General features: G+C 43.0%; 3 protein-coding genes across 6 annotated transcripts in view; 2 read left to right on the top strand and 1 right to left on the bottom strand.

Annotated features, from left to right (window-relative positions):
* slc25a16 (solute carrier family 25 member 16) overlaps positions 1–6,808 on the top strand; it is a 12,753-nt gene extending 5,945 nt beyond the window's left edge. For both annotated transcript variants that reach the window (XM_046354166.1, XM_046354167.1), the window contains exons 4-9: positions 1–155; positions 323–444; positions 565–631; positions 784–946; positions 1,115–1,183; positions 3,490–6,808. The exon at positions 1–155 is cut by the window's left edge and continues 43 nt beyond it. In XM_046354166.1, coding sequence (XP_046210122.1) covers positions 1–155; positions 323–444; positions 565–631; positions 784–946; positions 1,115–1,183; positions 3,490–3,646 — 733 coding nt within the window. In that variant the 3' untranslated portion in view covers positions 3,647–6,808. The remainder of the gene's footprint in view (positions 156–322; positions 445–564; positions 632–783; positions 947–1,114; positions 1,184–3,489) is intronic.
* A 15,036-nt stretch (positions 6,809–21,844) lies between these two features.
* LOC124037261 (polyunsaturated fatty acid 5-lipoxygenase-like) lies at positions 21,845–34,685 on the top strand. The gene is made up of 14 exons (XM_046351944.1): positions 21,845–22,242; positions 23,644–23,842; positions 24,025–24,106; positions 24,342–24,464; positions 26,242–26,348; positions 26,485–26,657; positions 28,129–28,275; positions 28,369–28,572; positions 28,700–28,786; positions 31,182–31,360; positions 32,521–32,642; positions 33,195–33,295; positions 33,887–34,057; positions 34,165–34,685. Exons 1-14 carry the CDS (start codon positions 22,093–22,095, stop codon positions 34,342–34,344), a joined length of 2,025 nt encoding a protein of 674 aa, XP_046207900.1. The 5' UTR covers positions 21,845–22,092; the 3' UTR covers positions 34,345–34,685.
* Positions 34,686–40,204: 5,519 nt separating this feature from the next.
* On the bottom strand, positions 40,205–65,086 carry LOC124038364. Of its 3 annotated transcripts, XM_046354163.1 has the most exons (8): positions 64,172–65,086; positions 54,522–54,601; positions 53,012–54,003; positions 45,193–45,373; positions 43,131–43,266; positions 41,425–41,439; positions 41,064–41,117; positions 40,205–40,788 (listed from the first exon to the last, which is right to left on the bottom strand). In XM_046354163.1, exons 3-8 carry the CDS (start codon positions 53,977–53,979, stop codon positions 40,484–40,486), a joined length of 1,659 nt encoding a protein of 552 aa, XP_046210119.1. In that variant the 5' UTR covers positions 53,980–54,003; positions 54,522–54,601; positions 64,172–65,086; the 3' UTR covers positions 40,205–40,483. The 3 variants fall into 3 exon arrangements, with proteins under 3 accessions (XP_046210119.1, XP_046210120.1, XP_046210121.1); XM_046354164.1 differs by lacking the exon at positions 41,064–41,117; XM_046354165.1 differs by lacking the exons at positions 41,064–41,117; positions 41,425–41,439.
* Between the last annotated feature and the right edge of the window lie 7,003 nt (positions 65,087–72,089).

Raw genomic sequence — 72,089 nt, 5'->3', positions numbered from 1 at the left:
CCTGGGGCTGTATAAAGGCAATGGGGCTATGATGGTCAGGATATTCCCCTACGGAGCCATCCAGTTCATGGCCTTCGACAAATACAAGAAGATCCTCAGTAAACAGCTGGGCATTTCTGGACACATCCACAGGCTAATGGCCGGTTCTATGGCAGGTGAGAGGATCAGTGGGAAGAATCCAAAAAAGATAATAGGAGGCCTATATAATGCAGAGAAGATACTTCCTCATTCCTGATTACTTTTCAACAACAATAGTTTCCACAGTAGATACAATATACTTAACTGTTGTTGTATCTGACCATGTTGTTGTTGTGTTGCTTAGGGATGACAGCAGTGATATGTACGTACCCTCTGGATGTGATAAGAGCCCGTCTGGCATATCAGGTGAAAGGACACCATCGCTACACAGGCATCGGAAATGCCTTTCAGACGATATACCTAAAGGTGCCTTTTATTTGTTCCTCTCAGTTTAAAATTATACCTGTAATTTGAGAGCGGTGTGCAAGTTTCCCTCCTGTGTTTGTGTGTATCTTGAGTTAAGACTCAGCTGTTCTCTTTTTAAAGGAAGGAGGCATCCCTGGCTTCTACAAAGGTCTCATCCCAACCCTTATAGGCATGGCTCCATATGCAGGTGACCATACACACACACACACACACACACACACACACACACACACACACACACACACACACACACACACACACACACACACACACACAGTGTTGTCAAGAACTTTCTGCTGAGTTTTGTGGGCCTAATTTCTTCTGCCCTCCATCTTCCAGGGTTCTCGTTCTTTACCTTCGGCACGCTGAAGAGTCTAGGTCTGGCCCACTTCCCAGAGCTACTGGGGCGACCGTCCTCAGACAACCCAGAGGTGATGGTGCTGAAGACCCATGTCAATCTGCTCTGTGGAGGGGTGGCTGGAGCTATCGCACAGACCATTTCGTAGGTTGATTGATTGACTGATTAATTGGGTGTTTGACTGATGGATTCATTGGATTTTAAAGACCTATGTCAACTGCTCTGTGGAGGGGTGGTTAATTGGTTGGTTCAACTCATTTGCACTCTCTTTCTCTCTCTACCCCCCCCCTTCTCTTCCCCGTCCTCTCCCAGCTATCCTCTAGATGTTGCCAGGAGAAGGATGCAGTTAGGAGTGGTACTTCCTGATTCTGACAAATGTCTGTAAGTGGCACCATTTATCCCTTCCTCTCCAAACCCAGAGCTCGTATTACAAAATGAAGTGCTGATCTAGGATCAGGTTTCTCTTTCCATATAATCCAGTTCTAAAAGGCAAAAGTACCCTGGACTAGACTTAGGGACTGTACTGGATATACCCTATACTGGGGTACTTTGAAATAGCTGTATGATTTTCAATACCCTTCCCAATTTCTATTATTTACATTTTTATTTATGTCAATTGAACCAGTCACATAGTATGTTTGTGTACAAAGAGCTACGTGGACAAAATTGAGGTTTTGTGATGTGATGATCCACTGTTGTTCAGCAGAAGAAAGAGAGGTGATCAAGTTACACTTGAAATCCACTACTAATATTTGCCAGCGAAATATCTTAACTTTATGTTAACTATCTAATTCTCCAGTCAGGGCTTCAGCCATGCATTTGGTTTGCTAGCTATAGGTGGCTAGCTTGCAAGATCTTGCTTGTTGGTTACAGCAGAGACAATCATCCCCTCCTAGATCAAGTGTGAGTAGCCTTTTGAGATAGTTGTATGAGCTGGGTTCTTTGTCCTTGCAATCACATGATGTTCGCTTGATCTTTTTGGCATGTAGCTAACATCCGCTTTGGGAATTCACTAGTACTTTGCTAGTGCCTTCAGAAAGTATTCACGCACCTTGACTATTTTTAATACATAGCTTGGACTCCCTCTTTGTGCAATAATAGTGTTTAACATGATTTTTGAATGACTACCTCATCTCTGTACCCCATACATACAATTATCTGTAAGGTACCTCAGTCGAGGAGTGAATATCAAGCACCGACTCTACCACAAAGACCAGGGAAGTTTTCCAATGTCTCACAAAGAAGGGCACCAATTGGTAGATGGGTAAAGTAGACATTGAATATCCCGTTGCGCATGCTGAAGTTATTAATTACACTTTGGATGGTAAATAAATAGACCGAGTCACTACAAAGATAAAGACGTCCTTCCTAACTCAGTTGCCGGAGAGGAAGGAAACCACTCAGGGATTTTACCATGAGTCCAATATTAACTTTAAAACAGTTCAACTGTAATGGCTGTGATAGACTGAGGATGTGTCAACATTGTACTTACTCCACAATAGTAACCTAATTGACAGAGTGAAAAGGAGACCTGTACAGAATAAAAATGTTTCAAAACATGCATCCTGTTTGCAACAAGGCACTAAAGTAATACTGAAAAATGTGTGGCAAAGAAATGTTTCTCTTAAATACAAAGTGTTATGTTTGGGGCAAATACAACATATTACTGAGTACCACTCTCCATATTTTCAAGAACAGTGGTGGCAGCATCATGTTATGGTATACTTGTAAACTGAAAGACCTGAAAACGGTTGTCTAGCAATGACCAACAACCAATTTGACAGAGATTGAAGAATAATGGGCAAATGTTGCACAATCCAGGTGTGGAAAGCTCTTAAGAGACTTACCCAGAAAGACAGTTGTAATCGCTGGCCAAAGGTGCTTATACAAAGTATTGACTCAGGGGTGTGAATACTTCACTCTGGTTCCGTATGTATTATTTCATACTGTTGATGTCTTCACTATTATTCTACAATGTAGAAAAAGGTAAAAGAAAGAAAAACACGGAAATTATTAGGTTTATCCAAACTTTTGACTGTCTATATTTACTTATTTTAGTTTGGGAAAAATAACACCCCTTGTGTGCACTGCTGGTTATACCGCATAGCCCAGTATGGTACAGGAACGGTATGGAAATCTGGATACTACCCTGGACCCTGTTTGAGTTTTGTGGAGTGTATTATTGAGTCCTAAGCCCTGGTTGGTCTTCCAGAAGACTACAGCTTTGTACCAGACATGCCTTTCAAAGTTTGCCTGCTTCACAGTGACAGTAGAAATACTTCACCACCTGACACTATGCTTCTAGAATTTATCCTTGTAATAATGATTTTCTAGAGGTGGACAACCTCTGGGTTGTCAGGGCAAGAATAGACTACTCATTTAGAGTAAGACTGAGTTACTATATTCTACTCCATACAATGAGAGCTTGTGTTTTAGATGATGTCAGTCCCGAGCCTGTGTACTGTGTCTGTATTAAACAGCTCTGTCTTTGAGGTTTAGAATGCCGAAACAGACTGGCACTGGCAGAATAACCTATTCTGAACGTCTTTAACAAATAGATTTGAGGGAGGGGGGGCAAAATTTTATATTATGAGTAAACATATTACAATGTAATTGATAAGTACCTGGTAAGCCCCGCACTGTAAAATAAAGAGTAACTTTGTCTTCCTACTTGTCTCCCTCTACAGTACCCTGACCAAGACTCTGAAGTATGTGTACAGTCAGTATGGGATGAAGAAGGGTCTGTACAGAGGGCTGTCTCTCAACTACATCCGCTGTGTGCCCTCTCAGGCTGTGGCCTTCACCACCTATGAGTTCATGAAGCAAACCCTCCACCTCAACTAGCTGCTCCCTCCCTCCCCATCCATCCAACTCCACCCTTCATCTCTGCATAGCTGGATTGGGGCACGTTCACTAAGGCTAAACACTCTGAAACGTTTAGAGAGCAAAAGATCTCTAGTAGTGGTCTATCTCAAAACAGCCTGACCAAGAGCAATCACTGGGGCTATACATTCTGAAATGTTTAAGAACTTCCTTAGAAACTCCCTGCATCTCAACACAACCTGACCAGGGAACTATAAATTGGACAACATTTTTCTGAATGTCTTTCAGTGCCCTGAATATTCCTTATTAGATGTGTTAATTTACCCTAGTTAACCTTTTTCTGTTTTCCGCTTGGAGGTATTGAACTCTGCTACCAGAGGAGGCCATTGAGGCTCAGCCACGGGAGCCACGCTAAGCCCAGTCGCTCTTTGCCCCAGCCGGAAAGCAGATGAAGGCACTGGGCCCCATGGCAATGCCTCAAAACAACTGGCATTGCCAATCCAGTGCCCCTGTCTGTTCTCGGCTCCTGCTTTTGTGATTCTCTCCCTCTTATGTCGTTTTAAAACCGCCCAACCTGTGGCTGTGGACAACACCCCGGCAACTATTGCCATGGATACCTATGGACAATGACTCCCTCTGCTTCGATGAGTGGCTATGTGCAATGAACCCCTAACAACTGTCATTGGTAATGGCATAGCAACCCGATTCTGTACACTGCCTCCCATCCTACCTAAGTCACACAGACATTAACGGAGGGGAAAGTCACACTGGGCAATCTGCCTTAACATAATCGGAGGTCTTCTTTTCCTCATGTTCCTACCTGACACTAGTGAGTACAAACCTAGACACATAAAATAATGAGACATGGATTTAAATGTGTAATATGTCAGTTTTTGTAAGAGTTATAGGACAACTTCTACATTTTATGAGAATTAAGAACACTCTCCCCAAGCTTGTGTTTAACACAGAACTGTGCTTTTTGAATGTCCTGAGTTTAGTAGAATCCAAATGATAAAATCCCAAAACATCACATTCAGTTTGTTCAAAACTGAACCTCAAATTGTATTATTTTGATGGTCTCCAAAAAGTCTTATTGTCGGACATTGAAACAGGTTTGCCCCATGCAGTTGAACAGATATAACAGGTGTGTATCTGCTTATTGTCAGACATTGAAACAGGTTTGCCCCATGCAGTTGAACAGATATAACAGGTGTGTATCTGTAGGAGTGTTGTCTTGACGTGTGTGTGTTTATGTCCATTCAGGGTTTAGTGTGTAGTAAGTCTCTTCTCTACTGTGCAGGTTTGGGGTCCAATGCCTTGTTGTATACAAGTTGCTATTTATGTATTGTGTTCCTATCCACAAAGCCTCTGTGTACTTTGCCAATCTTTTACCTGTATAACCAACAGATCGAGATAGATAGATATCTATCTATCTAATATATCTAAATGCAACAGAGACATAGGACACAGTGTCTGAAATGCCAACCTATTCCCTATATAGGCTCTGGCCTAAAGTAGTGCACTATATAGGGAAAAGGGTGTCATCTTGGACATAACCATGGCTACTAGTCAGTTTTTACTTTAACCAGGCCAGCTTGTCATTGGCTATGACGTGACAATGTTGGCTAACGTTGGGTACAAGGCAGTGGTGTAGCGTGCAGAAACAGTCATGTTCTTGGGCTAATGATGCTTTTTCCCCCTCGAAGAGGGTATCTGTTGAGGAAAGAGTCTAGCAGGGTTGCAAAATCCAACTTTCCTAGAAATTCCAGTTGGATGATTTTGATATTGTTCCCGTGAGATGACAATGAACTGAGGTAGGCTATGGACTGACAGTGGTGGTTTTAACATGTTGTGTTTTCTTTACCTCTTGCCTACATTTCCCTGTGTTCAGGTGTGTGTCGCAGGGTGTAGAAAGCATTTGTCAGCTACTGATCTAGACACTAGTATTAAAATATGTGCTATATAATGTATCCTATGTAAGAGTTGCTATGAAGTTTAAGCACCCAAATGGAAACCTGAGTTAAGTACTTCAAGGGGGGAACCTAGCACTTCGGAGCCTTTGGCTTTTTTGTGTTTATTCATGAAAGTGTAGTGTGACTGTGTGCCTCCTTGTGGCCACAATGAGTCAGTAATATGTTTACCGACAACGATCATCTGTAGCCTGCCTTGCATGTAACTGGACATTACCATGCTGAAGCCTTCATAACCACTACTACAGCGACGTATGTCTTCTGATCTGTCCGTGTATCATCATGATGACTTTGGATATGTCATTTTCCTCTTGGTTTGAATGTACATTGTGCAGCATCTGTGTTCTGTACCCGTATTCATGAAGTGTCAGTTTTTCCTTTCCGATCATAATGAATAAGAGGGGAATCTGATGTCAGTACTAGTGCTTCATGACAATATGCTCTGTTCTCTTGTTTAGCAAAATGATGTAAGGAAGTCATAAGAATCATAATGCACATCTCTCTGGTCTCAAGTCACTTCCTTTCCCAATCTACTGTACTTTCCGTCACCTGCACTGAACGAGCTGGGTAGGTAAAAGCTACTTCCTGGTAGGCACATTGTTTTCCCAGATTTATTCCACTTAAAAATAACTGCTGTTTTTGATTTGATAAAAGTTTAAATTCGCTATTCAGAAAAGTCCCTCTCCCACTAGAACAGTGTTGCCCAAACTCTGTCATTGGGACCCCAAGGGGCGCACATTTAGTTTTTTTGCACTGCACAGCTGATTCAAATCATTAAGCTTTGATTATTCAATCTGCTGTGTAGTGCAGGGGCAAAAATCAAAACATCTCCAGGACCGAGTTTGGGAAACGCTGCGCAAGAATGAATAATATTGATAGGACAGGCGCTTGTCAGTCACAATGTGAGCGATGACAGGGAAACACTGCTGGTTTGACAATCTGCTGTCTGTCTCCTCCAGGTACCTGTGGGATTTGTGTGCGCTGTGGTTGGTTTGAAGTCAAATTTCTTTACAGATAGCAAGATGCGCCTTCATCGTGGTAACGAGTCGAAGTCCACTGAGCCTAATGATTGTTTTCTTGCAAATTTTATTTTGTGTGTTTCCTACAGCCAGCCACGGAATCGTGATGATTAGACTATTTACAGTGCTTTGATTGACGACCGAACAGCAAATGTTGACGTGTCAAACTGACTGAATAAAAGTGATCACCTATATCCCTTTGAAATTCATAAATCATACAACGTAGTTATATGTTCATGGGATCGCTCCTGGACAAGGTAACCAAAGATCTCGTTTGTATTTTCCTAGGATATGAAGTCCATGTCGGGACTTTCCAGATAGTGGCGCAAAATGGAGTGTGACAAGTCAGTGTACCGAAGCGCGTCAGTGAGAGAACTTAATTTGGCTCCCTCTTTTGTATACTGGTATAAAAGTCCAAGAAGGTGAATCCTCGCTGCAGGATCAATAGGTAGTGGAGCAGAGCCTAATTTTGTTCTAAATATGCTAATTTTACTTTAATTCATTTCTGTAAAATCATTAAGATATAATACTTAAGACTGATATAACCCTTATTTTTTTTCAATTTTAATTTATTTTTCAAGATAATGTGCCTTATTTACTTTAAATTGAACAACAAACAATTTTTGCAATTTATAGGTTGCAGTAAAACTGTAAATACAACTGTAAACCCATCTTCCCTTAAGATTAATGTTAAAGGTTTTAATGTTTGCCACTTAGAAAATAGTCCTGATCATATAGGCCTAGAAAATATCCAAAACAACTAACCATACACTGAATTCACACATCTTCAGTATTTTAAATTGTAAAGTCATGTCTTTTTTTACACAATACCTCAACTCATTTTATAATAATAATAATAATATATGCCATTTAGCAGACGCTTTTATCCAAAGCGACTTACAGTCATGTGTGCATACATTCTACGTATGGGTGGTCCCGGGGATCGAACCCACTACCCTGGCGTTACAAGCGCCATGCTCTACCAACTGAGCTACCAATCTGGGATGTATACTTGATAAAGTATTCAATCATTTTGCTGTGTATTTGAGATGTAATCAAGGCATTAGAATGTACCAGAAGCCACAATGGTGCTTGTTCGGCCAGGAATGGCTACTTTTTCTACTTGACTGGCTAGTCTGTAGTGAGGGGAAACACTATAGGCAGCTTTACATATTACTTTCACTCATTCTGTGTTTTCAGATCAGTGCAGATGGATGCGAGGTGAGGAAGAGACTAGGCTATTGAGATGCACCCTCAAACTTTCACAGGTGGTGGATACATGAATGCCAAGCCACAAAGTAAAACCATACTTTCTTTGGAGCACTAATGCCCTGTCCCAATGCTCATCCCTCTCCTATGAGATTATGTTAACCTATGATTTCTCCCAGCCCTTTGCCTCTAAACCCATATCATTGATGCTCAGACTATGGTGTTTTGTTCTTTTGGTGCTAGAAAACTTTACACAACAGTGCATAGTTGACTGAAACTGGGGTTGTGTTCAGCGGGTATAAACGGGAGAAAACATTTTCAAATGAACATTTAAAGATGATTTTATTATGATTCCCATTAGCGGACGACAGCTAGTCTTCCTAACGAAAAAAAAACTGCAATGTACGTACATTTAAAACGTTAACATAGACATTACAGACTTGTAACCATTTAATAAAAAATGTAAAACACCAAAAAATATGAAATAATAATGTGTGGGTGTGTGTGCACATCTATCAGTTGCACATACAGTACCAGTCAAAAGTTTAGACACCTACTCACCTGGGGCGGCAGGGTAGCCTAGTGGTTAGAGAATTGGAGCACCGGAAGGTTGCAAGTTCAAACCCCCGAGCTGACAAGGTACAAATCTGTCGTTCTGCCCCTGAACAGGCAGTTAACCCACTGTTCCTAGGCCGTCATTGAAAATAATATTTTTTTCTTAACTGACTTGCCTGGTTAAATAAAGTAAAAATACAAATTCCAGGGTTTTCTTTAAAAAAAAAACGATTTTCTACATTGTAGAATAATCGTGATGATATCAACTATGAAATAACACATGGAATCATGTAGTAGCCAAAAGTGTTAATCAAATCAAAATATATTTTGCGTTTGAAATTCTTCAGTAGTAGTAGCCAACCTTTTGCCTTGATGACAGCTTTTCACACTCTTGCATTCTCTCAACCAGCTTCATGAGGTAGTCACCTGGAATGCATTTAAATTAAATGGTGTTCCTGGTTAAAAGTTCATTTGAGGAATTTCTTTCCTTAATGCATTTGAGCCAATCAGTTGTGACAAGGTAGGGGTGATATACAAAGATGAAGTCTATATTATGGCAAGAACAGCTCAGATAAGCAAAGAGAGATGACAGTCCATCATTACTTTAGGACATGAAGGTCAGTCAATCTGGACAATTTCAAGAACTTTGAAAGTTTCTTCAAGTGCAGTTGCAAAAACCATCAAGCGCTATGATGAAACTGGCTCTCATGAGGACTGCCACAGGAAAGGAAAACCCAGAGTTACCTCTGCTGCAGAGAATAAGTTCATCAGAGTTAATCATCAATTAACTGCACCTCAGATTGCAGCCCAAATAAATGCTTCACAGAGTTCAAGTAACAGACACATCTCAACATCAACTGTTTAGAGGAGATGGCGTGAATCAGGCCTTCATAGTTGAATTGCTGCAAAGAAACCACTACTAAAGGACACCAATAAGAAGAAGAGACTTGCTTGGGCCAAGAAACATGAGCAATGGCCATTAGCCCGGTGGAAGTCTGTCCTTTGGTCTGATGAGTCCAAATTTGTGATTTTTTTTGTTTTGTTTGCCCAGCAACAGCCCCAAAACATCACTGCTCTAGAGGAGATCTGCATGGAGGAATGGGCCAAAATACCAGCAACAGTGTGTGAAAACCTAGTGAAGACTTACAGAAAACGTTTGACCTCTGTCATTGCCAACAAAGGGTATATAACAAAGTATTGAGAAACTTTTGTTATTGACCAAATATTTATTTTCCACCATAATTTGCAAATAAATTAATTAAAAACCCTACAATGTGATTTTCTGGATTTTTGTTTTGTTTTTGTACCTATGATGAAAATTACAGGCCTCTCATCTTTTTAAGTGGGAGAACTTGCACAATTGGTGGCTGACTAAATACCTTTTTGCCCCACTGTATATACTGTGTTCTATACCATGTACTGCATCTTGCCTATGCCGTTCTGCCATCGTTCATCCATATTTTTATATATACATATTCTTATTCATTCCTTTACACTTGTGTGTGTATAAGTTAGTTGTTGTGAAATTGTTAGATATTACTGGACGGTCGGAACTAGAAGCACAAGCATTTCGCCACACTCGCATTAACATCTACTAACCATGTGTATGTGACCAATACAATTTTATTTGATGTCTGGTGGGGTAAGTACAGTGCATTCGGAAGGTATTCAGACTCCTTGACTTTTTCCACAATATGTTACATTACAGCCTTATTCTAAAATGGATTACATCGTTTTCCCCCTCATCAATCTACATACAATACCACATTTTAAGACAAAAGCAAAAACTTTTATTTTAATTTTATTTTGCAAATGTATTAACTAAAATATAACATTTTATATACAGTTGAAGTCATAGGTTTACATACACTTAGGTTGGAGTCATTAAAACTCATTTTCTAACCACTCCACAAACTTATTGTAAAAGAAAGTCGGTTGGGACATCTACTTTTGTGCAGGACACAAGTAATTTTTCCAACAATTGTTTACAGACGGATTATTGAATTTATCACTGTATCACAATTCCAGTGAGTCAGAAGTTTACATACATTAAGTTGACTGTGCCTTTAAAACAGCTTGATAAATTCCAGAAAATGATGTAATGGCTTTAGAAGCTTCTGAAGGGCTAATTGACATAATTTGAGTCAATTAGAAATGTACCTGTGGGTGTATTTCAAGGCCTACCTTCAAACTTGCTTGACATCATGGGAAAATCAAAAAGAAATCCGGCAAGACCTCAGAAAGAAAATTGTAGACGTCCACAAATCTGGTTCATCCTTGGGAGCAATTTCCAAATGCCTGAAGGTACCACGTTCATCTGTACAAACAATAGACGCAAGTATAAACACCATGGGACCACGCAGCCGTCACACCGCTCAGGAAGAAGACGCATTCTGTCTCCTAGAAATTAACATACTTTGGTGCGAAAAGTACAAGTCAATCCCAGAACAACAGCAAAGGACCTTGTGAAGATGCTGGAGGAAACCGGAACAAAAGTATCTATATCCACAGTAAAATGAGTCCTATATCGACATAACCTTAAAGGCCGCTCAGCAAGGAAGAAGCCGCTGCTCCAAAACCACCATAAAAAAGCCAGACTTCGGTTTGCAACTGCACATGGGGACAAAGATTGCCCTTTTTGTAGAAATGTCCTCTGGTCTGATGAAACAAAAACAGAAGTGTTTGGCCATAATGACCATGGTTATGTTTGGAGGGAAAAGGGGGAGGCTTGCAAACTGAAGAACACCATCCCAACCGTGAAGCACGGGGGTGGCAGCATCATGTTGTGGGGGTGCTTTGCTGCAGGAGGGACTGGTGCACTTCACAAAATAGATGGCATCATATGGAGGAAAAGTATGTGGATATATTGAAGCAACATCTCAAGACATCAGTCAGGAAGTTAAAGCTTGGTCGTAAATGGGTCTTCCAAATGGACAATGACCCCAAACATACTTCCAAAGTTGTGGCAAAATGGCTTAAGGACAACAAAGTCAAGTTAATGGAGTGGCCATCACAAAGCCCTGACCTCAATCCCTTAGAAAATTTGTGGGCAGAACTGTAAAAGTGTGTGCAAGCAAGGAGGCCTACAAACATGGGGCTCCGGGCAGCCGAGCGGAAATGGAGGAAAACTCGCCTCCCTGCGGACCTGGCATCCTTTCACTCCCTCCTCTCTACATTTTCCTGTTCTGTCTCTGCTGCTAAAGCCACTTTCTACCACTCTAAATTCCAAGCATCTGCCTCTAACCCTAGGAAGCTCTTTGTCACCTTCTCCTCCCTTCTGAATCCCCCCCCCTCCCTCTCTGCAGATGACTTCGTCAACTATTTTGAAAAGAAGGTCGACGACATCCGATCCTCGTTTGCTAAGTCAAATGACACCACTGGTTCTGCTCACACTGCCCTACCCTGTGCTCTGACCTCTTTCTCCCCTCTCTCTCCAGATGAAATCTCGCGTCTTGTGACGGCCGGCCGCCCAACAACCTGCCCGCTTGACCCCATCCCCTCCTCTCTTCTCCAGACCATTTCCGGAGACCTTCTCCCTTACCTCACCTCGCTCATCAACTCATCCCTGACCGCTGGCTACGTCCCTTCCGTCTTCAAGAGAGCGAGAGTTGCACCCCTTCTGAAAAAACCTACACTCGATCCCTCCGATGTCAACAACTACAGACCAGTATCCCTTCTTTCTTTTCTCTCCAAAACTCTTGAACGTGCCGTCCTTGGCCAGCTCTCCCGCTATCTCTCTCTGAATGACCTTCTTGATCCAAATCAGTCAGATTTCAAGACTAGTCATTCAACTGAGACTGCTCTTCTCTGTATCACGGAGGCACTCCGCACTGCTAAAGCTAACTCTCTCTCCTCTGCTCTCATCCTTCTAGACCTATCGGCTGCCTTCGATACTGTGAACCATCAGATCCTCCTCTCCACCCTCTCCGAGTTGGGCATCTCCGGCGCGGCCCACGCTTGGATTGCGTCCTACCTGACAGGTCGCTCCTACCAGGTGGCGTGGCGAGAATCTGTCTCCTCACCACGCGCTCTCACCACTGGTGTCCCCCAGGGCTCTGTTCTAGGCCCTCTCCTATTCTCGCTATACACCAAGTCACTTGGCTCTGTCATAACCTCACATGGTCTCTCCTATCATTGCTATGCAGACGACACACAATTAATCTTCTCCTTTCCCCCTTCTGATGACCAGGTGGCGAATCGCATCTCTGCATGTCTGGCAGACATATCAGTGTGGATGACGGATCACCACCTCAAGCTGAACCTCGGCAAGACGGAGCTGCTCTTCCTCCCGGGGAAGGACTGCCCGTTCCATGATCTCGCCATCACGGTTGACAACTCCATTGTGTCCTCCTCCCAGAGCGCTAAGAACCTTGGCGTGATCCTGGACAACACCCTGTCGTTCTCAACTAACATCAAGGCGGTGGGCCGTTCCTGTAGGTTCATGCTCTACAACATCCGCAGAGTACGACCCTGCCTCACACAGGAAGCGGCGCAGGTCCTAATCCAGGCACTTGTCATCTCCCGTCTGGATTACTGCAACTCGCTGTTGGCTGGGCTCCCTGCCTGTGCCATTAAACCCCTACAACTCATCCAGAACGCCGCAGCCCGTCTGGTGTTCAACCTTCCCAAGTTCTCTCACGTCACCCCGTTCCTCCGCTCTCTCCACTGGCTTCCAGTTGAAGCTCGCATCCGCTACAAGACCATGGTGCTTGCCTACGGAGCTGTGAGGGGAACGGCACCTCAGTACCTCCAGGCTCTGATCAGGCCCTACACCCAAACAAGGGCACTGCGTTCATCCACCTCTGGCCTGCTCGCCTCCCTACCACTGAGGAAGTACAGTTCCCGCTCAGCCCAGTCAAAACTGTTCGCTGCTCTGGCCCCCAATGGTGGAACAAACTCCCTCACGACGCCAGGACAGCGGAGTCAATCACCACCTTCCGGAGACACCTGAAACCCCACCTCTTTAAGGAATACCTAGGGTAGGATAAAGTAATCCTTCTACCCCCCCCCCCTTAAAAGATTTAGATGCACTATTGTAAAGTGGCTGTTCCACTGGATGTCATAAGGTGAATGCACCAATTTGTAAGTCGCTCTGGATAAGAGAGTCTGCTAAATGACTTAAATGTAAATGTTAAATGTAAATGACTCAGTTACACCAGCTCTGTCAGGAGGAATGGGCCAAAATTCACCCAACTTACTGTGGGAAGCTTGTGGAAGGCTACCTGAAACATTTGACCCAATTTAAAGGCAATGCTACCAAATACTAATTGAGTGTATGTAAACTTCTGTCCCACTGGGAATGTGATGAAAGAAATAAAAGCTGAAATAAATAATTCTCTACTATTATTCTGACATTTCACATTCTTAAAATAAAGTGGTGATCCTAACTGACCTAAGACAGGAAATTGTTACTTGGATTAAATGTCAGGAATTGTGAAAACTGAGTTTAAATGTAAATGTTTAATCTTCCGACTTCAACTGTAAGTATTCAGACCATTTGCTCAGTACTTTGTTATGGCACCTTTGGCAGTGATTACAGTACGAGTCTTCTTGGGTATGATTCTACAAGCTAGGCACACCTGTATTTGGGGAGTTTCTCCCATTCTTCTCTGTAGATCATCTCAAGCTCTGTCAGGTTGGATGGGGAGCGTTGCTGCACAGCTATTTTCAGGTCTCTCCAGAGATGTTTGATCGGGTTCAAGTCTGGGCTCTAGCTTGCCCATTCAAGGACATTCGGAGACTTGTCCCAAAGCCATTCCTGCGTTGTTGTAGCTGTGTGCTTAGGGTTGTTGTCCTGTTGGAAGGTGAACCTTCACCCCAGTCTGAAGTCCTGAGTGCTTTGGAGCAGGTTTTCATCAAGGATCTCTATGTACTTTGGTTTGTTCATCTTTCTCTCGTTCCTGACTGGCCTCCCAGTCCCTGCCACTGAAAAATCTCCCCACAGCATGATGGCCAAAGAGTTCAGTCTTGGGACCTTGGGACCCAGTCTTGGGACCTAATATAGACAGGTGTGTGCCTTTCCAAATCATGTCAAATCAATTGAATTTACCACAGGTGGACTCCATGTTGTTGATCATCCTTGAGATGTTTCTATGTAAAGAGGATGTACCCGAGCTCAATTTTTAGGCTCATAGCAAAGTGTCTGAACACTTATGTAAATAAGGTATTTCTGTTTTTTTATTTGTAAAAACCTGTTTTCTTGTCATTATGGGGTACTGTGTGTAGATTCAGGATTTTCTTATTTAATCAATTTTAGAATAAGGCTGAAACGTAACAATGTGGAAAAAGTCAAGGGGTCTGAATACTTTCCGAATAGCTCTGACAGACATACAGTGCATATGTAAGTTGATTATACAGACATTTTGGCATTTTTAACACATTGTTTCTCACAAAAACAAGAATTGATGCGGTCAGTCTCTCCTCTATTATAGAAGCTTCCATTGAAGAAAACCCTCTACTGGATAGATGGCACTCAACCCATGATATGGCAGAGGATGTAAAGCCATAACACGTTTTTTCAGTTATAGATTATGGTCAATATTATCGGAGTTTGCACTGAAGTCTAACAACATACAAATCATTAATGTCATTTCAGTACATGTTGAGTGCCATTACTCTATAAGCAAGCTGGACGTTTGTTCATTTGTCCAGAGAAATAGCATTGTATCTGGTCAAACCCATTTTTTTCCCAAAAGTTTGTTAAGAGCTGGCAGCAAACTGATTGGTTGGCTGTGAGAATCAGTAAAGGGTGCATTACCACTACCAATCTGCTATTTCAGATTGAAGTAGCATCTCTTTTTCCGTTTCAAAATGTTTTATCCTATTTGGTGTTTACTGAACGTGGCCATGTTAACTGTTTTGTTTACCCTCAAATGGGTTTTAGACGTATAATGTATGCTATTTAGCTTGCGATAAAAGAAAATTAGTCCTGCGTGCATACATTTTACAATGGGTGGCCCCGGGAATCAAACCCACTACCCTGAGCTACAAAGGACCATAATTGTCTCTGAAATGTCTATTTAGAGTGAGATTGGTTGCATTAATAAGTGGAGCTCCTGTAATGAATGTAGTAATGTGTTTATTCTGTAGGCCTAAATCATGCTGTTGAAACGCTACGTTCCCGAAATCCTAACTTGAGATCTACAGTGGCAGGAAAAGTATGTGAACCCTTTGGAATTATTTGGATTTCTGCATAAATTGGTCATCAAATTTGATCCGATCTTCATCTAAGTCACAACAATAGAAAAACATAGTGTGCTTAAACTAATAACACACAAATTATGGATTTTTATGGTCTATGTTGAATACATAATTTAAACATTCACAGTGTAGGTTGGAAAAAGTATGTGAACCCCTCGTCTAATGACTTCTCTAAAAACTAATTGGAGTCAGCTAACCTGGAGTCCAATCAATGAGACGAGATTGGAGATGTTGGTTAGAGCTGCCTTGCCCTATTAAAAAATAACTCATAAAATGTGAGTTTGCTATTCACAAGAAGCATTGCCTGATGTGAACCACACCTCAAACAAAAGAGATCTCAGAAGACCTAAGATTAAGAATTGTTGACTTGCATAAATCTCGGAAGGGTTAGAAAAGTATCTTTAAAAGCCTTGATGTTCATCAGTCCATGGAAGACAAATTGTCTATAAATGGAGAAAGTTCAGCAATGTTCAGCTACTTTCCCTATGAGTGGCCGTCCTGCAAAGATGACTGCAAAAGCACAGCGCAGAATGCTCAATGAGGTCAAGAAGAATCCTAGAGTGTCAGCTAAAGACTTACATAAATCACTGGAACATGCTCACATCCCTGTTGACGAGTCTACGATACGTACAACACTAAACAAGAATGGTATTCATGGGAGGACACAATGGAAGAAGCCACTGCTGTCCAAAAAAACATTTCTGCACGTCTGAAGTTTGCAAAAGTGCACCTGGATGTTCCACAGTGCTACTGGCAAAATATTCTGTTGACAGATAACTACAGTTGAGTTGTTTGGAAGGAACACACAGCACTCTGTGTGGAGAAAAAAAGGCACAGCACACCAACATCAAAGCCTCATCCCAACTGTAAAGTATGGTGGCGGGAGCATCATGGTTTGGGGCTGCCTCAGTGCCTGGACAGCTTGCTATCATTGACGGAAAAATTACTTCCCAAGTTTATCAAGACATTTCGCAGGAGAATGTTGGTGTATCTGTCCGACAATTGAAGTTGGGTGATGCAACAGGACAACGACCCAAAACAGTAGTAAATCAACAATAGAATGGCTTCAACAGAAGACAATACGCCTTCTGGAGTGGCCCAGTCAGAGTCCTGACCTCAACCCGATTTGAGATGCTGTGGCATGACCTCAATAGAGCAATTCACACCAGACATCCCAAGAATATTGGGATGTCTGAAACAATTTTGTAAAGAATAATAATGAAACAAAAAAATAATAATAAAGAGGAATGGTCCAGAATTCCTCCGGACCGTTGTGCAGGTCTGATAGGCAACTACAGAAAATGTTTGGTTGAGGTTATTGCTGCCAAAGGAGGGTCAACCAGTTATTAAATCCAAAGGTTCACATACTTTTCCCACACTGCACTGTGAATGTTTACACGGTGTGTTCAATAAAGACATGAAAACGTGTAATTGTTTGTGTGTTATTAATTTAAGCAGTCTGTGTTTGTCTGTTGTGACATAGATGAAGATCAGATCAAATGTTATGACCAATTTATGCGTAAATCCAGGTATTTCCAAAGGGTTCAAATACCTTTTCTTGCCACTGTACGCTTGTAACTCAAATGTTCAGGTAAATCCCCCACTTTATATCGATACATGGTTTACACAGAAGTCCAAGTCAATTCCATTTCAATTCAGGAAGAAAACTGAAATCCCAATTCCAATTATCCTCATTGAAAAGCAATGATGAGAATTAGAATGTTGGTTTACCTGTGGAATTAAAATTGAATTGGGCCAAACCTTGTCAGGATTCAGGCCTAAAGAGTACAATCAACTCACTGCTGCTCATTGTAACCTGACAGTAGACTACACATGAACTATCCTAGCCTGGTTAAAACAGACTAAACGCTGTGCTCACCTTACAGTCTGGACAATGGTGAGCACAGCATTATGTCTGGTGTAACCAGACTAGAACTTCCCTGTCTTCAGGTCTGTCTATTTTTGATAAATGTATATGACGATATTATAATAATATATCAGGAAGGGAATTTTGGTTTTGTCTGAAATGGAAATCATTTGTTTGGTACAACTTTTTTTAACCAGTTTTATTTGTCCATTTAGGAAGAAATGGTTAGTTTTGCTTGTTCTGATTTTATGAATCATAAAAGATCTGAATTGCACTTAAATGTTGTCTTATTGAGTCAATATGAAAATAAAGGCTCTTATTTCTCATACAGTACTTATGATTTGGTTTTGTGGTTTATATTAGTCATTTGACAGACAATATTATCCAGATCGAGTAGTGAGTGCATACATTTTCGCTTACTGATCAAGTAAGAAATGTATTTTTATCCAACAAAATTAGCTACATAAATATATCATTTGAATATGTAGGCTAAACCGGTTATTATGTTGCAGTTCCCCCTAGTAGGACTGCTGTGGGTGTTGTCTTGCCAGTTGCTTTACACACAACTGTAACATTAAGGTTAGATTGCTGCATAACATCACAGAGTAAGCTGGGTATTATTGAGCTTCTTCATTCCTCCATGGCTTGAGGTAGAAGCTGCCTGTAACTGAACTAGGATCAGTTTACCCTCCACCAATCCAATCGACACACAACTGACTTTAGATGACTGTCTAGGCAGTGCAACTGCAGCCTACTCCTTGGTTGTGAGTGAGAGACTGGTACAAACCAAACCACATAAAGTACTGCTACAATATGGAAGTATATTAGTATATCATACTGTATCCAGCAGTGAAATAGTGGGATTCCATATTTGCATGTATTTTTCTTGAAACCATTCAACACTTGTTGTCTGACGTCCGCACATTTGACTGGTAAATATATGTGTAGCCTATTACTGGCTAGAGAGCTGCTCTCTACCTTTCTGAGTATTCACTGTCAATGGAATGATCTCTGCACCCTTGTTTTCCCCATCCTATATTAAACCTAGCCTCGTCCCAGATCTGCTGTCTTACCACCTTCCTATAGTAATTTTTTATTGGCAAGAGAGCACAATCAGTTCTGGGAACAGGCTATATTAGACCTATTTAATGTAATCATTTTGGAACACAGAGGCATTTCCCTGTCCCATATAAAGCATAACATATTCCATTAGACCCATACGGCCTGTTTCCATCTCCTCTCATTGGTAATGGAACATTGGGAGCATTAGTAAAATGAACCCTGTAAGTATGGATATTTGGTTGAATATTGACAATGGAAGTTCCCATTGGATCCTCAGTCGTAGTGATTGTTTGGGTGTTCCCGCAGAATAGTCGGCTGACCTATACAGGTGTGCACTGCTCATGATTTGGAAACCAAATAATGTAATGGAGCCAACATAGCTGTAATATTTTCATCAAACAGAAGAAGTATTAACTGTGATGGGGAAAAGGAAGTGGATTTGATAATATCTTATGATGTCTAAAACCTTTACTAATACCTTTCTGAAGCTTTTATATACGGAGTATACCAAACATTAGGAACACCGTCCTAATTGGATTTGCACCCTCCCTTTGCCCTCAGAACTGCCTCAATTCTTCGGGGCATGGACTCTACAAGGATTCAAAAGCGTTCCACAGGGATGATGGCCTATGTTGACGCCAATGCTTCCCACAGTTGTGTCAAGTTGGCTGGATGTCCTTTGGGTGGTGGTAAGCTATTCTTGATACACACCGGAAACTGTTGAGCAGGAAAACCCCAGTAGAGTTGCAGTTCTTGATACAAACCAGTGCGCCTCGCACCTACTACCATACCCCGCTCAAAAGCACTTAAATATTTTATCTTACCCATTCACCCTCTGAATGGCAAACATACACAATCCTAACTTACTTAGTCCTCTTTGTCCCAGGTAGGACATACAGTGTACATGTAACACTGCAACAATCTTCTGCCGTTGGAGTCTATCTTTGCACTGTTCTGTGAAGGGAGTAGTACTGTACACAGCGTTGTACAAGATCTTCAGTTTCTTGGCAATTTCTCACATGTAATAGCCTTCATTTCTCAGAACAAGAATAGACTGACGAGTTTCAGAAGAAAGTGCTTTGTTTCTGGCCATTTTGTGCCTGTAATCGAACCCACAAATGCTGATGCTCCAGATACTCATCTACTCTAAAGAAGGCCAGTTTGATTGCTTCTTTAAATCAGCACAACAGTTTTCAGCTGTGCTAACATAATTGCAAAAGGGTTTTCTAATGATCAATTAGCCTTTTAAAATGATAAACTTGGATTAGCTAACACAACGTGCCATTGGAACACAGGAGTGATGGTTGCTGACAATGGGCCTCTGTACGCCTATGTAGATATTCCATAAAAAATCAGCCGTTTCCAGCTGCAATAGTCATTTACAACATTAACAATGTCTACACTGTATTTTTGATCAATTTGATGTTATTTTAAAAATGGACAAAAAACAAGGACATTTCTTAAGTGACCCCAAACCTTTGAACGGTAGTGTATACAGTATCAGTCAAAAGTTAGGAAACACCTACTAATTGAAGGATTTTACTTTATTTTTACTATTTTCTACATTGTAGAATAATAGTGAAGACAACACTATGAAATAACACATATGGAATCATGTAGTAACCAAAAATAAGTTAACTGCACCTCAGATTGCAGCCCAAATAAATGCTTCACAGATTTCAAGTAACAGACACATCTCAACATCAACTGTTCAGAGGAGACTCCGTGAATCAGGCCTTCATGGTTGAATTGCTGCAAGAAACCACTACTAAAGGACAACAGTAAGAATAAGAGACTTGCTTGGGCCAAGAAACACGAGCAGTGGACATTAGACCGGTGTGAGTCTACCCTTTGGTCTGATAAGTCCAAATGTGAGGTTTTTAGTTCCAACCGCCATGTCTTTGTGAGACGCAGAGTATGTGAACGGATGCTCTCCGCATGTGTTATTCCCACTGTGAAGCATGGAGGAGGAGGTGTGATGGGGTGGGGGTGCTTTTCTGGTGACACTCATTGATTTATTTATAATTCAAGGCACACTTAGCCAGCATGGCTACCACAGCATTCTGTAGCGATACGCCACCCCATCTGGTTTGAGCTTTTTGGGACTATCATTTGTTTTTCAACAGGACAATGACCCAAAACACACCTCCAGGCTGTGTAAGGGCTATTTGGCAAAGAAGGAGAGTGATTGGAGTGCTGCATCAGATGACCTGGCCTCCACAATCACCCAACCTCAATCCAATTGAGATGGTTTGGGACGTGTTGGACTGCAGAGTGAAGGAAAAGCAGCCAACACATGCTCAACATATGTGGAAACTCATAAAGCTGGTTGAGAGAATGCCAAGAGTGTGCAAAGCTGTCATCAAGGCAAAGGGTGGCTACTTATTTTATACTTTCATTTGTTTAACACCTTTTTGGTTACTACATGATTCCATATGTGTTATTTCATTGTTTTGATGTCTTCACTATTATTCTACAATGTAGGAAATAGTGAAGATAACGCAAAACCCTTGAATGAGTAGATATGTCCCAACTTTTGACTGATACTGTACATTTGTGAAAAATCTTACACTAATATATCTTGATTAGATAAGTATTTAATCAAATGTGTCAATACATGTTAGAATCACCTTTGGCAGTGATTACAGCTGTGACTCTTTCTGGGTAAGTCTGCAAACCTTGATTGTACAATATTTGGACATTATTTTCTAAAATCTTCAAGCCCTGTCAAGTCTGTTGTTGATCATTGTCAGACAGCCATTTTCAAGTCTTGCCATTTGATTTTCAAGACTATTTAAGTCAAAACTGTAACTAGGTCACTCGGGAACATTCAATGTCGTCTTGGTAAGCAACTCCAGTGTATATTTGGTTTTGTGTTTTAGGTTATTGTCCTGCTGAAAGGTGAATTTGTCTCCCAGCAGAGTGACCCAACTTATGTGACTTGTTTAGCAAATTTTTACTCCTGAACTTATTTAGGCTTGCAAGAACAAAGGGTATGAATACTTATTGACTCAAGACATTTCAGCTTTTCATTTTCAATTAATTTGTAAACATTTTGAAAAACAACATAATTCCACTTGGGGTATTGTGTGTTGGCCAGTGACCCAAAAATCGAATCCATTTGGCTGTAACACAACAAAATGTGGAATACTTCCTGAATGCACTGTATATTGTCATAAACATTGAGAGAGTGAAAGACAGATCTGGCCGTTCCTTTAATGCACGATAAGAGGGTGGGGTCAAACACTCACTCTTACAGTACACCAGCCAGTGTGAAACATTATCGAATGCCTCTGCATCCTCTAGCTAGCTGTTTTACAGCATTTGCATTACATGTGTGGTGTCAGTATATAAGGGGGTGTTTATGAGAGAGTGAGCTAGAGGGAGGGAGGAGCGAGAGAGAGAGACCGAGAGCAGGAGATCTAGAAAGTGTGAAGGTCTACATAGATTCATTAGCAAAAAGGGGAAATCTAATTTTGTCCAGACTGAGTCAACAACCGACACACTTGTAGGAGGCTATCATATCTGCCTGCAGACAACTAGTGGATATCAGTTCTCCTGTCCATCGTGTGTGTGTGTACCACCATGCCATCCTACACAGTGACGGTGGCTACAGGAAGCCAGTGGTTTGCAGGGACTGATGACTACATCTATATCACCCTGGTGGGAACAGAGGGATGCAGTGAGAGGACTTTACTGGACAAGCCACTCTACAACGACTTCGAGAGAGGGGCGGTGAGTTGAGTTACAGGTGGCAAGAGTCAGTTTGAAAGTTTCACAGTGTGTGCATCACTTCAAATACACTCAGGAGAGAAAATATTTCCAATAACTGTCCGATTTTAAACTCTGGCTGCATCCTGATTCTTCACCCTTCTCCCATTGTGCACGTGCATACTTCTTCTCAGTCAATGCTTAATAAAAAGCACACTTCCTCTAGTATCTGTCCTGAAGCCTCAACTCAAATTATGCATACTATTTGGACTGATTACTAGTTTGTGAAAATGACATACTTGTTAGACCACAAGATTTCTCCCTCTGGAAGCCCTCACAATACCTCGGTCTGGGTGAATGAGCTTACATTACTTTGTAGTGTAACAATAACATTTGACATGCCTTTTGGACATATTCATATTTATTACATCGACATTGTATTATTCATTTTTTATTATTTTTACGTAATTAAGGACTGACATTTGAAAGACAACGTTGTGCAATGTTTTAAATGCATACTGCTAGCAACTGCACAAAGTTCCTTTAACAAATGTACAAATAAATAATTTGTTTTATTTGACTTTTCCCTGGTGTAAGATCTGCCACAGAATGTATTGCAATATCAACCCCAGCCCCTCTATTCTATTCAATAAATAGTGCTTTAAACTGTGCTGCAAGATGAGGTAATGGGAGTAATCCATAGCATAATGAGGAAATAAATGGCCTTTGTGCTCAATACTACTATCACTTTACATTGTCTTGTAGAAACTTGCCTTATCCACTACCTAGTACAGTGACAGATGAAGAGGCGAAACTCCAGTGCATAGTGCGCCCGATAGGTGCCATCACCATTTCTGTGTATGAGTGTATTTCTCTGTGCTTTTACTCTAATGAAGCAAAAATAATAACATAAGGCCTATTGCCAAACCTCTATCAGAGCCAATTACTTATTAGTGACCTGCTCATGGCCTTATGGCCCATGAACACCACATGGGAAGATCAATACAAAAGCTTTCCAATCTAATAAACTGTCAAATCATTCTGGCATTAACATCTTCACCAGTGTCTGAATCCTCTACACTACACTACAGTTGTACGCTTTACTTCATGATGTAAGTGGCTGTATATTGCACCAACCGTCATTGACTCATGAGCTGCTACTAACCGCATGCTGTCTCTTTCTTGCTGTTTTGGGCAGTTGTGTCAGGACCGCAGAAAAAAGTATCTGGTGCAAAAAGGAACAGCTAATGGGCAGCCAAACAAACACATTGATAAAGTGCATTTTTTATTAATGACTTAATGTAACAATTACAACTTGGTAACGACCATTGTTCGTCCTCAGGTTAGGCTTAATCTGGGTCCGGAAAACTGTCCCATTCTGTCCACTCTGCTCAAATCTCTCTAAACCTGGTTGTCTGTTCTCAGGTGGACTCGTATGATGTGACGGTGGGGGAGAACCTGGGAGAGTTGGAGCTGGTGAAGATAGAGAAGAAGAAGTACTGGGTTCATGATGACTGGTACTGTAAGTACATCACAGTGAAGACTCCCTCTGGAGACTACGTAGAGTTCCCCTGCTTCCACTGGCTGGTGGACGACAAGGAGGTGGTCCTCAGGGACGGCAAAGGTACCTGTCTGTCGGGTCTGTGTCTGCCGGTTGGTCGTGTCTGTCAGTCAGGTCTGTCGGTTGGTCATGTCTGTCTGCCGGTCGCTCATGTCTGTCAAAATCTGTCCCCAGTCTTTAGCTTAAGGAACATAGAAGTGAATCTAAAATCATCCTCATTATCGTTGTTCACCCTTTTCTTTAAGCACTGCTGCCAAAGGATGACAAGACCAGACTGGTGAAGCAACACCGACACAAAGAGCTGGAGAGCAGACGGAAAACCTACAGGCAAGAGCTGGCTTTATTGTGTATCACACATCTACCTCACAATGACGTATTGATGTTGTACCAAGATGCATTCAACAAATAAATGTATTCAATGTATTGAACTAGTAAATGTTTTTCTAGTATTTATTCAATGCACTGTAACTACATATAGTGTAGCCTACCAACATTAAAAGACCTGTACACAGTGTTACGTAGTGGTGCTTAACCTGATTCTATGATGTCCTCCTGTGTGTAGATGGAGGGAGTGGCAGCCTGGAATTCCTATGAGTATAGATGCCAACACTCACAAGGAGCTTCCCAGAGACATCCAGTTTGACAGCGAGAAAGGAGTGGACTTCATTCTCAACTACAGTAAGGCGTAAGTACTGCATTCACACTACACTCTGTAACCTAGTGTAGACTTCCTTTATTTGTTATATGCATTGCAGACTCTGCCAAGAGTTCTGGGGTTTTATGGCAGAGTAGTGTCATTGTCCTGTCACTACACTCAGCTGCAACTATTTCCCCTTATTTGCAACATTGTCCATACAGTCTTATGCTCTGTTCTATGTTTACACTCATGCAGTGTTAAACCTACAGCAGGCCTCTTTCTAATGTGGAGATTTCCATGAAGAAAGCACATACTTGACATGGTAGGGGATTTTCCGTTCATTGGGTTCAGTATTTGTTTATTACAGTGATGGTATTTTCTAAATGTCAGGACTTCCTGGTTTGAATAAAAGCTAAGTGGGAAACTGATAGAAGCTGTTTGTTCAGTAGGTGGGTGGTTGGTGAGTAGTATGTGGAACTACTAGTATTTAAAAATATATATTAAATATTGAACCTTTATTTAACTAGGCAAGCCAGTTAAGAACATATTCTTATTTTACAATGACGGCCTACCCCGGACAAACCCTCCCCTAACAACACTGGGCCAATTGGACAACAATGGGCCAATGGTGTGCCACCCTGTGGGACTCCCGATCACGGACGGTTGTGATACAGCACAAGATCGAGTCAGGGTCTGTAGTGACGCATCTAGCACTGAGATGCAGTGCCTTAGACCGCTGCGCCACTCGGGAGTATGTGGATGTGACTAAAAGGAAGCCTGTTTTAATGCTCTGCATGAAATCATGTTGACCAGGAGAGTCATTGTATGAGTAACTAGGGACATTTGCATGTATCCTGCACACCAACAGGCTAAACACAGACATATTGCTTCAATGAGACTAGCTGTGTGCTCTGACAAATACTTTGCTTCAAACCTATCAGCGTACTAGTATGCTTTTTTTCTTCTTCTTTTGATTGCTTAGGAGGGATAACAACCTTCCAGACAGGTTGTGTGTCTTTGCTCTGTAGTAGTTCAGTTATGGGATAGTAGCCCTCATTATCAAAAACAACCATCTATAATAGACTTGCCATGTATTGATGAGGAACTAGAGGAAGTGGCCGGGGTTAGCAAGACACATACTTTATTAATAGAAGTGTTATGGCTGTCTGTGGTTCTCCTGCTTACTTGTGGCTTGTTTGTGCAGCTGAATTTGCATTGATAACAGCTCATCTGCAGAGAGCACAGGGTATAAACTATTATGCCGGACATTATGCTATTCAGGCATTGCTTGCTTGACATAGCATTACCAGACTGGTAATGGATAGGATTAGATTTAAAGCATAATAACTTACATTGACAGTATCAATGTACTGTATCAATGACTAGCAGACTTTACTCACCAGCAAGTTAGCAGCAACATCTTTAGCATCCAAAGTGTTGAGCACTGGCAAAGTACTGCACACGTGTGTGCGAATCATACACAGGAAGGGAAGCAGAAACTCTTTTTCTTAAATTCATCCCTGGAAAGTGGCAACCAACGCTGCTAACGATTGAAAATAATGTGGATAAGAGTGTAATACATGTGTAGTAAACATCAACTCCCTGTTGTCAGTGACTGACATTTTCTGAATCCATTAGTTTTTGTTTGGTTATCACAGTGAAAATGGAAGAAAATAACTCTGGACATAAATCTTAGCCTTGTTCAACCATCCTTATCTCACAAAATGACTTTCTGTTTTTCTATGGTATTGCAGCGGTCAGGATGGTGGCTCAGGCTACTTAAATATTTCCCTGCAGTTTGATGATGTTGTTCTCTCCTTCCCAGGATAGAGAACCTCTGTGTGAACCAGTTCATGCACATGTTCCAGTCCTCCTGGAATGACTTTGCTGACTTTGAGCGGATCTTCGTCAGGATCAAAAACACCATCTCAGGTGTGTGGTCTCAGTTTTCTCCAGAGAATGTGGTATCTGACTCCTCTCTCCTCTCTGAGCAGCTGCTGCTTTAGCAGTAGCTAATGTGGATCCTAGTCATAAAAATTATCCTCTCCTCTCCGTATTCCTATCCTAGAGTATGTGATGCAGCACTGGAAAGAGGACTTTATGTTTGGCTACCAGTACCTGAACGGCTGTAACCCAGTGATGATTCAGAAGTGCACCAAGCTGCCAGAGAAGTTCCCCGTTACACACGACATGGTGGCAGACTGTCTGGAGAGAGAGATGACTCTGGAGGAGGAGATTGAGGTAGAGACTGAGACACACATATGTCAACGATGTCACTCTTGCTGCGGGTGATGCCCTGATCCACCTCTACGCAGACGACACCATTCTGTATACATCTGGCCCTTCCTTGGACACTGTGTTAACTAACCTCCAAATGAGCTTCGATGCCATACAACACTCCTTCCGTGGCCTCCAACTGCTCTTAAATGCTAGTAAAACCAAATGCATGCTTTTCAACCGTTCGCCCGACTAGCATCACTACTCTGGACGGTTCTGACTTAGAATATGTGGACAACTACAAATACCTAGGTATCTGGCTGGACTGTAAACTCTCCTTCCAGACTCATATTAAGCAACTCCAATCCAAAATTAAATCTAGAATCGGCTTTCTATTTCGCAACAAAGCCTCCTTCACTCACGCGGCCAAACATACCCTCGTAAAACTGACTATCCTACCGATCCTAGACTTCGGCGATGTCATTTACAAAAAGCTTCCAATACTCTACTCAGCAAACTGGATGCAGTCTATCACAGTGCCATCCGTTGTGTCACCAAAGCCCCTAGTGGCAGGGTAGCCTAGTGGTTAGAGTGGTTGACTTGTAACCGGATTGCAAGTTGAGGTGTTGCAAAGATGTTGCTGCTAACATCTTTGCAAGTTCAAATCCCCAAGCTGACAAGGTGCAAATCTGTCGTTCTGCCCCTGAACAGGCAGTTAACCCACTGTTCCTAGGCCGTCATTGAAAGTAAGAATTTGTTCTGAACTGACTTGCCTAGTTAAATAAAGGTAGAATTTAAAAAAAATACAAGTCGGCTAGAGCATACAGGTCGCAGTGGTGGGTGTTATTCTTTATATTTTTTTAAATATTTTTTTTTATTCTAAGTCGATAAACTCTGCCTTATCTCAGCTCACTGGTCACGATAACAAAACCCATCCGACAACACGTAATTTGGCCGCCTTTCGTTCCAGTACTCTGCTGCCAATGACTGGAACGAATTGCAAAAATCACTGAAGCTGGAGATATTTCCCTCACCAACTTTAAACTTCTGAGCATCTAACCGATCTCTGCAGCTGTATATAGCCCACCTGTAAATAGCCCACCCAATCTACCTACCTCATCCCCATATTGTTTTTATTTACTTTTCTGCTCTTTTGCACACTAGTATTTCTACTTGCACATCATCTACACATCTATCATTCCAGTGATAATTTGCTCAATTGTAATTACTTCGCTACTATGGCCTATTTATTGCCTTACCTCCTTACTCCATTTGCACAAACTGTATATAGATTTTATTTTTTTCTATTGTGTTATTGACTTTATGCTCGCTTATTCCATGTGTAACTCTGTGTTGTTGTTTGTGTCGCACTGCTTTGCTTTATCTTGGCCAAGTCGCAGTTGTAAAGGAGAACTTGTTCTCAACTGGCCTACCTGGTTAAATAAAGGTGAAATAAAAAATAGATACAAAACCTTGTATTACGTGTTGTTTGCAGGCTGGTAACATCTACATAGCAGACTACGAGTTGATGGAAGACATCAGTCCCAACAGTACAGACCCCTGTACTCTACAGTACCTGGCTGCTCCTATCTGTCTGCTGTACAACAACAGCCAGAGCAAGATCCTGCCTCTGGCCATACAGGTAGGCTATTCTGCATGGTTTGAAAAAGAGCATGGAGCAGTGTTTCTTCACCATCTAACAAAATATACCCCTCCTCCTCTCTCTCTCTCCCAGCTGGGTCAGACTCCAGGGAAGGACAACCCTATCTTCCTGCCCAGTGATGGTCAGTATGACTGGATGCTAGCTAAGATCTGGGTCCGCTCCTCTGACTTCCACATCCACCAGACAGTCACACACCTGCTGAGGACTCACCTGGTCTCTGAGGTGTTTGGAGTGGCCATGTTCAGACAGCTGCCTGCTGTACACCCTGCTTATAAGGTACACCAAGTACACTTCAGTCTGTGCCTGTGTTTTGTGGCTGATTAGTTGGTTCATGGATTGTTTAGTTAGATGGTTGGTTGATTGGTTTGTTTGTTTATTTATTTATTGCTGGTCTGTCCTCTAGTTGCTCCTTCCTCACATTCGTTTCACCATCGCCATCAACACCAAGGCCAGAGAGCAGCTCATCTGTGAGTTTGGCATCTTCGATAAGGTGAGTGTGTGAGAGAGGGACATTGAGACATATTCAGAAGTGCGTCTACACATGGTACTAAAATCGGTCTCTTATCTGTCTTCATTGTGACTTCTGTAGCTGGTGGTCCTTCTGTAGCTCAGTTGGTAGAGCATGGCGCTTGTAACGCCAGGGTAGTGGGTTCGATCCCCGGGGACCACCCATACGTAGAATGTATGCACACATGACTGTAAGTCGCTTTGGATAAAAGCGTCTGCTAAATGGCATATATTATTATTATTATTATTATATTATTTCCTGGTCCCTCCCAGTATGTAAATTACACTGAAAATAGATTCTACAGTTCATATAAGGAAATCAGTCAATTGAAATAAAATATTAGGCCCTAATCTATGGATTTCACATGACTGGGAATTGGTCACAGATACCTTAAAAAAATAAATAGGGGCGTGGATCAGAAAACAAGTCAGTATCTGGTGTGTTCACCATTTGCTCAAGCTGCGTGACACAACTCCTTTGCATAGATTTGTTCAGGCTGTTGATTGTGACCTGTGGAATGCTGTCCCACTCCTTTTCAATGGCTGTACTAAGTTGCTGGATATTGGAAGGAACTGGAACACGCTGTCGTACACGTCAATCCAGATCATCCCAACCATCCTCAATGGGTGACATGTCTAGTGAAAATGTAGGCCATTTTGAGCTTCCAGGAATTGTGTACAGATCCTTGCGACATGGGGCCATGCATTACCATGCTGAAACATGAGGCGATGGCGGCGGATGAATGGCCCGACAATGGGCCTCAGGATCTCGTCACGGTATCTCTGTGCATTCAATTTGACATTGATGAAATACAATTGTGTTCATTGTGTGTAGCTTATGCCTTTCTATACCATAACACCACCATGGGGCACAATGTTCACAACGTTGACATCAGCAAAACGCTGGCCCACGCGACCCCATACACGCTGTCTGCATACTGCCGGTACAGTTGAAACCATTATTCATCCATGAAGGGCACACTTCTCCAGCGTGCCAGTGGCCATCGAAGGTGAGCATTTTCCCACTGAAGTTGGTTACAACACCGAACTGCAGTCAGGTCAAGACCCTGGTGAGGACAACGAGTACGCAGATGAGCTTCCCTGAAACGGTATCTTAAAGTTTGTGCAGAAATTCTTTGGTTGTGCAAGCCCACAGTCTCATCAGCTGTCCGGGTGGCTGTTGTCAGACGAACCCGCAGGAGAAGAAGCCAGATGTGGATTCCTAGGCTGGTGTGGTGTATGTGGTTGTGAGGCCGGTTGGACGTACTGCCAAATTCTCTAAAACGACGTTGGAGGTGGCTTATTGTAGAGAAATTAACATTTGATTATCTGGAAACAGCTCTGGTGGACATTCCTGCAGTCAGCATGCAAATGTCCCTATGGGACTCCCGATCACAGCCGGTTGTGATACAGCCCGGGATCGAACCCCGGTCTGTAGTGACGCAGTGCCTTTGATCGCTGCGCCACTTGGGAGGCTCATATTATTGGAAACATTTCAAGTTTACCAGTAAATTACCTGAATTTTTGTCACTTTCAAAGATTTTATGTAATTTATCACAAGACATCCAGTGGCCCTTTTGGGTACTTCAGATTATCACAGATCCCTAATTATCTCTGACCCTCTGGCCTTATCGCATGTAAAATATAAAACAAATAAAGCTGTAAAACCTTATCCTAAATATAAACCATAGACATGGTAAGATAAATAAGTGTGTAAAAAATGTAATATATAAAAGATATTTCATGTTGAAACCCTATTAAATACCAATGTTATTCATGAGTTTATATCTTGGTTGTAAATGTTTTTGCACTGAACTGGTGGCAGTTGTGGAAAAAGTAAATATTTGGAAGAGTTGCAGTCGAATATAATGGCGTTGTTGATTAGATGCTTTTTTCCATTAATTTGGCTATTTTCTCTTGAACTATATGGTCTATTCACAAGAAACTCATGGACAAAATGGACACACAAAATAAATACTATATATGAATACATTTGTTTTTTGTAATTCAAGTATAAATGACCATAGATTACCTGTTAATTACAAAAATTACGCAAGCTTTGCAACCCTAGTCTATACTATGAGCACCGATTGATAACGTGCAGTAATAGTTCCTGTGTTTTAGAGGTTTGCTGTCTAGATCTGTCTACACTTGTAAGATCTCCAGACACAATTTGTGCCTGATTACTTCCGGAGGTGGTCAGGATGATCTGATCACAATCAGATCAGAATATGTCTTTTAATCATCTAAACCTGTCTAAAAATGTGGGCCCAATCAGAATGTGGACACGATCAGGACAAAGGATGCATGTTAGCACCAGGTAAAAATGGGCCTAGAGACGGAGACATAGAGAGCTAATGTGTACTGTCTCTCCCCAGGCCAATGGTACAGGAGGTGGAGGTCATGTGGAGATGATCCAGAAGGCTATGAGGTCACTGACCTTCAGGTCTCTGTGTTTCCCTGACGCCATTAAGGCGCGCGGGGTGGACAGCCCTGAGGACCTACCCTACTACTACTACAGAGACGACGGGAACAGGGTCTGGGATGTCACCAAGAGGTCAGAGATCATGGGGGAGTGGGTGGTCTGTGTGTGTCCTTCTTGACACTTTTATAGGAGGAGGAGAACCAGGTCAATCACCAGGAAAAGATGCCATGAGATGGCTAACCCTAACCCTAGCTTCATGTTCACACCCCGGCTCAACCCTAACCCTATAGCCATAACCCTAAAGCCCTAGCCATTACCCTAACCATAGCTTCATGTCCACACCCTGGCTCAACCCTAACCCTATAGCCATAACCCTAAAGCCCTAGCCATTACCCTAACCATAGCTTCATGTCCACACCTTGGCTCAACCCTAACCCTATAGCCATAACCCTAAAGCCCTAGCCATTACCCTAACCATAGCTTCATGTCCACACCCCGGCTCAACCCTAACCCTATAGCCATAACCCTAAAGCCCTAGCCATTACCATAATCATAGCTTCATGTCCACATCCCGGCTCAACCCTAACCCTATAGCCATAACCCTAAAGCTCTAGCCATTACCCTAATCATAGCTTCATGTCCACACCCCGGCTCAACCCTAACCCTATAGCCATAACCCTAAAGCTCTAGCCATTACCCTAACCATAGCTTCATTTCCACACCCCAGCTCAACCCTAACCCTATAGCCATAACCCTAAAGCTCTAGCCATTACCCTAACCATAGCTTCATTTCCACACCCCGGCTCAACCCTAACCCTATAGCCATAACCGTAACCCTAAAGCTCTAGCCATTACCCTAACCATAGCTTCATGTCCACACCCCGGCTCAACCCTAACCCTATAGCCATAACCCTAAAGCTCTAGCCATTACCCTAACCATAGCTTCATTTCCACACCCCGGCTCAACCCTAACCCTATAGCCATAACCGTAACCCTAAAGCTCTAGCCATTACCCTAACCATAGCTTCATGTCCACACCCTGGCTCAACCCTAACCCTATAGCCATAACCGTAACCCTAAAGCTCTAGCCATTTACCTAACCATAGCTTGAAGTCCACACCCTGGCTCAACCCTAACCCTATAGCCATAACCGTAACCCTAAAGCTCTAGCCATTACCCTAACCATAGCTTCATGTCCACACCCTGGCTCAACCCTAACCCTATAGCCATAACCGTAACCCTAAAGCTCTAGCCATTACCATCCAACTAAATTTGATTTTCCGTTTCGCTAGTTTTGTGTGGGACGTGGTGTGTATCTACTACGACAGTGATGACACAGTACAGAAGGATGAGGAGATCCAGGCGTTTGTTAAAGATGTCAGCAGCTTTGGGATGCAGGACCTTGACTGCTGTGGTGGGTACAAAACACATTATAACCAACAAACACTACAATGGCCTAGCCTGCTTTAAAATGCTGTTTTAGATTTATCTGCAATACAAATACACACTTCTTATTTCTCTGGACTGTGTTGAAAGACATAACTGACCATGGAGCAACATTATCAATATTTAGCTATGCAGAAATGTACTTCACTTTTAAGTTGGTCAAAAGCCTCTGTGCTTGTCTGTTGCTGTGGTAACAGTGGTGTGCGAGTGAGGAACTCAGTGTGGTCTGATCAGGCTAGAAGGGGCCACAACTCCACTCTTTGAGGGCCACTCTGCTTGTTTACCTCTGACAGAACCACTGAGTAACCAGGTGTCTATACACCTCTGCCCAGTCAACATGAATTACCAGGGAACTCAAAAACCAGCAGGAGATGCAGCCTTCATAGACTGGTGTTGTGCATTTCTAAGCAATACTGTAGTTTGTGATTGCATGACAATGTGTGTCTAGGGACTGACCTTAGTGACTCACTGATGAAACAAGTGTCAAAAAACGTTGCGCAAAAAAAAAAACTTTCTGCAGGGTTTCCCAAGGCCCTGAAGACACGCGAGGAGCTCACAGAGTATCTGACTGTCATCATCTTCACTGCCTCCGCACACCACGCTGCTGTCAACTTCGGACAGGTACGGCTCAGGGCTCCATATGATCAGATCCGTTTTAGCAAACATCTGCTTAGCAGTTGTTTAGGCGGTGTCTGAGGTGGAACTGCGTCAGAGCTGTCAACTCCAAGTGGCTCCAGGCATAATGAAACGGACATTGCCTTTGGCTGCACTGAGTCGCATTAACAGAAATCCCATCTAGCCTCGTTTCCAAGTTCGAACAATGGAATGTGAGATTTAATCTACACTTCAATTAGGATAATTGAAATCCTCATTATTTGTTCCATGATTTTTCAATTTGAGCATAAATATGTCTATATAGCCTACACTTTCTCATTCTGAACTTTTAATGCAAGTGGGGCGGATGTGGTTTCGTTAGCAACTGTTCACCGAATTTGACAGCTCCAATGTAGTTCCACCGCAAACACCCGCTATTGTTGGTGTCTGCAACACGTGCAACGCGTGGGATATATATAGTCAGGTAGCCTTGGGACAGTTGGTCAACATTACTGTAGATGAGCTTGATCAGTGCTTGCAGACAAGAGCCTGTACATTGTCAAGAGCACCACCTAGCTTCCCTTAGATGTTAATGTCTGCCTACTCTGTGTATTTCAGTATGACTGGTGCTCGTGGATCCCCAACTCACCCCCCACCATGCGGAAGCCCCCTCCCAGGCAGAAGGGGGTGGTAGATGTGAAGTTCATCATCCAGAGTCTCCCTGACCGCGGCCGGTCCTGCTGGCACTTAGGGGCCGTCTGGGCCCTCAGTCAGTTCCAGGAGAATGAGGTACACACACACCACATGCCCACGTACAGATAAACACACATGGTGTTTGTCTGTTTGTTCTTAATAATAAAGATTTCCCTCCAATTCCTGTGTCCTCTCTCTGTCAGCTCTTCCTGGGGATGTACCCAGATGAGCACTTCATAGAGAAGCCAGTGAAGGAGGCCATGGAGTTGTTCAGGAAGAGACTGGCAGAGGTCAGCAGTGTCATCAAAATCCGCAACGAAGGCAAGAAACTACCCTACTACTACTTCTCTCCCGACCGCATCCCTAACAGTGTTGCTGTCTGAGAAAGGAATGAAGGGGAGAGAGCAAGGAAGGGAACAAGGAGGGATAGCTATATAATCTGATATACACGGAGTGTACAAAACATTAGGAACCCCTGCACCTACTTTCCATGACAAGACAGGTGAATGCTACGATCCCTTATTGATGTCACTTGTTAAATCCACTTCAGTCAGTGCAGATGAAGGGGAAGAGATGGTTTAAAGAATGATTTGTATTCCTTGAGACAATTGAGCCATTCAGAGGGTAAATGGGCAAGACAAAATATTTAAGTGCCTTTGAACAGTATGTGGTAGTAGGTGCCAGGCACACCGGTTTGCGTCAAGAACTGCAATGCTGCTGAGGTTTTTTACACTCAGCAGTTTCCTGTGTGTATCAAGAATAATCCACCACCCAAAGGACATCCAGCCAACTTGACACAACTGTGGGAAGCATTGGAGTCAACATGGCCCAGCATCCCTGTGGAAAGCTTTCGACTTGTAGAATCCCAACCTGGTCTCAGAGCATTTCATATTATTCTGTATGTAAACTCAACACTCCATTTAGAATGATACGTTTGGTATGGTTACATTAGAAAGATGGTTACTGAACTATTTCTTTATTTAACTTGGCAAGTCAGTTAAGAAAAAAATCTTATTTAGTCAAAAATGAAAGTAGGGTGGATGGGTGGGCATGTAACACAAACATCTAGCAACCCAAAGGTTGCTGGTTTGAATCTCACAACTTTAGCATTTTGGCAACTTTGCAACTACTTAGCATGTTAGCTAACCCTTCCCCTAACCTTAACCCTTTTAGATACCCTTCCCCTAACTCCTAAACTTAACCCCTAGCCTAGCTAAAATTCAGAACATATACATTTTCCAAATATGAAACATATTGTGTGTTTTGCAAATTCATAACATATCATAAAAAATGGGACATCTACAAATTAATACATACCATACGAAATGGGGTGTCTTGGATTTACATACAGAATAATACAAAATGCTCTGAGACAAGATTGAGAGCCCATGCCCCGATGAATTGAGGCTGTTCTGAGGGCAAAAGGGGGTGCAACTAAATATTAGGAAGGTGTTCCCAATGTTTTGTATACTCAATGTATTGTGAACATTTATGGTGTTGTGTCTTACATCATGTGCTGCAAGTATCATTTGCTATGATAAGCACATACCCACTGATGCCATTCAACTTCTTTGCAAGCTATTTCTACATCCCACATTTAAATCATGTGGATTTATCTATTAAACTTCATTGGTGTCTATTTCAAATAAAAATACTCAAAATTGTATTTTCTATTTCTCCCTATAGCAGTGTAAAACTGTTGGTGACAACGAAAATATAAGCATATCCAGTAGCTAAAATTTAGGACATTTAGGTTTTCATTTTTATTTGGTTGGTTTTTCATTCTACATACTTTGTTCAAACATTTGGGAATTAAACAAATGAAAACACATCAATATTTATTTTCCAAAACAAGTACTTTAAAAAAGATATATTTACAGTTATCATTCATAAGTAAACTCAGACAGACGTGTGGAATGATATATGAAGGAGGGAAACAGTCTTGTATGTTCAAGTCAAGTCCGTAGTAAAGCACTGTAGTTTTATGCAAGTAACACTTTCTCAGCACAACAAGAGTTATTATGGGATGGGATGGCTGCTTATGTCATGTTCTGCAGAAGAGCTGTGTTTTCTTTTACATTCGAAATGACTTTGAACGAACACACAGACCTCAGACAGGGTCATCCCCAAAATAAAATGTCATGTTATACAACATGGCTTAGGGTTGCAAAATGTTGCGGACTTTCCCACAATTCTCAGGTTTTCAAGAAATCTGGGAATCTTTCATCTGTGACAAAACCTGGGAATCTGGGTAAAGTTGCTGGAATTTTGAGACTGTAGACATTACAAAGTTATTATAGGGCTTAGCAATAAACACTGTTCATGTAGCTAAGCAAAGCCTTGTCCACAAGTCTTAAGGTAAATAAATGCAAAGAAGCATGAAGGGACAACATCAACAAGTCTCTTCTCTCAAAATCACAATTATAGGAGCCAGTTATACATAATCAAAAGTCAATCATGTACATTCAAATATTTCTCTGAATACAATCAACTCAATGATCATTTGGATCCATTGTGTTCATTGGGTACAGTGGTGATAAAAGCTGGCTGAATATCTTCTAGGGGTAGAACTATAGATCACAGCTGAAGTGTAAGTTACCTTTAAAAGTCAAGTGCAGTGCAGTTTGAATGCTGGCCTCGCTGTATTAAGTCTAGCCCTCTCAAAGACTCTTGCCTCTGACAATAACTAGGACAGTGTGAGAAAGTCACGTACAGAAGAAGTAGAATTGTTTTCCAGGGAGAAAGCTCAAATAGCTCATGTCTGGAATTGGATACTGATAGTGTTAGTTGCATAAAATCACAATTTGAAAGGGTACCTTTTGACACAAATATAAATACGACACAAACAATTTAAGCAATATTGTATCCAGAGAGTGATCCTCTGGATGAGAAACAGCGACAGTACTAGAGAACTGACCAGGTCAACTAAAGGTAATTGCACTTTTTCTGTCTAATCGTACAGACCATCTTGGGGACTGTGTGAGGGGGTCCTAAAATGTACACCGTACATTGAAACCGAGTCCACAGATATAATACCAAAATAATATGTATTAATACATATCTGTGCTGGTCCTGAGAAGCATTAGGCCCTTATCAAACATGCTTCTCAAATACTACACTACCCACAACTCCAAACCTGACTTTTACAATTGGAGAATACAATGGAGCTTTACATTTCAGGAAATGCAGATGTTGAAAGAACAATTGTTTGACGCCATTGTACAGTAGAAGTGTCATGAACGCCGTATTGGCTGGACCTCTTGTTATGTATATTTACACTGGTATCAAAAACACACTTGTTAAAAATGAGTGTTTGCTGGAATGGCTGTATAGGGCCTGAGAGGACCCTGGCAATGTTGTTCTCCCACAGATACAAAAGCACTTACACAACAGACTGTAAGCACAAAACCGTGCTGCCTTGAGGCCACAACTCCTGTTTAGACTGCACTTCCCTACTCCCAACCCTCGATGGCGACCCAATCAGGTCCTTACCCCCACACATTTTTTTGCTGACAGTTCCAATAGTTCATGTTCTGTCATGCTCTGCACTTTTACAGTATTGTAATTAACTAAAGAAATCATGTTCTTGCATTTTTTCGCAGCTTGAATTTTACATTAGACTCTTACCAAGTTACATTTAACCAGTGGTGGAAAAAATACTCAATTGTCATATTTGAGTGAAAGTAAAGATACCTTTTAATAGAAAATAACTCAAGTAAAAAGTCAATGACCCAGTAAAATACAACTTGAGTAAAAGTCTAAAAGTATCTGGTTTTAAATGTACTTCAGTACAATGGCGGATAAAGTACTCTTTTCTCATACTTGAGTAAAAGTAAATGATTTAAATTAAATATATTATATTAAGCAAATCAGACGGCACAATTTTTTTAACTTAAAAAAAGAAAGAAATTACAGACAGACAGGAGCACACTCCAACACACTCTTTTTGTTTAGTGAGGCCGCCAGATCAGAGGCAGTAGGGATGACAACCATATTTCTGTCCTGCCTGAGCATTTGAAATGCAACGAGTACTTTCGGTTGTCAGGAAAAATGTATGGGAGTAACATGTACATATTTTCTTTAGGAATGTAGTGGAGTAAACATTGTCGCAAATAAAAAGTAAACTACAGATACCCCCAAAACATACTTAAGTAGTACTTTAAAGTAATTTTGCTTAAGTACTTTACACTACTGCATATGACTAACAACACAAGGCATTTGGCTCAGGGAAACAGTGTCTTTATTGTCAACATATGGCAACTCTGCTTTACTGGAGAGAAGCCATCAGATGTTACTTTAGAAACATTATCTGGACTGAAACTGATCAATTTACAAATGCATCTAATCAAACCCTCATAATGCCAGATGTGAGAAAGAACGATACATTAAGTTACATTGAATAATAATTAGTGAAACAGCAGGTGGGTTATGGACTGATCGTTGTAACATAATACATCGGAGTTATCGTGGTTGGAAACTGGAGGCTGTCGGACTGTGCAACAGAGACTTTAGCTCGACTGAAAAATGTATGTTATGTCGCGGGTCTCTGTATCAGGTGATTGTCCGTTGCTCACCTGAGTCTCACTGACTGACTGCATGTATAAAACTAAACCAAAAAGACATGCTACAGTATAACCCACCCACGATCATCACCATAGTAAAAATAGGCTCAGTATTGTCTCATAGGGCCTCTCATAATAATGATAATAGGCCGTGTATCCAATCTCTTACTACCTCTGATCAAATTCGCATAATCTTATGTAAATTTGGATTTGAATAATCCCATCTGCATGATCATTATTAGTGTGATCAGAGAAGTCAATAGGAGGTTGAGAAGAGAACAGTCGAAATATAGCAGGCTGTAGCTTCCTCAAGGCATCATATAGAACCCATGATTACTATTATTACAAACTGCACATGGAATACCACAAGTACTGTATCATTCACACAATAGAAAAAACATGACCGATTGGTTGGTTTTCCAAAGGTTCATGTTATGATGATGACTGACATGGGAGACTATTTAGCGATTTCATGTGAATGAATGGTTGGTAGAAAATGCTTTTAAAAACATTACATTCTCAGAGCCTTCAGAGAGTTCTTATGTCAGAGGGAGGTAAAGTCAGGTGGATGGCTGTATCTGATGTTATCCAAAAGTTACGTTTTGGTTGTATTAAAAACCACAGGGCTTGAGTAACCAGTAGGCCATATTTAGCATTACTTTCAGTGTAAAGTGCAATGATCATTTCGGCAGAATTCCATTCCCCCCATCATTCATTGCTTTCCACGATTTCCATCCAAGGGAGGGCAGGTCTGTGTGTTGGACAGAAATGTCAAATATAAAACAAGGGATTTTTTTACACAAATCTTCCTATTTGTAGCTGTACAATTTCCCACACTTATCCCTGCAAACAAAAGTGTCCATAGGACGTCCCCAGAACGTCAGGACATTGTGTCATGGTCTTGTGTTTTTTGTCTACTTCCCGGTTATCGGAACCTATTTGTAATGTTCCCTATTGGACATCAAATTACCTTATTATAAAGTTATACTACAACCAATCTGGGATCAGTACTGAACGTCCCCTTATCGTCCTGATGTTAATGTCATGTTTGAATATTTCTAGAATGTTCTCAGAACGGCAGTGGAATAACATTTAGCCAAAACCCTAAAAGGGGCCTAATGGCAATGTTGCTTAAGACGTCCCCTGTTTGCTGGGATATACTATAAAGTACTTTATTCATATTAAAAGAGAAGAGGGTTGAGAGGGGTATTGGTAGAAACCAAAAAGTGCTTCAATGCATGGTCAGATCCGGTCCAATCCAGTCCCAAACTCAGAGAGGCGGGGGAGCGGGCATTAGCGGGCTCTCGGACGACAGCAGTACGGTGGCAGTAGTTAGAATGTTCAATGTTCCAGAATGTTCTAAAATATTCCAGAGAAACGGCAGCGCTACACACTGATCCATGATGGTTTAGCCCATGATTCACAGGAAGTAAAACAAATAAATCAAACAAACAAGCTAACAAACACACAAAGCAACAAACAAACAGCTCAACAGAAACCTCTGGAGCCGAGTGAGACCATCTGTCTCAGGTGTGTGTGTGTGTGTGTGTGTGTGTGTGTGTGTGTGTGTGTGTGTGTGTGTGTGTGTGTGTGTGTGTGTGTGTGTGTGTGTGTGTGTATATATATATATATATATATATATATATATATATATATATATATATATATATATATATATATATATATATATATATATAAAGGGTCTATTGGCCCAGTGAAGGTCTAGTCCTGGGAGCGGGTACTGGTCCATACTGTTTCAGACTGTGTGGAGATGGGGGAAGGGTGAAGGTGGGTCACTCACACCTTAGTACAACCCCCATACTATGGTCTTATGTATGTCTGTGTGTTTTGTGTTTTTTACTTGGTTTGCTCGTGTTTGTGTGTGTATATGTTGATCAGCCAGAGTGTGCCTGTGTATTAGTATATGTAAAATGGTCTGGGGGCTTCAGTAATATGTTGGTCAGACATGTAGCACTTCCATACTGTAGTCCTCTGTCTCTGTGTACTGGGAGGAGTTTGTGTCAGACTGGGTGAGGGCCAGAGCCTCCTTGTGCTCCAAACTGGGCTCCATGAGGGGCAGCTTCTCGACCACTTGCTTTTTACACATCTCTGGGCGGTTCTGGACGTAGATCACCCGGTTGTAGGCCTTGAGTCTCCTCCACAGCTGGATGTAGACTTTACACTGGACGTACATGAAGACCAGGCCACCCGTGAAGCCGATGGCTACCACCACCAGCTTGGTCCAGAATGGCCACTCCAAGATACCTGGGGTTAGAGTCAGAAGAGCGAGAAGAAAGAAAGAGGGAGGGAGAGTGAGAGAGAGACATGTAAAATACATTGCCAACAGTCACAAATATTTATATGCTTATCTAGGATGCAGATGCTACAAGAAATGGAGGGTGAAAGAATTGAATCAGTTCTACCATGAAGAGGAGAGGAGGGTAAAGAAAGGGAGGGTATTGTACTGTAGGAAGTAGGAACAGGAACTAGGCTCTATCTTAATTCCTCTTTCTGCAATTCCTTGCGTCCTATCTCCTCACCTCCTTCCCAAACAGATTGGAGAAGAAGGTCCAAGGTCTCTCCACTCTGGCCCTCTCCAATGCGTTTTAAAAACATTTTACATTTTAGTAGGCACTCTTATCCAGAGCAACTTACAGTTAGTGCATTCATCTTAATGTAGCTAGGTAAGACAACCACATATCACAGTTATATTACATACAGTAAGTACAACTTTTCCTCAACAAAGTCAGTGCTGGGGGGGAGGGCAAAGAGGGAGGATGATGACAGGAACCAAGGTAAGATTCAATTAGAAATATATATAGAAAAAGCCCTATACACCAGAGCCCAGTCTCACAGGAAATTACACAAAACATGGTTAACGGTCAAAGGTGAAAAGTTTACCTGGGATTCTTCCGGCTGCATGGGTGAAGAGATTGCCATTACAATGTATTACCAGTGATAGACAGATAGACAGAGAGGGTGGAGAGTTTATAAGTTTATCATGCACTTATACTGCTTATTCACTTACACTGGTGAAAAGAGAGTGGGTCTCTATCCCCTCCCCCCACTCCTCTCTCTAGCAGTACAATAACAGCTGAAAGGGGAGCTGAACTTCCTGATCTAGCCTTGGTTTCAATTCTCCTCACTAGGAAATGTCACTGAGATGGAGATTTTTTGGAGGCGTGCTTTCATGTGGGTGTCTTGTGTATGTGTTCAAACGTGGGAAGCGTTTTGTCTTTTTACTCTGCCAAAACAGTGCACAGTTACAGTCACTCACCCTTCTAGACAACTTGAAACAGTCTAACCAGGTCTTGTGTCTGGAAGTAGCCAAGACTACCTAGCAAGTTAGGCAACTTCTTTCGCCAATTAGCTTCATCCGGATAGCCTATCTATGGGGCTAGTTAGGGACCGTCAATACATTTCACAATGTAAATGGAACAATATTTTCACGTTGCGCACCTTTTAGTTGTTTTATTAAATGCTTTCAATATTTGTATATGCATTTCTACAATTTAGAGTTGGTTTGAGGTTAAGTCATTGAAATGTGGAACTATTGACATTTTAAAATAGTGTCCCATGTACATTGTGTCATTTACTGATGTTCCCTAATTAGCTCCACAGGGATATCGAATTTCGGACAATTTTGACCATGGGCATTACGATCGGATGCTCTTAGAATGGATGATTACTTGGATGATGCCAGCTGTGGGCATGAGGGCAGGATTGAAATAAACCAAATTCAAGGAAAACTGTTTACGATACCCTTCATTCAATGACATACCATTTTTTACTAATTATCTCAAAAATCTCTGTTTTGAATGAGACTGACTATATGACCAAAAGTATCATATTTTGTATATTTCAAACTAGAATACATGTTTCTGACTAATATCATAGACTGTTTTCTACCCAAAGAAGTTGTTTATTGCCTTCAGCTGCTCTTTACCAGACCCAGAAAAACAGTTCTAATTGTCTTGCACCATGCTGAGAGTGCTGTCTACCAAATGACTTGATGTAATAAGAGAGAGATAAAGAGAGAGATACAGTGGGTACTTACTCATTATAACAAAGAAATATCACAAACACTGACTTTAGATTTATAATGATCAACACAACATGACAATCTGCATGAACGGGCCTGACCCGAGAGTAGGGAAAGGGGATACCTAGTCAGTTGTACATTTCTTCCACATCTAACCCAACCCTTCTGAATCAGCGCTGGGGGCTGCCTTAATCTACACCCACTTAATCTTAACTGACATCTATGTCATCGGCGCCCGGGGAACAGTTGTTGTTGGGGGTTAACTGCCTTGCTCAGTGGCAGAACGGCAGATTTGTTTCACCTTGTCGGCTCTGGGATTCAAACCAGCAACCTTTCAGTTACTGGTCCAAAGCTTTTAACCGCCAGGCTACCTAGAGAGAGAGAGTGTGTGTGTGTGTGTGTGTGACGTTGTACTGTACTAGAGTTGTGTGTTGTGGTGCTTTGGCATGTTATGACTGTATTGAGTGAGGGGTGTAATGGGTTTTTTGCCATGCAGTGAAAGTATTTAAGTGTGTGCAGTGTCCATTCTGAGGGGTGTTGTGGTGGTTTTGGTGCCTGTGATGACCTGTTCTGATCTCGTCTGCAGTGCGGTCAATGAGCACGTAGAGGGACCACACCACGCAAGTTATGGCGATGACATGGAACGTCACAGAACACATGATCTTCCTCCTCTCACTAGACGTCATCTGGAGCTTCTCCCACTGAGAGAAAGAGGGGAGGGATGGAGGGAGTTTAAAACGAAAGAGTTTAAGTCAGATACACACATTTAAATATCCATTGTGTTCTCTCTGACAGGGTTTGGGCGATTGACCATCAATGGACTATGAGCAGTCTGGCAGAAAGTGCTCGCATGCCCCTCTTCACAAGCTGCTTAAATGAGTGCTAAATATTTGATGGCCATCATTCTGTCCGTGTTATGTGGATCATTCAGTCACACACTGATGCTGGTTAACTATTTATCAGCTGTCCAGTACTACTCAACCTCTTATAGATCCAACACACTGGACTTTCTTTTTATTGATCCATGAAACCCATTGAAATCAATGGTCAAAGTCAAATACATGACAAAAGGTTTTGCTACATTATACCTCCTGAATATCAGATGCAATCTCTCAATAACCTTCATAGATGTCAACATGCTTTGAAATGATTTATGACAAACATGAAATTAATGTAGACAATTTATTGGCATTGATTCGAGGAAAGGGAGAGATGAGAGTGGAGGAGATGAGAGGTATGACATAATATAGAATGGGGAGAGGACAAATTAGTGAATAGGAAGAAGAGGAGCAGGGAGGGAAAGTGGACTTCTCTTCCCATCCACTGTTCCTTGGCAGAAAGGAGGTATAGATCTGTCTTCCTTGGCGATGGAGCCCAGTGTGCCAGTCCTATAAACCTATATCCTGGCACCATGACTTCCTGAATAATGCAACATTTTCAGAGGAACAGAGGTAGATAATAAAGACACTTCATCCTGATGGAGAGGAGAGAGGAGGAGGAGGAAGAGGAGGAGGGTGAGAGATGAGGAGGAGGGGGAGAGAGGAGGAGGGGGAGAGGGAGAGAGAGCGGAGGAGGAGGAGGGAGAGAGAGGAGGAGGAGGAGGAAGAGGAGAAGGAGAGAGAGAGAGAGAGGAGGAGGAGGGAGGGAGAGAGAGAGAGAGAGAGAGAGGAGGAGAGAGAGAGAGAGGAGAGAGAGAGAGAGGAGGAGGAGGGGGAGAGAGGATGAGGACGAGGAGGAGGGTGAGAGAGGAGAGAGAGGATGAGGAGGAGGGGGAAAGAGGAGGAGGAGGGAGAGAGAGGAGGAGGAGAGAGGAGGACGAGGAGGAGGAGGAGGATGAGGATTTGGCCTGGTTATCATGATATTGTACTGAATTAACCCAGGATCTAAATTAACCTGATAACTATTAACAGAATTTAAGTGCTTTTGTTCAGTTTATCATTTTAATTAAAATGTTGAATCTGCAAGCGTTAAAGATTGATAAATGCCTTAAATAAGACTGTATCATGACAAAATCTCTTGAAACCAATTGCAAAAGCCAAAAACCCAATGTCACGCTACTCTTATCAGTATTAGATAAATAAAACAGCTTTCTGTCTTGTCGGTGTCTTCGACTGGGATTCACATCTGCATGTTCTGGTCACAGTCATCTCTGGGAGTGTAGAACTAGAACAGAATGAGTGTAGTATGCACACACACCCCCTCACCCACACCACACACACACAAACACACACCCCCCCTCACCCACACACACACACACAAACAAACACAAACACAAACACACACACACCCCCTCACCCCCACACACACACACACACACCCCCTCACCCACACAAACACACACACACAAACACACACACACCCCCTCACCCACACACACACACAAACACACAAACACACCCCACCCACCCACCCACACCCCCCCTCACCCACACAAACACACACACACACACACACCCCCCTCACCCCCTCACACACACACACACACACACACACACACACACACACACACACACACACACACACACACACACACACACACACACACACACACACACACACACACACACACACACACACACACACACACACACACACACACACACACACACACACACCTTTAGTCTCACCTTGCGAAGGGGTTTGAGCTTGGTCTCCATGATGAACTGGTACTTGCAGAGTTCACAGCAGCGTGTGTCTGAGGACTTGATCCACTGCTGCAGGCACGCCTGGTGGACGAAGCGTAAGCTGCCTGTACAGTTGCATGGTGTTATCAGTGGGCTGTCATCGTCTCCTTCGCAGTGACAGATCCTACAGAGAGACACACAGACACAGATTACTAGACCATAGCAGATACTCAGACAACAGACAGTCTCTAGACAGTTACTGATCGAGAGGTAACTCACTCTCAGTGACCCTAAAGGAGTATACAGACAGGACTCCGGAGGCACAATACAGCCCAGACAGAGACAAAACTCAGTGATGTTACCAGGAAATGTAGATATCAGAGTCTATATCAGACACAGACCGACATACTGATCACATCTGAACTAATAATACAACCCCAACACAGAGACTATGTCCCCAACAGGAAACTCAATAATGACAAACTAATGTAATAATTCCCAAAATCAACTTCACAGTCATGAATCATTTGCTGTTTTCTGAGAGACATGGGTGGGAGGTGTCATAATACCCATAAAATTGGAAATTGGAAATGATTCCAATAATTTTCCCACCATAAACTTTTCCCACAGGGGATTTTAGAAACACTTAAAATAAGGGCTGTGTTTTGTGTAGGTTTACCCTGGTGTGACGTTTGGATAACCATGTCAATCTCTCTCAGACAAGGTGACTTCTAAAATCCCCCGTGGGAAAAATTAATGGTGAAAAAACGATTGGAACAATTTCCCTGTTTGACTGCTATAATGACTCATACTGTGGTACTCATCCATAGGGAAGGCCTAGAATGACATGTATAGTTTGTTACAGTATGGATTACAAATACAACAACTTAATGGTCTTTTACATCAGCAGCATTCAGCGCTGAGGGGCATGAGATCACTATAGTGACTATGCGCACACAGACGCCCCTCTATTGAGAATTCTGAGCATTCACACACACACACACGCACACACACACGTTCAATCAAATATCTGCTCCTTCACAGGAAAGGTATATTTCAGGGAACCAATCAGATCTGTAACATTGCACCTCTTCTCTCTACCAACTTGCTTCTCTGTCCGGTCTCTTTCTCTCACGCTGTCTCTGTCTCTCTCTTTCTCTCCCTCCTCACCAGTAAAGCAGATCTGTGGTAGCTGCTGCCAGTGTTACAGGTGTACATAGTATGGAAGCTACGAGTAACCTCCACTGAGTGTGTGTGTGTGTGTGTGTCAAGAGAGAAATAAGAAAAGAAGCAGGAAGTGGGAAGGGAGGAAAATTGATGGAGAGAATAATTGAGAGAGAGAGAGAGAATAATTGAGAGAGAGAGCGAGAGAGAGAGAGAGAGAGAGAGAGAGAGAGAGAGAGAGAGAGAGAGAGAGAGAGAGAGAGAGAGAGAGAGGAGGGTGGGATTAGACTCACTGCTGAAAATGCAGAGTAACATGTAAGGGCAGTCAATACTCTCCACACACACACCCCCCTGCCCACACCCACACACTCCCATCCCCACAATCTGACAGGCTAATATAAAATGAGAGCAGAGAGCAGGAGCACAAGACGATTGAAATTTCTGGCAAATGTGGCCTTTGTCAGAATTACCGACCTTGCCTTCTAACAGAGCTGAGCCGAAACAGAACAAAGACAGTCATGAATCCTCAATGAGCCTGCTTCACAACACAAGGCTACAAAAAGTCCTGGCTGATTTGAAATAGGAAAATATGAGGTGGTTTTATGTGAAACAGAATAGGATTGTGTTGAGTAAAGGGAGTTATGGGATAAAGTGGTTTTATATAAAACAGAATAGGATTGTGTTGAGTAAAGGGAGCTATGGGATAAAGTGGTTTTATATCAAACAGAATAGGATTGTGTTGAGTAAAGGAAGCTATGGGACAAAGTGGTTTTATATAAAACAGAATAGGATTGTATTGAGTAAAGGGAGCTATGGGATAAAGTGGTGGTAATTCTCTGGCAGAAAAACCAACCACTGTAGTTGAGATGGTCACAGTTTGGTTTAAAATATATTGCCCTTTCTCTCACCCAATACGGTTGGCTTCACTTCAAAATGAATGTAAAATGAAGGCATAATTTGTTTTCAAACAGAGTAGAGTTCAATTCCTTGAAGATTAATACTTAACATGAAACTAGTGATTTTCCTCAAGGCCTAAAGACACTTGAAAATCACCTGCCATTGTAATTTACTGACAAAGCTTCTTAGTTGTCCTTGACAAGTGTTATAGAGCCATATTACATTGAACTACATTGAAAACAGCATTTGCATGATATTCAGTCAGAATAAAATAACAAAACAGAGCAGAAAAGAATAAAGGAAAGAACAGAGACTGAGAGCACAGCAGGTTTAGAAATAAGTTGGTCAAAGGAGTGCCTCCTGTCTGATCATAACCATGAGGTCGATCACACACACACACACACACACACACACACACACACACACACACACACACACACACACACACACACACACACACACACACACACACACACACACACACACACACACACACACACACACACACACACACACACACACACACACACACACACACTCCCCTCCCCACAATCTGACAGGCTAATATAAAAAGAGAGCAGAGAGCAGGAGCACAAGACGGGCAAATGTGGCCTTTGTCAGAATACCGACCTTGCCCTCTAACAGAGCTGAGCCGAAACAGAACAAAGACAGTCATGAATCCTCAATGAGCCTGCTTCACAACACAAGGCTACAAAAAGTCCAGGCTGATTTGAAATAGGAAAATATGAGGTGGTTTTATGTGAAACAGAATAGGATTGTGTTGAGTAAAGGGAGCTATGGGATAAAGTGGTTTTATATAAAACAGAATAGGATTGTGTTGAGTAAAGGGAGCTATGGGATAAAGTGGTTTTATATAAAACAGAATAGGATTGTGTTGAGTAAAGGGAGCTATGGGATAAAGTGGTTTTATATAAAACAGAATAGGATTGTGTTGAGTAAAGGAAGCTATGGGATGAATTGGTTTTATATGAAACAGAATAGGATTGTGTTGAGTAAAGGGAGCTATGGGATAAAGTGGTTTTATATAAAACAGAATAGGATTGTGTTGAGTAAAGGGAGCTATGGGATAAAGTGGTTTTATATAAAACAGAATAGGATTGTGTTGAGTAAAGGGAGCTATGGGATAAAGTGGTTTTATATAAAACAGAATAGGATTGTGTTGAGTAAAGGGAGCTATGGGATAAAGTGGTTTTATATAAAACAGAATAGGATTGTGTTGAGTAAAGGAAGCTATGGGATGAATTGGTTTTATATGAAACAGAATAGGATTGTGTTGAGTAAAGGGAGCTATGGGATAAAGTGGTTTTATATAAAACAGAATAGGATTGTGTTGAGTAAATGGAGCTATGGGACAAAGTGGTTTTATATGAAACAGAATAGGATTGTGTTGAGTAAAGGGAGCTATGGGATAAAGTGGTTTTATATAAAACAGAATAGGATTGTGTTGAGTAAAGGAAGCTATGGGATGAATTGGTTTTATATAAAACAGAATAGGATTGTGTTGAGTAAAGGGAGCTATGGGATAAAGTGGTTTTATATAAAACAGAATAGGATTGTGTTGAGTAAAGGGAGCTATGGGATAAAGTGGTGGTAATTCTCTGGCAAAAAAAACAACCACTGGAGTTGAGATGGTCACAGTTTGGTTTAAAATATATTGCCTTTTCTCTCACCCAATACGGTTGGCTTCACTTCAAAATTAATGTAAAATGAAGGCATTCTTTGTGTTCAAACAGAGTAGAGTTCAATTACTTGAAGATTAATACTTATCATGAAACTAGTGATTTTCCTCAAGGCCTAAAGACACTTGAAAATCACCTGCCATTGTAATTTACTGACAAAGCTTCTTAGTTGTCCTTGACAAGTGTTATAGAGCCATATTACATTGAACTACATTGAAAACAGCATTTGCATGATATTCAGTCAGAATAAAATAACAAAACAGAGCAGAAAAGAATAAAGGATAGAACAGAGACTGAGAGCACAGCAGGTTTAGAAATAAGTTGGTCAAAGGAGTGCCTCCTGTCTGATCATAACCATGAGGTCGATCACACACACACACACACACACACACACACACACACACACACACACACACACACACACACACACACACACACACACACACACACACACACACACACACACACACACACACACACACACACACACACACACACACACACACACCTTGGTTAAGGGGGAGGTGAGTGTAGCGAGTCAGTTAGGAGGTTAATGAGTTTGATCTGCCCAAAGCCTCACAAGATTAAACGACAACATGAACAAAGGAGGAGTCGGGGTGGTGGAAGATGGAGTGGGATGGCGGAGTAGATGGAGGGATAAAGAAGAGGTAGTGTTTATTGCTGGGGTCAGTTGTTGTGGTGTGTTTGTATGCAGCTCTGCAAAGCAAGTTGATTCCCTCAATCCGTCTCACTAATTTAGAAGAGTTAACGAGAGATTATAATCAACACGTACCACACCAGACTGTGTCCATAATGGTATTCATAAAGTATGTGTACCAGTATTCAGATGTGTGAGACAGTGCTTTACCAGACGACTGAGAGCTGTTCCTAAGCTCTCTGTTGATTGGCAAATAAATTGGCTGTGTTGGTGGACATTTTATGCACTGCTGGCTTGCTGGGAATATTACAGAAACAGGGATTACTGTGCTCCGTCAGCCAGAACACGTCTTGTTGAGCAGAGATAGTGAGATGGCAGGTGCCAGAGAGTATCTCGACATGGAACACATTCAAATGCCAGCAGGAAACACGGGTTAAAATGATGATGGATACCGGATGATAGAGAAACAAAGATAACTTCATTATAACGTCTGTGTATTCCTGCAGAGATGTACGATCTTCATTTGACCTACATTGTCACAGCAAAAGGATCTTGCAGTAACAAGATTTGAACGTTTAGTCCATAACGTTGCTTGATCAGTGGTTAGGCTATTAGATGGGTTAAAGTATACCTGAAAAGTGCAATACTGTTAAAACAATCATGTGTTAGTGTAGGTTTTCAGGGAATTTATGGAAATCAAGAAGCTCATCTGCTCCCACTGTACTGATATCTCTTGCAACACATTTGTGCTCGAATTCGGATCATTTCCTCTTGTTCAGGTCGACTCAAACCAGGGAGAGCCACTCCAATAATGTGTCAGAAAGATTGTTTTATTAGGTTAATAGCCAGGACAGAACAGAACAGAGCAGACAAAACAGGAAGGATTTGGATAAGTGGTGATCTCAGTCCATCAGGGTTGGATGTCAATTCCATTTAAATTCCAGTCAATTCAGGAAGTACACTGAAATCCAATTCCAATTCTCTTCAATGCTTTTCAATGAGGAAAATGTGTAATTGGAATTTGGTTTACTTTCTGAATTGCCTGGAATTAAATTAGAATTGTCTCAACCCTGCAGTCCATTTGTGCGTCCCAAATGGCACCCCATTCCTTCTATAGTGCATTACTTTTGACCAGGGTGCATAGGCCCATGTAAAGGGAACAGGGTCCAATTAAAGCTCCTTGGGCTCCCGAGTGGCGCAGAGGTCTAAGGCACTGCACCTCAGTGCTAGAAGCGTCACTACAGACACCCTGGTTGGAATCCAGGCTGTATCACAACCGGCAGTGATTGGGAGTCCCATAGGGCGGCGCACAATTGGCCCAGCATCATCCGGGTTTGGCCGGTGTAGGCCGTCATTGTAAATAAGAATTTGTCCTTAACTGACTTGCCTAGGTAAATAAAGGTTATTTAACCTCTGACTCTACAGGAAGTACAGAGCAGTGGCGGTCGGTGCCGTGTAAGATGAGGGAGGACAATATATATGTTTTATGAGCATGGCCTTATTTCTATTACAGCATATTGGATGACTGTCATTCATATTCCATTCACACAGCTCAATATAACATCGATAGGTTTAGTCTACTACATGATACTCACCTTTTCCCTGCACCCATCATGAGGTTGCTACACCCTAACTTGGCCTATGAATGAACGTTTCCAGGTCAAGAGACATTTTTAGTAATCAAGGTGGCAGACAGTGACACATTCAATACCACCTTGCACACTCTTGCCTGCATCTATCAGTTGCAAACAAGAGTTTCTATTGGACAAATTCAGGTATGTTTATCCCAGTTTCTGGGATAAACGGAATGAATACACCCCTGATCACATGCAGACACAGTTAACTTTCTTAGCAGCCACATACAAACAGCTTGATAATTTTTGCTCATATAATTCCTTATCGTATATTGGGGCGGCAGGGTAGCCTAGTGGTTAGAGCGTTGGACTAGTAACCGGAAGGTTGCAAGTTCAAACCCCTGAGCTGACAAGATACAAATCTGTCATTCTGCCCATGAACAGGCAGTTAACCCACTGTTCCTAGGCTGTCATTGAAAATAAGAATTTGTTCTTAACTGACTTGTCTAGTTAAATAAAGGTAAAATAAATAAAATAAATCTATGCGCTCTCTCTCTTTCCCTTCAATTGTGGACTTAAGTGCACAACACATCAGTTGTTGTTTCCAAACCTTCAAATAATTACCACTACACGTTGTTGTCAACATAGCTACTATAACTAACGTGTTAGTAAACCCAATACAATCATGCAGTGCGGTGTACATTCAGCAATCAGTTTAGCAGTTATACCGGCGGGCCCCAGTGAAAATAATACCGGAAGAGGTTCCAGCGTTGGATAGCCATAGCCAGCTAGCTAACATAGCATCCTCCACTGTTTGAGTAGGCTAAACTAGCTAGCTGCATTCACTAGCTAAGTGAATATACAACAAAATAAAGCTAGCCCTCTTTCGCTCTAGCTTCTCCTTCATTTTAAAGAAATGAATTTCTCTCTCTTTGAGTCAACTACCCACCACATTTTATGCACTGTAGTGCTAGCTAGCTGTAGCTTATGCTTTCAGTACTAGATTCATTCTCTGATCCTTTGATTGGGTGGACAACAGTTCATGCTTCAAGAGGTCTGATAGGTTGGAGGACGTTCTCCGGAAGTTGTCATAATTACTGCGTAAATCTATGGAAGGGGGTGAGAACCATGAGCCTCCTAGGCTTTGTATTGAAGTCAATGTACCCAGAGGAGGACTGAAACTAGCTTTCCTCTGCCTTCACCAGAGTGCTGTTGAGGCTACTGTAGAGCTTAATTTCAAAACAGTGTGTTTTAATAATTTATTGGGTCACACGTGAATATATTTAGTATAGTGTTATCGAAAAAGGATAACTTTTTTAATGTTTCACAATTTTGATTAAATTCACTGAGGATGGTTCTCCCCTTCCTCCTCTGAGGAGCCTCCACTGGTACAGAGGAGGAGTGATAAATCAGAACACCTTCATCCAAAAGCACTTGCTCCCTCTCGCCCTTTCTTTTTGTCTTTCTCTCTCCTCTGTCTGTCCCTCCCCCCACCACCACCACTCCCACCATGCCTACTGTCTCTGTGGATAACCAGCAAGATAATTATTTAAATTCTATTTTTCAATTTAAAAATAACAGCCACGCAAGCATACTTGAAGAGTAGACCACAGTGTCACTGACCATTCCATTCCAGCTAGTCCCTGATCGCACAGTCACTACCACTTCACAGGAGGGATGGGTAGGGCTCTACCACGTCATATCACAGGAGGTGTAGGCAGGATCCAGCCATGGAATTGTATGTGTCTCTACCACATCACAGCACGGGGGTGAGCAGGAGGAGTCTACCACTTCACACACAGGGGGGTCACAATCCAGGAATCACCCACCTGCAGCAGTCTCCGGACAGCGAATAGGGCGAGAGCGTGCCTGGTGTGAGAGGTCCCATTTTGTCAGAATGGGCAGGTGACGAACACCGGTCTAGAATTGAAAAACGGTCCAGATCGCTGTCTTCGTCCATGTAGCAAAGGGGGGCTGCCCCAAGCAGACCCAAATCCCCGCTTCTGGCACCACTTCCTGGGGCTCCAGCCCCTGTCCAAGTTCCGGTCCCTCCCTGGGGGATCTCAAACACATCGTCATCCCCCAGGAGGCCATCTGTTCCCCCCAGGGGAGGCTCATTGCCCCCCATTAGGGTGCTGGAGGATTTGGTGATGTGGAGGCGGGAAGCATAGCTACCCAGCTCAGAACACTGTAGACTGGCAGAGGTAGAGGAGCGAGAGAAGGGGAGGAAGAGGCGGAGGAGTTTGGAGCTGGGCGGGTGAAGGTGGGAGTTAGGAAGTGGTGGAGGAGGAGAAGGATGGACGCCGGAAGAGTGAGGTTGGAAACAGTGTTCGTGGGTGAGGTACTTGTAGTTGTTGGTGAATGAGGGAACGAGGTGAGGGTGTGTGCGGGTGAGTGTGTGTGTGGGGAAGGGAGGATGGTTCGAGGCCTGGTGTGTGAGTGTGGCTGCTTTGCCGTTGAACATCTTGGACTTCTGGTCTGTGTTGGGTTGTTTAGGTTTTACATCCAGCTCTCCTTCAGAACAGGTCCGGTCTACGAAGTGCAGTCCGCTACAGAGGCTGTCCATGCGCTGGCCCACATTGCTCAGAGAGTGAGAGAACTTCAGCGTCCCGTAGACGGTGGAGGGGCGGAGCAATGAAAGCCATTCCGTCCCGAAGGAGAGCCCGCCCCGGCCTTTGGAGGGCTTGAAGGCTGGGGGCGTGTCCAGGCAGAGTGTTGTCACAGAGATGCCCCCTCCTGACCCCTGAGAGGTTTTGCTCTTGGAGTTCATCAGAACCACAAAGGCTTCTGGTAGCATGGGTCTGGAGATGTGGCGGCAAGGCTGAGTGTGAGGGATCGGAGGGATGGAGGTTGGAGGAGGGGAGACAGGAAGGGATGGTCGGGCAGACGATAGCAGAAAACCAGTACAGGAGAGAAGGAGAGATGGGTAGAAAAAATGTATATGAAATGAAACAAAAGGCCAGCATGCTTCAAACAAAACATATAAAGGAAAGGATGGAGAGTTATATCAGGGAAACTCCCTCCCTGACCTCACACAAAGGGGTTGGCATAAAGCAGAACACCATTTCTGGACAATAGTACTCCTTACTGCCATATCTAGTTCCCATCTATTCTGTTTAGCATCAGACAACACCATCTGTAACCCATCTGGCACCTTGCTTTCACGCTGCATACAATCAACTAAATCAACTAAACATGAGACTGCTAAGATCCAGAGCCAGTAAACCCTCAGCAGCCCAACGCATTTGAAGGATGTACACCAGCAGATGTCATGGTTGGAGGGTTAAAGGTCAGGGGTTAGAGTTTAAAGGTTATTGTTTAAAGGTGTGTGTACAGTACCTGCAGATGTCCTGGTTGGAGGGGGTGACCGATGACCGTGAAAAGCTGCAGGGGGCATTGATGGAGGTGGGACTCCCCGCCTGAGGAAGAGAGAGAGAGTGAAACACAAATATAATTCCGATTTGTCTCATCGGCATCACCAGAAAAATAGTAACATTGGGCTTCATTAACAATAAAGAGAAAGAGCTGGCCTCCGATTAGCTCTGTATCTTCCTCAGATAGCAAGTCGTTAGCTAGCTAGCAAGGGTATTTTCTGAGACTGCCAATGGAAATATCTCCAACGTTAGAGAACTAGCAAATAGCTTATGTAGAACTTCATCCAGTCTATATTACTACACTTACACAGAATGCATCATAAACATGGCATGTACTGACGCACAGCGTGATAAAAACAACAACCACACTGACGAAGTCCAGGAGATAAAAGGGATTCAGCGTTGTCAAGAGTGCCGACCAAACTCATACAAATATACACAGTACAGCTGGCTGTTAGTTCACATTACATTACCACTACATGGCATCTGACGGAGTTATTTCAAACGGCAAAACATTTGAAAAAACAACAACTGGAAAGCCAATTTCAAAACCTAACTACTTCTGCAGATACTCGTATTTTCAGTTGGTCGGTTTATTAATTGTCTGTTAATTTAACGGTTGAACGTGAAAGTGTTAAAACATTTTCCATAGACTCAATGAAGTACTTCAAAACTGCCACACGAGCCTGGATTTCAAACGATCATGGCCATGGTGTGAAGAATATTGACGAATACGCTGATTCGGTGTGCGAGTTCATTAGAACGTGCGTCGAAGATGTCGTTCCCATAGCAACGATAAAAACATTCCCTAACCAGAAACCGTGGATTGATGGCAGCATTCGCGTGAAACTGAAAGCGCGAACCACTGCTTTTAATCAGGGCAAGGTGTCTGGCAACATGACTGAATACAAACAGTGCAGCTATTCCCTCCGTAAGGCTATCAAACAAGCTAAGCGTCAGTACAGAGACAAAGTGGAATCTCAATTCAATGGCTCAGACACAAGAGGCATGTGGCAGGGTCTACAGTCAATCACGGACTACAAGATGAAATCCAGCCCAGTCACGGACCAGGATGTCTTGCTCCCAAGCAGACTAAATAACTTTTTGCCCGCTTTGAGGACAATACAGTGCCACTGACACGGCCTGCAACGGAAACATGCAGTCTCTCCTTCACTGCAGCCGAGGTGATTAAGACATTTAAACGTGTTAACCCTCGCAAGGCTGCAGGCCCAGACGGCATCCCCAGCCGCGCCCTCCGAGCATGCGCAGACCAGCTGGCCGGTGTGTTTACGGACATATTCAATCAATCCCTATACCAGTCTGCTGTTCCCACATGCTTCAAGAGGGCCACCATTGTTCCTGTTCCCAAGAAAGCTAAGGTAACTGAGCTAAACGACTACCGCCCGTAGCACTCACTTCCGTCATCATGAAGTGCTTTGAGAGACTAGTCAAGGACCATATCACCTCCACCCTACCTGACACCCTAGACCCACTCCAATTTGCTTACCGCCCAAATAGGTCCACAGACGATGCAATCTCAACCACACTGCACACTGCCCTAACCCACCTGGACAAGAGGAATACCTATGTGAGAATGCTGTTCATCGACTACAGCTCGGCATTCAACACCATAGTACCCTCCAAGCTCGTCATCAAGCTCGAGACCCTGGGTCTCGACCCCGCCCTGTGCAACTGGGTACTGGACTTCCTGACGGGCCGCCCCCAGGTGGTGAGGGTAGGCAACAACATCTCCTCCCCGCTGATCCTCAACACGGGGCCCCACAAGGGTGCGTTCTGAGCCCTCTCCTGTACTCCCTGTTCACCCACGACTGCGTGGCCACGCACGCCTCCAACTCAATCATCAAGTTTGCGGACGACACAACAGTGGTAGGCTTGATTACCAACAACGACGAGACGGCCTACAGGGAGGAGGTGAGGGCCCTTGGAGTGTGGTGTCAGGAAAATAACCTCACACTCAACGTCAACAAAACTAAGGAGATGATTGTGGACTTCAGGAAACAGCAGAGGGAACACCCCCTATCCACATCGATGGAACAGTAGTGGAGAGGGTAGCTAGTTTTAAGTTCCTCGGCATACACATCACAGACAAACTGAATTGGTCCACTCACACTGACAGCGTCGTGAAGAAGGCGCAGCAGCGCCTATTCAACCTCAGGAGGCTGAAGAAATTCGGCTTGTCACCAAAAGCACTCACAAACTTCTACAGATGCACAATCGAGAGCATCCTGGCGGGCTGTATCACCGCCTGGTACGGCAACTGCTCTGCCCTCAACCGTAAGGCTCTCCAGAGGGTAGTGAGGACTGCACAACGCATCACCGGGGCAAACTACCTGCCCTCCAGGACACCTACACCACCCGTTGTTACAGGAAGGCCATAAAGATCATCAAGGACATCAACCACCCGAACCACTGCCTGTTCACCCCGCTATCATCCAGAAGGTGAGGTCAGTACAGGTGCATCAAAGCTGGGACCGAGAGACTGAAAAACAGCTTCTATCTCAAGGCCATCAGACTGTTAAATAGCCACCACTAACATTGAGTGGCTGCTGCCAACACACTGTCATTGACACTGACCCAACTCCAGCCATTTTAATAATGGGAATTGATGTAAATATATCACTAGCCACTTTAAACAATGCTACCTTATATAATGTTACTTACCCTACATTATTCATCTCATATACATATGTATATACTGTACTCTACAACATCGACTGCATCCTTATGTAACACATGTATCACTAGCCACTTTAACTATGCCACTTTGTTTACTTTGTCTACACACTCATCTCATATGTATATACTGTACTCGATACCATCTACTGTATGCTGCTCTGTACCATCACTCATTCATATATCCTTATGTACATGTTCCTTATCCCCTTACACTGTGTATAAGACAGTAGTTTTGGAATTGTTAGTTAGATTACTTGTTGGTTATCACTGCATTGTCGGAACTAGAAGCACAAGCATTTCGCTACACTCGCATTAACATCTGCTAACCATGTGTATGTGACAAATAAAATTTGATTTGATTTGATTTGATTTGAAGAAGCTCTATACCTCATTAAAACACCCATTAGCAGCACTGGTGTGGTAGTAACAAATGGGATCAGAAATCCTTTCGTCTATAACCTTGGTGTAGCCTTATGCTCAGTGGTAGTAGAGGTGTGTTGTAATATTACGTGTCCCGGTACATCTGGTGTAGAGAATAGAAGCTCTGCAGTCAGAGGCGGCAGGTAGCCTTGTGGCTAGAGCGTCGGGCCAGTAACCGAAAGGTTGCTGGACCGAATCCCAGCGCTGACAAGGTAAAAATCCCACTGTTCCCTGGTCATTGTAAATAAGAATTTGTTCTTAACTGACTTGCCTAGTTAAAAAAAGGTTACATTGAATAAATAAATGAAATCAGACGCCTCCCAGGTATTAGCCTCTACTATACACCATCCACTAATTACCTATTGACTACATCTGTAACTAAAGGGCAATTTATAGCTCAGGGGTTGGATGAGATCAATAAATTATTCAATGAATTCAACTCTGCCTTCACCTTCTCTCTCTGCCTGTCAATTCAAGGGCTTTACTTACCAAAGCAAGTGAAGTGGATAATAAACAAAAATGAACAGTAAACATTACACTCACAGTTCCAAAAGAATAAATACATTTCAAATGTCATATTATGTCTATATACAGTGTTGTAACAATGTGAAAACAGTGAAAGTACAAATGGGAAAATAAATAAATATAAATATGGGTTGTATTTACAATGGTGTTTGTTCTTCACTGGTTGCCCTTTTCTTGTGGCAACAGGTCACAAATCTTGCTGTGATGGCTGTGATGGCACACAGATATGGGAGTTTATCAAAATTGGGTTTGTTTTCAAATTCTTTGTGGATCTGTGTAACCTGAGGGAAATATGTGTCTCTAATAGTGTCATACATTTGGCAGGAGGTCAGAAAGTGCAGCTCAGTTTCCACCTCATTCTGTGGGCAGTGTGCACATAGCCTCTTGTGAGCCAGGTGTGCCTACGGCAGCCTTTCTCAATAGCAAGGCTATGCTCACTGAGTCTGTACATAGTCAAAGCATTCCTTAAGTTTGGGTCAGTCACAGTGGTCAGGTATTCTGCCACTGCGTACTCTCTGTTTAGGGCCAAGGAGCATTCTAGTTTGCACTGTTTTTTTGTTGTCTTGCCATCTTACACACACACACACACGCACGCACGCACGCACGCACACACACACACACACACAAAGAAAAAATAACCACATGTAGGGGTGCGAGGATCAAAACAGAGGAGCTGTCTTTAAAATCAATGAGACAATATTTAACTGTGGAAGTAGAACATTTACATAGTGTGTTATTAAACACCAGCAAGACTGGGAAAATGAGGAAGGTACTGTGTTAGCTATATCATTTTCAGATATACTGGCTATAATGGCACCGGAGGGGATGGCTGCCGTTTTATGGGTTCGTAACCATCTGTGCTACTTTGTTAGTTTTTTTCTCATTGTTTGTAACTAATTTTGCACATAATGTTGCTGCAACCTTCTCTTATGACCAAAAAGAGAGTCTGGATATCAGCACAGCAAGTACTCACCTCGAACTGGACAATTTTAAAAATGTAATGAGTCTGACGCGAAGGATATACTGCTTTATCGAGACAAGTCCAAAATCCCCATTAAATCCTAGACGAGTAGGTAAACCACCACTACCCTCCGTATTATTGGCCAATGTGCAATCATTGGAAAACAAACTTCATAATCTATGATTAAGACTATCCTACCAACGGGACATTAAAAACTGTAATAAGTTATTTTTCACCGGCTAAACAACGATAAGGATAATATAGAGCAGGCTGGCATTTCCGTGTTTCGGCAGGACATAGCAGCTATGTCTAGTAAGACGAGGGACAGGGGTGTGTGTCTATTTGTCAATAACTGCTGGTGCGCAATGTTTAATATTAAAGGAGTCTTGAAGTATTGCTCGCCTGAAGTAGAATACCTCATGATAAGCTGTAGACCACAATATCTATGTTATTGGTAGTCGTCTATTTACCACCAAGAACCGATGCTGGCACTAAGATCCCACTCAACGAGCTGTGTAAGGCCATAAGCAAACAAGAAAATGCTCATCCAGAAGTGGTGCTCCAAGTGGCCGGGGACTTTAATGCAGGCAAACTTAAATCCGTTTTACCTCATTTCTACCAGCATGTCAAGTGTGTAACCAGAGGAAAAACTCTAGACTACCTTTCCTCCACACACAGAGATGCATACAAATCTCTCCCTCGGCCTCCATTGGGCAAATCTGCTTACAATCACTGAAAAAACTAAAGCAGGAAGTACCAGTGACTCAATACGGACGTGGTCAGATGACATGGATGCTACGCTACAGGACTGTTTTGCTATTACAGACTGGGATTCATCTAATGGCATTGAGGAGTATACTACCTCAGTCACTGGCTTCATCAAAAAGTGCATTGACGCTGTCGTCCCCACAGTGACCGTACGTACATATCCCAACCAGAAGCCATGGATTACAGGCAACATCCGCACGAGCTAACGGCCAGAACTACAGCTTTCAATGAGCAGGACACTAATCTGGACGCTTGTAAGAAATCCTGCTATGCCCTCAGACGAACCATCAAACAGGTAAAGCTTCAATACAGGAATAAGATTGAATCCTACTACACAGTCTCTGACGCTTGTCAGATGTGGCAGGGCTTGACAACTATTACAGACTACAAATAGTAGCCCAGTGATGAGTGCCTACCAGATGAGCTAAATGCCATTTATGCTCACTTCGAGGCAACCAACACTGAAGCATGCAACTGTGTTATCACTCTCTCACCGTAGCTGACGTGAGTAAGACCTTTAAACAGGTCAACACGCACAAGGCTGTGGGGCCAGAAGGATTACCAGGACGTGTGCTCCGGGCATGTGCTGACCAACTGGCAGGTGTCTTCACTGACATATTCAACATGTCCCTGATTGAGTCTGTAATACCAACATGTTTCAAGCAGACCTAAATGCCTAAATAACTACAGACCTTTAGCACTCACGTCCGTAGCCTTGAAGTGCTTTGAAAGGCTGGTAATAGCTTTATTTCTTTACTTACCTATTGTTCACCTAATACCTTTTTTGCACTATTGGTTAGAGCCTGTAAGTAAGCATTTCACTGTAAGGGCTACCTGTTGTATTCGGCGCACGTGACAAATAAACTTGGATTTGATTTGATTCTATAAAAGGTAAATCCAATCATTGTGTCTGCCAATCTGCATGACTACAACCTCAGATCTGAATGAAACAGGCATGAAATAATCGGCTATACATTTGACTAACATTTATGCAATATACTTTTTACTTAACTATCCATGATCACCAGAACGTCTGTATGAAGCGGGTGATGAAACAAACAGAAAACTAAAAAGCTCAGAAATGAACCCACAGTCGTGGCACTGGCAAGCTCCAACAGAGCCTGTTAATGTGTCAGAATGGACACATTCCTGTCATTCTCCTCATACCTCAAACACATCTCTATCCAACTCTCTGCTCTTCTCTGTTTGCACAGGCAACATTTCCGTGTTCATTAAATTTAATTTCCCTTTAGGTATTTCACCTCAGTGAACAAAATGAATGTATGAGTCTTACTGAGGCCAACGACCAAAGCAAATAACTCAGGCTTGGAGAGACCAAGAAGAGGCGGACTCAATCCAACCTAGTAACCATGATAATGACACACTGCAATAACAACTAGAAGCAGGCACTGTGTGCTACTGAAACCAGATTCTAATTTAAAAAAAACGTATTCTACTGCCAATATGGGGCTGTATCACAACCAGCCATGACTGAGTCCCATAGGGCGGCGCAAAATTATGGTTAGGGTTTGGCCGGGGTATTTTTTTAAATTATGGTATAATGGGAACAATGTCATCCAAAAAGTTGAACTTTTGAATCATCTGTCCATAGAACATTCTTCCAAGAATCTTGAGGATCATCCAGGTTCTTTTTGGCAAAATTGAGTCAACTTTTTGGATAATATAATAATAATATATGCCATTTAGCAGACGCTTTGACATTGGTCCCATTTTGCCTGGTGAAAATCAAACACTGCATTCCACAGTGAGAACCTTATACCAACAGTCAAGCATGGTGGTGGTAGTGTGATGGTTTGGGGATGCATTGCTGCCTCAGGACCTGGACAACTTGCCTTAATATAAGGAACCATGAATTCTGCTCTGTATCAGAGAATTCTACAGCAGAATGTCAGGCCATCTGTCTGTGAGCTGAAGCGCAGCTGGGTCACGCAGCAAGACAATGAACCAAAACACACAATCAAGCTACATGAAAGTGGCTAAAAAGCAACACATTTGAAGTTTTGAAATGGCCCCGTCAAAGTCCAGTCCCAATTGAGATGTTGTGGCAGGACTTGAAACGAGCAGTTCATGCTTGAAAACCCACAAATGTCCCTGAGTTAAAGCAGTTCTGCATGCAAGAGTGAGCCAACACTTCCAAAGCATTTGTTTGCAGTCATTGCAGCTAAAGGTGGCACAACCAGTTGTTGAATGTAAGGGGGCAATAACTTTTTACACAGGTGAATTGGGTGTTGCATAACCTTGTTAACTAAATAAATAAAATAAGTATACTTTTTTTTGAAAACTCAGGTTCCCTTTATCTAATATTAGGTTTTGGTTGAAGATCTGATAACATTCAGTACAAAACATCTGAACAATCTTTTCACAGCACTGTGCCGTTGCAAGTCTTAACGACAACAACATTCTCAGTACCAAAATAGAAACGTTTTACTTTGTACCTTAGTTGAATGCACTGAATACGTTGCTCTGGTTAAGTGGATAAGTAAATGAGCAAAATGTAAATGTAACAATTACAACGCACACTGGGCATTGTCATTTTCCTTTTTGGGGGGGGCGGAGCTCATTAAAATAATTAGCTCCTTTCTTGTTACCAGGGTGGCATTACATCCTACCGACTCATGCCACCCGGCTCAAACATGGCCAACGGAACATTGCTATGGCGACGAAGTGACCCTGACTATTAGCAGATGTAAAGGCTTTATCCCACTAAGAGGCTCACAGGCTGCTCAGGAGAACACAACCAATCTGTCCCGGCAGAGAGAAGGGAGCGGGGTAGAGGGATAGTGGAGAGAGAAAGAGAGATACGGAGGGTAGATCGAGTGAGGTATGAGGACTAGTATTGTTCCAATATAAGGAACAATCCATGTAACACATCCATATGAAATCAATGTGTTTTTTTTAGATCAGTGCAGGTGAGTAACGAAGAGACAAGGAGAGGAGGCCCTGTAGACTATTGAGTTGCAGCCCTGATGTTTAATTAAGTGTCAGTTGGGTTGGAGGAGGTGAGACTGTGGCTGCACTCCAAACACTTAAATGTAAAATACTTTTTTTTTTTTTTATGATGTCTGATGAGTTGACATGTGCAGGGCAAGGAGCGAGGGAAGAATGAATTCATTTTAAATGGTCCGCTCTTGCCCGGAAATCTGTCACTCGTTCATCAAAGTTGTGTTTTCAGTCAGCATGGAACTGTTGTGTGCCTTACATGCGCTACAGTCAATTATGATTGCATTTCATATCTTGGCTAGAAGACAACGCATCCGCTGGCATCGAGTGTTAGCCATCCTACTACATGAGGTAAATCGAAAATCACAATGTATAAGTGTGATGTCAGGGAAAGTTGTGCGCAAGCTAACATTTCCAAAAGCTAACCAAACAAAAACATCATTACTTTTATGATAAGTGTTTGAGCCGTCATGTGCATTAGTAGCACAGTTTCTAACTGATTTAGATTCGTTTTTACTTACACTTGTATGTTGACTTCTCCATGTTAATGCTGGTATTAAGTTTTGGCTGACTTTTCTTAGCAGATGCCCAATAATTCAATTTGTGATGATTGTACGTTTCAGGCCCCGGAGTGAACATAATTGTACACTCGCAAACTCGATCAAAAACGAGGGCTGATGGGCTTTCGTTGCCATCTTCCCTTGCTTGGCTAATAATTTGGCCCGATGGCAAAGATGGCCGCGGGGATTCTCCCAAGGGCATAAGGCGAGGGTAAGTGGAGGAGGGTGCGTCTTTTATGAGTTTGAAACGCAGCCTGTGTGTTTGGAGACGTCTCTCTCAATAAGAAGTGATCAGAGAGCTGTACCTCTGACTGTGGAAGTGACTGGCAGGTTAGGACCCCCTGTCAGTCTAGGCTCTGTTTCTCTACAGGATGTCTGTCTCCATTCTGTCCATCACCCTCTGTGTTATTTTCACTTTTCTATCTTTCCCTCTCTCTCTCTTTCTATCCCTCTCTCGTCAAAATAACTTTTTGGTAGCCCTCAGTTCTTTAATCCACTCTTTCTCTCTCGGTTGCCCTTTGGTAGGTACAGGTCTGTCATATACCATTCATCCTGTATGTTCTATCTCTGACCTTACCTCTCGGTTGCCCTTTGGTAGGTACAGGTCTGTCATATACCATTCATCCTGTATGTTCTATCTCTGACCTTACCTCTCGGTTGCCCTTTGGTAGGTACAGGTCTGTCATATACCATTCATCCTGTATGTTCTATCTCTGACCTTACCTTGGAAATGTTGCTGGACCTGCTGGCAGAATGACCCAGGTGCTTCTCATTCTGAAAGAGAGGAACAGAAAGACAATATTAGACACATTTAGTCATTTTGAAAAACCAACCCCTGTAGCAGCAGATACTGTAAGTCATATCAACGTTTGACTGGGACAATAACTGAAAGGTCACTGGTTTGAATTCCCGCGCTGACTAGGTGAAAAATCTGCCCTTGAGCAAGGCACCCTAATTGCTCCAGTAAGTCAACCGGGATGAGAGTGTCTGCTAAATGACTAAAATGTAAATGTAAAATACCTTCTATCTTGAACTGCGTTAGAAACATAAGAGACAACAAAGATAATCTGTTATAACTTATGCAATGATTATACATGATAACGTATGGCTGGTAATGATTTTTACATCTTTACAGCACTGCACACTTACCAGTTGTTTGGTAATGGACACAAAACACCCTTACGCACGCACACTACGTCTCTCTTGCTCTCGTCCTCACTGTCTATACATTACCATACTGATGCTTTCACAACAAGTTCAGTGGAATAGTCAGAAGATTTTCAGAAGACGATGAAAACTAGTTGATAGTTGATTAACTTGTTTCATGCTGAAGAAGCAGACTGACACGCACCAGCATTCACTTTTTTCTTCTAATTACTCGATCCCTTCCCTTGTGTCTCGCCTTCCATAGTTGCCATGGTGATGCTAGTGAGGTCTGTGTGTTTAGTCTCCATTCTCTCTCTTCCATCCCAACCTCTCTCTCTCTCCATGTATGTCTGTGCGTTAAGTCTCCATTCCACCCTCTCTCCATGTATGTCTGTGTGTTAAGTCTCCATTCCACCCTCTCTCTCTCCATGTATGTCTGTGTGTTAAGTCTCCATTCCACCCTCTCTCTCTCCATGTATGTCTGTGTGTTAAGTCTCCATTCCACCCTCTCTCTCTCCATGTATGTCTGTGTGTTAAGTCTCCATTCCACCCTCTCTCTCTCCATGTATGTCTGTGTGTTAAGTCTCCATTCCACCCTCTCTCTCTCCATGTATGTCTGTGTGTTAAGTCTCCATTCCACCCTCTCTCTCTCCATGTATGTCTGTGTGTTAAGTCTCCATTCCACCCTCTCTCTCTCCATGTATGTCTGTGTGTTAAGTCTCCATTCCACCCTCTCTCTCTCCATGTATGTCTGTCATTGGCCGAACTTCAGCCTAAAGATACATAAGCAAGCAACAACAGACACACACACCAACTGCCCCACAAAAACCCACCCACAAACATGTATTCAACACACATACATTAACGACTGAACTGTGAACTGATGGTGTGCCAACATCACACTATTACTTATCTCTGAGGGAGGCAGGGGCTGTGAATGATCTGCTGTCAAATAGCAGATAAGCATACAACACACGCGTACACACACACACGCGTACACACACACGCGTACACACACACACACACACACACGCGTACACACACACACACACACACACACACACACACACACACACACACACACACACACACACACACACACACACACACACACACACACACACACACACACACACACACACACACACACTTCTGGTAAACAGACCCTGATGAATCCACACACAGCACATGCATCTGAGAACCTGTGTTTATCCATCTGTGTGTGGCCATAATGGTTGGCTCATGTGACACAGGTTCTTTATGAAGAGCAGACTTAAACATACAGTATCGTACTGAGAAACAGAGCAACACACAGATACAAGGAGATAAAAAGAGAGAGAGAGCGAGAAGAGACGATAGGAAGAGAAAAAAAGAGAATGAGATAGAGAAAGAAAGAAAGAAAGAGAGAAAGGGAGAGCGATAATATGGGGAACATAAATTATTTTTTGGTCCTCTGTTTCCTCGAGTAATGGAGTAATGATGAGGAACTCAAGGTTGCCATGAGAGCCGCTGCAAAGGGGAAATAACAAGGCTACTAATACAGAGCCTTCCCTCCAATTTAATAGGATAGGAAGATTAAGATACAACGAGGAGAGGAAGAGATACTGATAGATAGATGAGAGCAGGGAAGTGCTGAACACTCTCCCCGCTCAGATTAGAGAGGTAGGTCTTTCGTCCCAGTAAGGAACTGATGCAGTATTCATGTTCTCTCTCGCCGGCTCTCTCAGTAAAATATGTCACCAGTCTCACTGGGTTTGAGAGTCGTCTCATTGAACACGTGCGCACACACACACACACACACACACACACACACACACACACACACACACACACACACACACACACACACACACACACACACACACACACACACACACACACACACACACACACACACACACACACACACACACACACACACACACACGTCTCAAGCCTGTATGTTCATCTATCTGTGTGTGGTCATAATGGCTCATGTGACGTGTGTTCTCTTTGGTTCTTTTCACTCATTATCTTTATGAAGAGTACACAGCGTCGCAAACATATATACTTTATGATGGACTGAAGCCATCTGAACTCTAGACAGAGATATACAGCACACTGAGTATACCAAACATTAGGAACACCTTCCTAATATTGAGTACCCCCCCCCACCCACCCAGCAGCGTTGCAGTTCTTTTAACACCTACTACCATACCCTGTTCAAAAGGACTTACATTTTCTCTCTTGCCCATTCACCCTCTCTATGGCACACATACACAATCCGTGTCTCAATTGTCTCAAGGCTTGAAAATATTTTTTTTAACTCTCTCCTCACCTCTATACTGATTGAAGTGGATTTAACAAGTGACATCAATAAGGGATCATAGCTTTCACCTGGATTCACCTGGTCAGTCGATGTCATGGAAAGAGCAGCTGTTCTTACTGTTCTGTATAGTCAGTATACAGTACATGAACATAGCACATACAGTATCATACGTATACTGAGAAACAGACAGATAAAAGGAAGATAACAGGAGAACAAGAGTGAATAAGATAACAAGAGAAGGGATGATCGAAAGAGAGAAATATAGTCAATGAGATTAAGAAGGAAATATATATAGAGAAAGAGAGTGATAATAATCATATTTTTTGTCCTCTGTTCCTTCGCTAGTCTAAGATATAGTAATGATGAGGAACTCACGGTTGCTATGAGAGCCACTGCTGAGGGAAAATAACAAGGCCACTAATACACAGCCGACCCTCCAATTTAATAGGGCAGAATAGGAAGAGGCGATGAGGAGAGATGGATAGATGAGGAGGGAAGAGCAAAGTGCTGAACACTCCAGACAAAAGAGAGAAGCATTTCTCTGTTTATGTCTACCTTACTTTGTCTTTCACTGCCTTTTCCTTTGTTCTTCGCTCACACACACACACACACACACACACACACACACACACACACACACACACACACACACACACACACACACACACACACACACACACACACACACACACACACACACACACACACACACACACACACACACACACACACACACACACACAGTATCAGTGACAGTGGTCTATAATAGGACTAAGTCTCGTGAGTCATCCATTATTCTGTGAGAGAAACTCAAGAGTTTCAAACATCTCTGTCTCTCTTCTCCCTCCCTTTTCTCTCTCGGTTCTTTCTCTCTCCCTCTGTCTCTCTGTGGACTGGGTAACAACTCCTGGCTGTGATGATCCAGGCATGTGAGAGGGAGGTAAAGGGAGGCTCAGGAGGATATGACAGAGGAGAGGAGACATTTTGTCTTGGTGGTTCACGGCTCCGAGACTTTAAGTCTCTGTTCTGGGGCTCAGAGCTTCAGGGCCTCTATTATGTGGGCTATCTCTTGCCTCTATCTGAACCCTGAAGACTTTCACAATGTTCCTTCTTTTCAGAACAGTTATGTTGAGGAATTCTAATCTTCATAAGTTCCCCTCATCTCCAAACCAGAGTTTGTCGGAAGTTTTAATTTCTTAAAAGTAGAACTATATAAACTATATAATCTTCTTTCCCTGTACCAGACAGCTACCTCATAACCATAGCCATATAATGTGTCAGTTCTATTAAGTGTATTTCTATTTCTGACCCGTCATCTATTTTTGCATACAGCCTACAGTACAACCAGCCTACTACAACGTTCCCACCCACAGATTCAAAACAACGTCAGCCAGTCTATCACAACACAGCGAAGCTAGCATCATTAGCCTCCGGAAGCTAATCAAATCAAATTGTATTAGTCACATGCGCCGAATACAACAGGTGTAGGACCTTACAGTGAAATGCTTACTGACGAGCCCTTAACCAACAGAATAAGAGATAAAAGTAACAAGTAATTAAAGAGGAGCAGTAAAAAATAACAATATATACAGGGAGGTTCCGGTACAGAGTCAATGTGTGGGGGCACCGGTTAGTTGAGGTAGTATGTACACGTAAGTAGAGTTAATTAAAGTGACTATGCATAGATGACAGTGGTGTGGAGAGAGGAGGAGGGGGGGGCAATGTGAATAGTCTGGGTAGCCATTTGACTAGATGTTCAGGAGTCTTATGTCTTGGGGGTAGAAGCTGTTTAGAAGCCTCTTGGACCTAGACTTGGCACTCCAGTACCGCTTGCCTTGTGGTAGCAGAGAGAACAGTTTATGACTAGGGTGGCTGGAGTCTTTGACAATTTTCAGGGCCTTCCTCTGACACCGCCTGGTATAGAGGTCCTGGATGGCAGGAAGCTTGGCCCCAGTGATGTACAAATGCTAATTAGCACCGAATTATTAACTAACTCAGCTATACACAACTTAAATAAATTACCCTTTAATTAAAGTCTCAAGGAGCAGAACATGTTTGAACTTTTCTTAGGATCTCATGCGTTGGTGTTATGCAGGTGAAGGAGGACCCAAACGCGACTTAACAGAAACAGAGTTTATTAATGCTCAAAACCGAATAACTGAAATCCTCTAGATAGTAGAGGGGGAAAACAACTGGAGAAGCGGCCACAGACTGCAGGTCGCTTCGGGTAGGCGCAGGCCGTAGTCAACTGAGACACCTGCTCACACGCAGCGTCTGAAGAAGGCACAAAACACGACAGGACAGGGTGATACACAATCACGGCAAAAAACACGACAGGACAGGGCGAAACGCAATTACAGCATGGAATACAAAACAAGGAACCGATGGAACAGGAACGGATCACAAAGGAATAAATAGGGAGTCTAATCAGGGGAAAGGATCGGGAACAGGTGTGGGAAGACTAAATGATGATTAGGGGAATAGGAACAGCTGGGAGCAGGAACGGAACGACAGAGAGAAGAGAGAGCGAGAGAGTGAAAGGGGGAGGGGGAGAGAGAGGGATAGAACCAAACAAGACCAGCAGAGGGAAACGAATAGCATGGGGAGCACAGGGACAAGACATGACAATAAATGACAAACATGACAGTACCCCCCACTCACCGGCGCCTCCTGGCGCACTCGAGGAGGAATCCTGGCGGCAACGGAGGAAATCATCGATGAGCGAACGGTCCAGCACGTCCCGAGACGGAACCCAACTCCTCTCCTCAGGACCGTAACCCTCCCAATCCACTAGGTATTGGTGACCCCGTCCCCGAGAACGCATGTCCATAATTTTATGTACTTTGTAAATAGGTGCGCTCGACAAGGACGGGAGGGGGGGAGGGAAGACGAACGGGGGTGCGAAGAAAGGGCTTAACACAGGAGACATGGAAGACAGGATGGACGCGACGAAGATGTCGCGGAAGAAGCAGTCGCACAGCGACTGGATTGACGACCTGGGAGACACGGAACGGACCAATGAACCGCGGAGTCAACTTACGAGAAGCTGTCGCAAGAGGAAGGTTGCGAGTGGAAAGCCACACTCTCTGGCCGCAACAATACCTTGGACTCTTAATCCTGCGTTTATTGGCGGCTCTCACCGTCTGTGCCCTGTAACGGCAAAGTGCAGACCTCCCCCTCCTCCAGGTGCGCTCACAACGTTGGACAAACGCTTGAGCGGAGGGAACGCTGGACTCGGCAAGCTGGGATGAGAACAGAGGAGGCTGGTAACCCAGACTACTCTGAAACGGAGATAACCCGGTAGCAGACGAAGGAAGCGAATTGTGAGCGTATTCTGCCCAGGGGAGCTGTTCTGCCCAAGACGCAGGGTTCCTGAAAGAAAGGCTGCGTAGTATGCGACCAATCGTCTGATTGGCCCTCTCTGCTTGACCGTTAGACTGGGGATGAAACCCGGAAGAGAGACTGACGGACGCACCAATCAAACGACAGAACTCCCTCCAAAACTGTGACGTGAATTGCGGACCTCTGTCTGAAACGGCGTCTAACGGGAGGCCATGAATTCTGAATACATTCTCAATAATGATTTGTGCCGTCTCCTTAGCGGAAGGAAGTTTAGCGAGGGAATGAAATGTGCCGCCTTAGAGAACCTATCGACAACCGTCAGAATCACAGTCTTCCCCGCAGACAAAGGCAGACCGGTAATGAAGTCTAAGGCAATGTGAGACCATGGTCGAGAAGGAATGGGGAGCGGTCTGAGACGACCGGCAGGAGGAGAGTTACCCGACTTAGTCTGCGCGCAGTCCGAACAGGCAGCCACGAAACGGCGCGTGTCACGCTCCTGAGTCGGCCACCAAAAGCGCTGGCGAATAGACGCAAGAGTGCCTCGAACACCGGGATGACCCGCTAACTTGGCAGAGTGAGCCCACTGAAGAACAGCCAGACGAGTGGAAACAGGAACGAAAAGGAGGTTACTAGGACAAGCGCGCGGCGACGCAGTGTGCGTGAGTGCTTGCTTAACCTGTCTTTCAATTCCCCAGACTGTTAACCCGACAACACGCCCATAAGGAAGAATCCCTCGGGATCAGTAGAAGCCACAGAAGAACTAAACAGACGGGATAAGGCATCAGGCTTGGTGTTCTTGCTACCCGGACGGTAAGAAATCACAAACTCGAAACGAGCGAAAAACAACGCCCAACGAGCTTGACGGGCATTAAGTCGTTTGGCAGAACGGATGTACTCAAGGTTCTTATGGTCTGTCCAAACGACAAAAGGAACGGTCGCCCCCCAACCACTGTCGCCATTCGCCTAGGGCTAAGCGGATGGCGAGCAGTTCACGGTTACCCACATCATAGTTGCGCTCAGATGGCGACAGGCGATGAGAAAAATAAGCGCAAGGATGAACCTTATCGTCAGACTGGAAGCGCTGGGATAGAATGGCTCCCACGCCTACCTCTGAAGCGTCAACCTCGACAATGAATTGTCTAGTGACGTCAGGAGTAACGAGGATAGGAGCGGACGTAAAACGTTCTTTTAGAAGATCAAAAGCTCCCTGGGCGGAACCGGACCACTTAAAACACGTCTTGACAGAAGTAAGAGCTGTGAGAGGGGCAGCAACTTGACCGAAATTACGAATGAAACGCCGATAGAAATTAGCGAAACCTAAAAAGCGCTGCAACTCGACACGTGACCTTGGAACGGGCCAATCACTGACAGCTTGGACCTTAGCGGAATCCATCTGAATGCCTTCAGCGGAAATAACGGAACCGAGAAAAGTAACGGAGGAGACATGAAAAGAGCACTTCTCAGCCTTTACATAGAGACAATTCTCTAAAAGGCGCTGTAGAACACGTCGAACGTGCTGAACATGAATCTCGAGTGACGGAGAAAAAATCAGGATATCGTCAAGATAGACAAAAACGAAAATGTTCAGCATGTCTCTCAGAACATCATTAACTAATGCCTGAAAAACAGCTGGCGCATTGGCGAGACCGAACGGCAGAACCCGGTACTCAAAATGCCCTAACGGAGTATTAAACGCCGTTTTCCACTCGTCCCCCTCTCTGATGCGCACGAGATGGTAAGCGTTACGAAGGTCCAACTTAGTAAAGCACCTGGCTCCCTGCAGAATCTCGAAGGCTGATGACATAAGGGGAAGCGGATAACGATTCTTAACCGTTATGTCATTCA

Source organism: Oncorhynchus gorbuscha, linkage group LG06 (assembly GCF_021184085.1).
Source record: "Oncorhynchus gorbuscha isolate QuinsamMale2020 ecotype Even-year linkage group LG06, OgorEven_v1.0, whole genome shotgun sequence".
Taxonomy (NCBI): domain Eukaryota; kingdom Metazoa; phylum Chordata; class Actinopteri; order Salmoniformes; family Salmonidae; genus Oncorhynchus; species Oncorhynchus gorbuscha.
The sequence above is the reverse complement of the archived record's forward strand: the minus strand, read 5'-3'. Positions and strand labels throughout refer to the sequence as shown.

Coding starts and splice junctions, on each gene's coding strand:
- LOC124037261 (XM_046351944.1), top strand. CDS start 22,093: ATGCCATCCTACACAGTGACGGTGGCTACAGGAAGCCAGTGGTTTGCA. Junction 26,349..26,484: donor GATCAAAAACACCATCTCAG/GTGTGTGGTCTC, acceptor TTCCTATCCTAG/AGTATGTGATGCAGCACTGG. Junction 34,058..34,164: donor GTCAGTTCCAGGAGAATGAG/GTACACACACAC, acceptor TCTCTCTGTCAG/CTCTTCCTGGGGATGTACCC.
- LOC124038364 (XM_046354163.1), bottom strand. CDS start 53,979: ATGCTACCAGAAGCCTTTGTGGTTCTGATGAACTCCAAGAGCAAAACC. Junction 45,374..53,011: donor CTGTCCGGAGACTGCTGCAG/GTGGGTGATTCC, acceptor GTCTCTCTGTAG/GATCTGTCACTGCGAAGGAG. Junction 43,267..45,192: donor AGCTCAAACCCCTTCGCAAG/GTGAGACTAAAG, acceptor TCTTTCTCTCAG/TGGGAGAAGCTCCAGATGAC.